We start from the raw sequence: 55,860 nt of genomic DNA, 5'->3' as shown, positions 1-55,860 counted from the left end.
GATATGCCTCCCTCTTTCCATTTAATAAACATTTCTTTCTTTCTTTTTAGCATGTGTTTAAGTTCTGTGTTCATCCATCCTGGTTTCCTTAAATGCTTCCCATTCTTCCTACTTTTCGGGATTGTTAACGATTGTGCTTTGAGAATCTCATTTTTAAAAATTTCCCATCCTTCCTGGACATTTTTGTCCTTAAGGACATCCAGCCATTGGATCCCTCCTATTCTCTTTCTGAGTCTCTTAAAATCTGCCTTTCTAAAATCTAACCTTGAAGTTTGAGTCTTCACATGTCTTCCTCCTCTAGTTATCCAAAATTCTATAATAGCATGATCGCTGCCTCCTAGGGTCCCAGCCACCTTTACCTCCTCAACCATTTCCTCCCTGTTTATAAGGATTAGATCCAAAGTAGCAGATCCCCTTGTTTTCTCCCCTACCTTTTGGAAGATAAAGTTGTCAGCAAGAGAGGATAAGAATTTGCTTGACCTGTTAGTTTTACTTGAGAGAGATTCCCAACAAATGTCTGGATAGTTGAAATCTCCCATGACCACTACGTCATATTTTTTTGAGAACTTGGTCATTTGATACATAAAGAGTTCATCCATATCTTCAGCTTGCCCAGGTGGCCTGTAGTAAATGCCTACAATGGTGTCCTTTCCGTTGTTCTCTCCTTGTATTCTTACCCAAACAGTTTCCACAGAACTCCCAGTCTCTGAAGCTTCAATCTCTGTGCAGATATACGCTTTTCTAACATACAATGCAACACCTCCTCCTCGTTTATCAAGTCTGTTTCTTGCAAATAAGTTGTATCCTTTTAGCCTTTTATTCCAATCATGTGTATCGTCCCACCAAGTTTCAGTGATTCCAATGACATCATATTCCTTTTCCTGCATTAGTAGTTCCAATTCTCCTTGTTTGTTGCCCATGCTTTGTGCATTTGTATAAAAACATTTTAGTTTGTGATTGGTTTCTCTTCCTCCCATATTTTTATTATTTAAATTGTTTTGTCTTTGTTCTTCCTTTCCACTTCCAGTAGCAGAGATCTCAATAGTATTTGTCAGCTGTATGGCTTTTTCTGGCCTTTTGCTTCCCTTCCCACATTGTTCTAGTTTAAAGCTCTTCTGATGAGTGTAGCAAGGCGACTTCCAAATACATGTTTTCCAGTCTTCGTAAGGTGCACCCCATCTCTAGCAAGTAGTCCATCGTATAGGTAATTCATTCCGTGATCCAGAAATCCAAATCCTTGTTGACGGCACCATCGACGTAGCCAGTTGTTCACCTGTAGAATCTTATTCCACCTCATTGTTCCATGGCCATCCACTGGGAGGATGGATGAGAAGACCACCTGCGCTCCCAATTCTTTCACTTTCTTGCCTAAGTCTTCAAAGTCACTGCAGATGGTTTCCAGGTCCTTTCTTGCGGTGTCATTTGTCCCCACCTGTATTAGCAGGAATGGGTAGTGATCTGTAGGTCTGAAGAGTCTTGATATCCTGTCAGACACATCTTTAATTTTTGCTCCTGGAAGACAGCACATTTCTCTTGAGGTTATGTCTGGTCTGCAGATAGCGGCCTCTGTTCCTCTTAACAGGGAATCCCCCATGACCACCACTCTCCGTTTTTTCTTCACAACATTCTTCTTTCTCCATCCAGGAGGATTCTGAGGGCTTACAAGGTTATTCATTGCTGGCAAAGTCTTATTTTGCTGTATTTCTTCATGGTTCTCCTGCGTGAGAGCCTGGTACTGGTTCCTGAGCAGTATGGGTGCTGACTGCCTCTCGATCCTCCGGCTTCTCTGGGTCACATGCTTCCATTCCTCTGTTTCCTCAGGTGCAGCTCGAATTTCTTCTCTTTCTGAATCATGAAGAGATAATTCTGCTCTGTCTAAGAACTCTTCACCTTCCTTAATGATTTTCAAGGTAGTTAACCTCTCTTCTAGATTTCGCAACTTTTCCTCCAACAGGGACACAAGCTTGCATTTCTGGCATGTGAAGTTTGGCTTTTCCACTGGCAAGTCTGTGAACATGTAGCAGGATATGCAGCTCACCAAATGGCTCCTGGACTCTTCCATGTTCTTACTGTTAATGTTCTGAAAACAGTGAAAAAAGCTTCAAAATGCGCGCGGTTTACCGATGTCCTCTTTTCAGCTCCAACAGCCAAAATCCAGTGTTCTTTGAGCTCGCGGAGACTCTTCACTTACCCCAAAATGCAGTGGGAATATGCAAATTATCTCCTCGGGACTCCTCCCCTGGTTTACCGATGTCCTCTTTTCAGCTCCTGCCCGTGCCCACAGCCCGGGGGGAGTGTGAGGCTTCCTCCTGCAGGTTGCCCGGGGGCACCGGGCCGTCATTGTCCTCACACAGGGGGTCCCCGCCGCCATTGTCCCTCCACATAACACCGTATAATAAAACATGCGCTCACCTGCGCCAGCTGCTGCAGCCGGGAAAGTTCCGAGCGCCTCACCTGGGCGGAGGGGAAGTGACTCACACACGGGGAGGGGCAGTAACCTGAGCGCGTCTCCATGGAGGATGCGCTCACTGCAGCCTGACAGCACCGGCAGCAGCGCTACACAAATGGCGTCCTCCCCTCCTGTGTGCAGCACAGCCCTGTGTGTGTGCAGTGCAGCATGTCACCCACAGCACTAGTAGGCTGCTCTCAGCTCCCACAGAGCACTGGGAATGGTTGCTATGGGTAACCGCGCCACAGCTGCTCCTCATAGACCAGTCATATACAACTGATATCGTCTGTACAGCGATCGTAATTTAACTAATTAGATTGTTTTAGTATTTTGTTTGAACTTTACTAAGTACCTATTTTGTAATTAGTACTTATAAAAATGCCGCGAAAGCGTAAGTCTAACATTTCCCAAAGCTCTAATAAAGCCCGAGCTATGAAAATAATTAGACGTGATGAGACGTCTCAACAAGCCAAGCAATGAAGGCTTGAGCAGGCGGTGCGTTGTGCGGCACATAGAGCTGCAGAGACTCCAGAACAATCCCAAGCCCGACGTGAACGGAATGCAGAGTTTTTGGCATCTCAACGGGCTGCTGAAACTCCAGAACAGTCCCAAGCTCGACGTGAACAGCATGCGGAGTATCTGGCATCTCAACGGGCTGCTGAAACTCCAGAACAGTCCCAAGCCCGACGTGAACAGCATGCTGAGTATCTGGCATCTCAACGGGCTGCTGAAACTCCAGAACAGTCCCAAGCTCGAAGTCAGCAGCAAGCGACTTACATGGCGTCCCAAAGAGCCACTGAAACTTATGAAATGGCCGAATCTCGCAGACGCACTGTTGCTGAAAGGGCAGCACAGCAACGTCAAACGTTTACAAGAAATACATGGATATTGTTTAATAAAGCTGCATTTGAGTATGACGAGATCTTGATTATGAAACTCACAAGCTTATAAAAATAGAAGCAATGACCATAGATTGCAAATATTGTGGAGCTCTTAAGTGGAAAGAGGAAGCAGCAGGTATGTGTTGTTTGGGCGGGAAAGTAGCTCTTCCTTATATAGACGAGCCAGTTCAACCTTTAAAAGAGCTTTTCTCTAATGAAACTGATGAATCTCGCCTTTTTCTAAATAATATAAGAAAATACAACATGTGCTTTCATATGACGTCTTCTGGAGCAGATCAAATTGTCTCAATGCCAGGGTTTTGCCCGACCTTTACAATACAAGGACAAGTATACCACCGTATCAGTTCTTTAATTCCTACGTCCATTTCGCAACCACAATTTTTACAAGTTTATTTCATAGGTGACGAAGAAGAACAAATCAACAGGCGTACTGAGTGCGTGCAAAGCGTAGTACAAACATAGTTAAAAAATTACAACGAGTACTTCACGACCACAACATTTTGGTGCATGAATTTAAAACGGCTAGAGACAGAATGATCAATGACGATCATTTCAAAGTGGTGATTCACCCAGACCGTGTACCACGTGGTCAACATGAGAGACGATTCAATGCCCCTGCTACAAATGAAATAGCTGCTGTAATAGTTAGTAGCGAACAAACTATGTCTCGGGACATCGTTGTGCAGCCGCGCGATGGCATGCTCACTTGGGTTCCCGATACACATAGATTCTATGACGCTCTTGAGTACCCAATAATTTTTTGGAAAGGACAAGAGGGGTACAGCATTGATATTCCTCAGATAAATCCAATTACCAAACAAGCAATTCCAAGCAAAAAGGTGTCCTGCAAAGATTTTTATGCCTTTCACTTGATGGTCCGTAGCAGCGATATTAATTTGATGCTTAAGTGTAGGCTCCTACTTCATCAGTTTCTGGTCGACATGTATGTAAAGATGGAAAGTGAGCGCTTAAGGTTCATTTCTTTAAATAAAAAAAAACTGCGCGCAGAAAATTATATTCACTTGCAAGATGCAATAAGAAATGATGCGGATTTGGATCCAAATAACTTAGGTCAGATGGTGATTCTCCCGTCATCATTTGTAAATAGCCCGAGATACCTACACGAATACACACAAGATGCGTTCACATACGTACGTAATTATGGGAGGCCTGATTTATTTATTACAATGACTTGCAACCCCGCTTGGCCAAAAATCACCAAAGAGCTTATGGCTGGTCAAAATTCAACGGACAGACATGACTTAACAACCCGAGTATTTAGAATAAAAGTACAGAAGTTGGTAGCTCTACTTACAAAAGGTAACATATTTGGTGATATGCAATGCTTCATGTACTCGATCGAGTGGCAAAAGCAAGGTTCGCCTCATGTGCACTTACTGCTGTGGTTAAAGGAAAAATTGCATCCGAACCAAATTGACGAAATCATATGTGCTGAGATACCAAACCCAGAAACTGATCAAAAGCTCTATGATACAGTGACAAAGAATATGATTCACGGGCCATGTGGTACATTCAATTCTTCATCGCCATGCATGAAGGAAGGAAAATGTACCAAAAAATATCTGAGGAAGCTTTTAAAAGATACTCAAACCAATGACAAAGGTTATCCTTTGTACAGGCGCAGACCACCAGAGAATGGTGGACGCACGACGATTATAAAAACCCGTAGAGGAACACAGGAAATATTGGTGGACAATAGCTGGGTGGTCCCATATTCTCCACTCTTATCAAAAATTTTAATTCTCATTTAAATGTAGAGTTCTGTAATACGGTACAGGCGATAAAATATATTTGTAAATATATTAATAAGGGTAGCGACCAGGCTATTTTTAACATCCGCCAGCAAGGGAATGTTAACATTGACCCAAGAGATGAGGTGCAGACCTTTAGAACCGGCCGATATGTTAGTAGTAACGAAGCAGCGTGGCGGATCTTAGGTCTGCCTCTGCACGAGAGACACCCAACCGTCACTCATCTCGCGATTCATTTACCCAATGGCGAGAGGGTTTACTTTACGGAAAATAATTTTAGAGAGAGATTAGAAGCACCACCTAAAACTACACTAACTGCATTTTTCCTGTTGTGCCAAAGTGATGCGTTTGCAAAAACATTACTTTACATTGACGTGCCTCGCTACTATACTTGGAATGTGACACGGAAGCAATGGAAACGTCGTTTACAAGGAACACCTGTCGATGGCTGGCCAGGTGTGAAGGCAGGAGATGCTCTAGGTCGCATTTACACGGTGCACGTTAGCAATTTTGAATGTTATTGCTTGCGCATGCTGCTGAATGTAATAAGGGGTCCAACCAACTTCTCGGATTTAAAAACATTTGAAGGTCAAGAACTTGCAGCTTTTCGGCAGGTGTGTGAGAAGATGGGGTTGTTGGAAGATGATAACCACTGAGATACCACCTTAGAAGAGGCCGTGCTATGTTGCTCCCCGGCGCAAATAAGAGAGCTGTTTGCCATATTGATATGCACTTGCGGTTTATCCAATCCTCTACAACTCTGGCACAAGTATAAAACTGCGTTATCAGAGGATATCATGCACAGATTTGAAAGAATGGATCACGTTAACGATAATCTCTGTTTCAATGAGGCGTTGGGGCTTATAGAGGACAAAATATTAATAATTTCTGGAAAGAAATTATCCGATTTTGGTCTACCCTCACCGCGGCGTAGAGGAGAGCTGTCGAACGAGTTGATAAAAGAGCTAAGCTATGATACCAACCAGTTAGACGCTCACGTTTGCGAAACTGAGCCACGTTTGCTGCCTGATCAAAGAGAGATTTATCACAAAATAGTAGGACGAGTTGAGAATGGTGAAGGCGGACTTTTTTTCCTTGATGCCCCGGGTGGTACAGGAAAAACTAATTTACTTTTAGCAAAAATTCGTAGCGGTCATAACGTTACATTAGCTGTGGCTTCCTCTGGAATTGCTGCAACATTGCTAAGCGGTGGACGGACGGCACATTCAGTCTTTAAATTACCTCTTAATCTGGTGAACGAAGAAACCCCATTGTGTAATATCAGCAAGAGCAGCGCCCGTGGCCTCCTGTTGCAACAGTGCAAACTAATCGTGTGGGACGAGTGCACAATGTCACACAAACGCGCCATCGAAGCTCTTGATCGATGTCTACAAGACTTACACAGTAAACAAACAATAATGGGTGGTGTGGTTGTTTTATTGGCTGGGGACTTTAGGCAAACTCTGCCTGTCATCGAGCGAGGCACTGCAGCAGACAAAATTAACGCATGTCTGAAATCCTCATATTTATGGACCAAAGTTGAAAAGCTGCACCTCACCACCAACATGCGTGTCCAGTTATTCAGTGATCTAGAGTCGGGCGCGTACGCTGAGAAACTGCTCGAGATTGGTGAAGGTCGAATCGAAACTGACGAAGAAGGTATGGTTCTATTCACTAACCAATTTTGTCATGTTGTGGATTTGGAAGACGCACTTATTGCTCAAGTTTTTCCAAATTTGCAACAAAACATCCACGATGAAAATTGGCTATGTGAAAGAACTATACTAGCACCAAGAAATGAAACAGTTGCGAAAATCAATAAAATTATCTTGGACCAAGTAACCAGCGATGCAACAACCTACAACTCCATCGACACAGTCATGTCATCTGAAGACTGTACGAGCTACCCCGTGGAGCTTCTTAACTCTTTGGAGCTATCCGGGGTCCCATCTCATAAGCTCGAATTAAAGGTCGGTATACCCGTTTTGTTAATGCGCAACTTGGACGCCCCGAGATTATGTAATGGCACTAGATTGCGAGTCACTGAACTAGGCAGGCACATTGTAAAGGCCACAATTTTAACTGGAGAAGCTAAGGGTGAAAATATTCTTATACCACGCATCCCAATAATACCCAATAACTTACCCTTTAATTTCAAACGTTTGCAGTTCCCACTTAAAGTTGCATTTTCAATGACCATCAATAAATCGCAAGGGCAAACTTTGAAGGTAGCGGGGATACATTTAGGCACGCCCTGTTTTTCCCACGGTCAGCTATACGTAGCTTGCTCACGTGTTTCTAAATCGCAAAATCTACATATTTTCGCTGAACTAAAGAAATCAAATAACATAGTTTACAGGAGTATATTGCAGTAAAAACACATAGATAAATTACCTGCAGATGTCCATTATTCCAATTACATACTAATTCTTTACTAACACGAACAATATTAAACGCAAGTAACTTCAGTCCGTCCTCGTTATTAATCAATGTTTAGTAATCCGTTTATGATGAAATTTGATATGGATAATTTCAAGCCTGGGGAAGGACATAGGGCTACTTTTTATAAACACACCATACAGGCGAAGATTATATAAAACTGTAAACCTGATTGACTGACACACCTAGCGGTCAACGCACAGCCGAAACCACTGAACTTAGCATCTTGAAATTTGCAGATAAGTTCTATTATAGCTTAAATGAGCACTAAGAAAGGAATTTTGATAATTCCACCCTCAAGAGTTTCCCTCTTAATATTATAGGGGTTCAAAGATTGTATGGAATCCGTCAGTTTTGAAGTTAGACATCTGAAATTTTGGATGTACGAGTAACTAAATAAGATGATTTTTTTTTTACTATTAAGATTAATTTTTTTACTATTAAAATAATCTGTCACGAAACTTAATGTGGCAGACCAAATTCCACGCGAGCGAAGCCGCGGGTAAAAGCTAGTCATCCTATAATGGATTCCCTCCCCTTGGTTTGATGTAGTGAGTGCCGATTGGTTGGCTAGTGTATTTATACCTCTATGGTCCCCCCCCCCCTTTGTGACACGCCCTCGGAAGAAGCGATTAAGCGAAACGGCGCCCATCGGGTGTGGGGAGGACACAGCGCTTTGAGGCAGACTCCCGATTCACCCCCTCATTAGGTAATATAACATTAATATATAAGCAATAATTGCTGGGTGACTATCTCATTGGTCTGTGCAAAATATAGCTACTATATGGGCATATATGTATATGGAACTTCTTTTTGGCAGGTAATCATATACCATAGGGGTGACAAATTGGTGCCAACATTAAATAAAATTCCACCTTCTTTCTCTTGATTTAGTCAGATAAGGGGATTCCACCTTCTGACTATTTATATGTAGCTAAGTTTATTCTGTGCTGTGTCACCTCCCCTTTTTGGGGGGTCCTTTTTTTCTGCCTTGTCTGTGTTTATTATAATTTTCTCTGGTATGTTTTTATAATTTAAACCAATAAAGTATAATTTTTTTAATAATTTCTCCTGCTGGAATCTCTTCGTATCTGGCGGCAAGTACCGGCACAGATTATGGTGTAGTACAACTCTGATGAGAGTAGTAGTGAAGTGGTATTACTCGTATAGACTGCTGATCCACCAATTAAAGCCGACAGAACGGCTCATTAAAAGAACTGCCAGGCAATAAAAGAAAAAAAAAATTGTGGCTGGCGCTGTCACAAATGAACACAGGGATGAGAAGATGTAGAAAAATAACAAACATTTATTAAAAGACAGCAACGCATTTCAACATTGAGTTGATTTCTTCCTCAGGCCATAATGTGAAAAATGTTCTTTTGTTCTTCTACACCTTCTCATCTTGGCTTTCATCATGACAGTGCCCTCCACAATGTTTTTTTCTTTATCATTTGTTGCCTCGCGACAGATTCTATAAGAGGAACTTTGAGAAGAAGCTGACTAAGAAGCTTTCCCTCTTTTGGAGAACAGACAAAAAAGGTCCCAAGGTTCCACTGGTGGAAAGTCAGGAGGGCACAATGAGCCACCCCCTGAAGGAAGGTCTTAACCTGATTGTGAAAAGCCAGTGTATACTGAAAGAGGATGGAAAGGGCAGAAACATGAAAGTAAAGATTCCACAAGAACCACAGGACGGATTTCATCATACAAGGTATCATGCTAATCAGTTCAATGTTGTCTACCTGACAGTGTATGTGGTTTACCGAGCACAATCCTGCTGACAGGTGCGCTTTAAGCCCACTGGTCCCTCGTCCAGCATAGATGCTACCTGGCCCATGCAAGTCGATGACGCTTGTGCCTGGTGGTGTGGTCAAGTACCCTAGCAGACCATGCCGATGTAAACTGTTTTGACTGGTCTGAAGTGACACTTGGTTGCCTCCCACCTCCCATAAATGTGCCTGGAGTTGGGTTGCATTCATCATCCAGTTCCGAAGGTCATTGTTCACAATGAAGCGGTCATCAGTGTGGGATGTGGCCAAAGGACGTCCACTTCTCTGCCTTTCCGTGACTTTTCCAGTATCTCTGTTGCAACCTGTTGATGACACTCACTCTGTGACACTCAAAGCTCAGTGGCCACTTTCATCTGAAAACACCCTGATATGCCCTATTAACTCTCAGCACTGTACTGTATGTACCGGAGTCTGTTTTCCCGGGCTTACATCACCGAAGCTACCAACCTTGATGATATATATCTCCCCTCAAGGATATGTCCGGCAGCCGTCTTACAGTACTGAAACATTGAACAGTTGGACGTGTATCAAAAAGTTAAAACACGGTCACATGTTTCACCACATGTCACAGCCCAGCATCATGTGTACTCTCTCTTGCACTGCTTTCATTAACAGAGCATTGCAAGCCTGCAAGATGCTGGGCTGTGAAGTGCGGTGAAACTCCACCCAAAGCCTAGTCAATCAGGGAGACTGGGTCCCACCTCGGTGATGTCGGGTCAACTTCCAATTCTGGGACTTGACATGACATCACCGGACTTCAGAGGCAGCTGCAGTTTGGGGTCACGTGATGGGTTGAGCAGACAGCGATAGCACTGCTAACAGGCACATTTAGAAACACAAGGTATTTGAAGAAAGCCTTATTTCCAAGGTTTAAATAGATCTGCCAACTACACATTGTAGTGGACAACCTATTTAAGTTCACCTGAAAAGGTTACAGTGCATTTTAGCTTCATCTTGAAATTTCACCTGAAAGCCAAATATCCCTAACTTTTTGTGAGTAGTGTGTAGGTGTATATACACTGCTCAAAAAAATAAAGGGAACACTTAAACAACAGAATATAACTCCAAGTAAATCAAACTTCTGTGAAATCAAACTGTCCACTTAGGAAGCAACACTGATTGACAATCAATTTCACATGCTGTCGTGCGAATGGAATAGACAATAGATGGAAATTATTGGCAATTATCAAGACACCCTCAATAAAGGAGTGGTTCTGCAGGTGGGGACCACAGACCACATCTCAGTACCAATGCTTTCTGGCTGATGTTTTGGTCACTTTTGAATGTTGGTTGTGCTTTCACACTTGTGGTAGCATGAGACGGACTCTACAACCCACAGAAGTTGCTCAGGTAGTGCAGCTCATCCAGGATGGCACATCAATGTGAGTTGTGGCAAGAAGGTTTGCTGTGTCTGTCAGCGTAGTGTCCAGAGGCTGGAGGCGCTACCAGGAGACAGGCCAGTACACCTGGAGACATGGAGGGGGCAGTAGGAGGGCAACAACCCAGCAGCAGGACCGCTACCTCCGCCTTTGTGCAAGGAGGAACAGGAGGAGCACAGCCAGCGCTCTGCAAAATTACCTCCAGCAGGCCAAAAATGTGCATGTGTCTGCACAAACAGTTAGAAACCAACTCCATGAGGGTGGTATGACGGCCCGATGTCCACAGATGGGGTTGTGCTCACAGCCCAATACCATGTAGGACGCTTGGCATTGGCCACAGAACACCAGGATTGGCAAAGTCGTCACTGGCGCCCTGTGCTCTTCACAGATGAAAGCAGGTTCACACTGAGCACATGTGACAGACGTGACAGAATCTGGAGACGCCATGGAGAGCGATCTGCTGCCTGCAACATCCTTCAGCATGACCGGTTTGGCAGTGGGTCAGTAATGGTGTGGGGTGGCATTTCTTTGGAGGGCCGCACAGCCCTCCATGTGCTCGCCAGAGGTAGCCTGACTGCCATTAGGTACCGAGATGAGATCCTCAGACCCCTTGTGAGACCATATGCTGGTGCGGTTGGCCCTGGGTTCCTCCTAATGCAGGACAATGCCAGACCTCATGTGGCTGGAGTGTATCAGCAGTTCCTGCAAGATGAAGGCATTGAAGCTATAGACTGGCCCGCCTGTTCCCCAGACCTGAATCCGATTGAGCACATCATGTCTCACTCCATCCACCGTCACGTTGTACCACAGACTGTCCAGGAGTTGGCGGATGCTTTAGTCCAGGTCTGGGAGGAGATCCCACAGGAGACCATCTGCAACCTCATGATGAGCATGCTCATGCATTGTAGGGAGGTCATACAGGCACGTGGAGGCCACACACAATACTGAGCCTCATTCTGACTTGTTTTAAGGACATTACATCAAAGTTGGATCAGCCTGTAGTGTGTTTTTCCACTTTAATTTTGGGGGTGACTCCAAATCCAGGCCTCCATTGGTTAATAAATTTGATTTCCATTGATGATTTTTGTGTGATTTTGTTGTCAGCACATTCAACTTTGTTCTTTTCCATTGATGATTTTTGTGTGATTTTGTTGTCAGCACATTCAACTTTGTACAGAACAAAGTATTCAATGAGAATATTTCATTCATTCAGATCTAGGATGAGTTATTTGAGTGTTTCCTTTATTTTTTTGAGCAGTGTATATATACATATATATATATATATATATATATATATATATATATATATATACACACACACACATACACACTGCGTGCAGAATTATTAGGCAAATGCGTATTTTGATCACTTTGATACTTTTTATACATGTTGTCTTACTCCAAGCTGCATAGGCTTGAGGGCCAACTACCAATTAAGTAAATCTGGTGATGTGCATCTCTGTAATGAGGAGGGGTGTTGACTAATGACATCAAAACCCTATATAAGGTGTGCTTAAATTATTAGGCAACTTCCTTTCCTTTGGCAAAATGGGTCAGAAGAGAGATTTGACGGGCTCTGAAAAGTCCAAAATTGTGAGATGTCTTGCAGAAGGATGCAGCAGTCTTGAAATTTCCAAACTTTTGAAGCGTGATCACCGAACAATCAAGTGTTTCATGGCAAATAGCCAACAGGGTCGCAAGAAGCGTGTTGGCCAAAAAAGGCAACAAATAACTGCCCATGAATTGAGGAAAATCAAGTGTGAAGCTGCCAAGATGCCATTCGCCACCAGTTTTGCCATATTTCAGAGCTGCAACGTTACTGGAGTATCAAAAAGCACAAGGTGTGCGATACTCAGGGACATGGCCAAGGTAAGGAAGTCTGAAAAATGACCACCTTTGAACAAGAAACATAAAATAAAACGTCAAGAATGGGCCAAGAAATATCTTAAGACTGATTTTTCAAAGGTTTTATGGACTGATGAAATGAGAGTGACTCTTGATGGGCCTGATGGATGGGCCAGAGGCTGGATCAGTAAAGGGCAGAGAGCTCCACTCCGACTCAGACGCCAGCAAAGTGGAGGTGGGGTACTGGTATGGGCTGGTATCATCAAAGATGAACTTGTGGGACCTTTTCGGGTTGAGGATGGAGTCCCAGACCTACTGCCAGTTTCTGGAAGACAACTTCTTCAAGCAGTGGTACAGGAAGAAGTCGGTATCGTTCAAGAAAAACATGATTTTCATGCAGGACAATGCTACATCACATTCATCCAAGTACTCCACAGCATGGCTGGCCAGTAAAAGTCTAAAAGAAGAAAAAATAATGACATGGCCCCCTTGTTCACCTGATCTGAATCCCATAGAGAACCTGTGGTCCATCATAAAATGTGAGATCTACAGGGAGGGAAAACAGTACACCTCTCGGAACAGTGTCTGGGAGGCTGTGGTGGCTGCTGCACGCAATGTTGATCGAAAACAGATCAAGCAACTGACAGAATCTATGGCTGTTGAGTGTCATCATAAAGAAAGGTGGCTATATTCATCACTAATTTTTTTGGTTTTTGCATGTCAGAAATGTTTATTTCTAAATTTTGCACACTGATATTGGTTTACCTGGTGAAAATATACAAGTGAGATGGGATTATATTTGGTTTTTATTAAGTTGCCTAATAATTCTGCACAGTAATATTTACCTGCACAAACAGATATCCTCCTAAGATAGCCAAATCTAAAAAAAAACCCACTCCAACTTCCAAAAACATTAAGCTTGGATATTTGTCTTTTGGGTTGATTGAGAACATAGTTGTTGATCAATAATAAAAAGAATCCTCTAAAATACAACTTGTCTAATAATTCTGCACACAGTGTATATATACAGTTATATGAAAAAGTTTGGGCACCCCTATTAATCTTAAGCTTAATGTTTTATAAAAATTGGTGTTTTTGCAACAGCTATTTCAGTTTGATATATGTAATAACTGTTGGACACAGTAATGTTTCTGCCTTGAAATGAGGTTTATTGTACTAACAGAAAATGTGCAATCTGCATTCAAACAAAATTTGACAGGTACATAAGTATGGGCACCTCACCAGAAAAGTGACATTAATATTTAGTAGATCCTCCTTTTGCAAAAATAACAGCCTCTAGTCACTTCCTGTAGCTTTTAATGATTTCTTGGATCCTGGATGAAGGTATTTTTGACCAGTCCTCTTTACAAAACAATTCCAGTTCAGTTAAATTTGATGGTCGCCGAGCATGGACAGCCCTCTTCAAATGATCCCACAGATGTTCAATGATATTCAGGTCTGGGGACTGGGATGGCCATTCCAGAACATTGTAATTGTTCCTCTGCATGAATATCTGAGTAGATTTGGAGCAGTGTTTTGGATCATTGTCTTGCTGAAAGATCCATCCCCAGCGTAACTTCAACTTTGTCACTGATTCTTGAACATTATTGTCAAGAATCTGCTGATACTGAGTGGAATCCATGTGTCCCTCAACTTTAACAAGATTCCCGATGCCGGCATTGGCCACACAGCCCCAAAGCATGATGGAACCTCCACCAAATTTTACTGTGGGTAGCAAGTGTTTTTCTTGGAATGCTGTGTTTGTTTGCCGCCATGCATAACGCCTTTTTGTATGACCAAACAACTCAATGTTGGTTTCATCAGTCCACAGGACCTTCTTCCAAAAAGAAATTGGCTTCTCCAAATGTGCTTTTGCATAACTCAGCCGACTCTGTTTGTGGCGTGCTTGCAGAAACGGCTTCTTTCGCATCACTCTCCCATACAGCTTCTCCTTGTGCAAAGTGCGTTGTATAGTTGACCGATGCACAGTGACACTATCTGCAGCAAGTTGATGCTGCAGCTCTCTGGAGGTGGTTTGAGGATTGTCCTTGACTGATATCACCATTCTTCTCTGCCTTTCTGATGTTTTTCTTGGCCTGCCACTTCTGGCCTTAACAAGAACTGTCCCTGTGTTCTTCCATTTCCTTACTATGTTCCTCACAGTGGAAACGGACAGGTTAAATCTCTGAGACAGCTTTTTGTATCCTTCCCCTGAACAACTATGTTGAATAATCTTTGTTTTCAGATCATTTGACAGTTGTTTTGAGGAGCCCATGTTGCCACTCTTCAGAGGAGATTCAAACAGGAGAACAACTTGCAAGTGGCCACTTTAAGTAGCTTTTCTCATGATTGCATACACCTGGCTATGAAGTTCAAAGCTCAATGAGGTTACAAAACCAAAAAAAGTGCTTTAGTAAGTCAGTAAAAAGTAGGTAGGAGTATTTAAAGCAAGAAAATGATAAGGGTGCCCATACTTATGCACCTGTCAAATTTTGTTTGAATGCAGATTGCACATTTTCTGTTAGTACAATAAACCTCATTTCAAGGCAGAAACATTACTGTGTCCAACAGTTATTACATATATCAAACTGAAATAGCTGTTGCAAAAACACCAATTTTTATAAAACATTAAGCTTAAGATTAATAGGGGTGCCCAAACTTTTTCATATAACTGTATATACACACACATACTTTTTTTTCTGTTTTAGGTTGGGGTCCCAATTACAGCTATTGCTATGGGACCTGTGATTTCCATCTACTCCACTGTGTATAGTATGTGTAAAGGATAATAGTGTATAATAAAGTTGTTATGGATGTGCGGTGCGTCAGTTTCTCTATAGTGATGGATATTTATTGTTGCTAAAACTGTGATAAGCTTTTCACTTTAAACCTTTTTTAAAGTTGAATGTTCAGGAGATAGGGGAGGCCATCAAGAGATGGCCTCCCCCATCCCCCGGGATTGGGCAGAAATGGGTCTTCCAAATGGACAATGACCCGAAGCACACTGCCAAAATGGTAATAAAGTGGCTTAAGGATAACAAAGTCAATGTTTTGGAGTGGCCATCAAAAAGTCCTGATCTCAAATCCTATTGAAAATTTAAGGGCAAAGCAGAAAAGGCAGGTGCGAGCAAGGCGACCTACACACCTGGATCCGTTACACTAGTTGTCAGGAGGAATGGGTCCAAATTCTGACCAACTATTGTGAGAAGCTTGTGGAAGGATATCCCAAACGTTTGACCCAAGTCATTCAGTTTAAGGGCAATGGTACCAAATACTAATGAAATGTATGGAAACTTTTGACTTTGCAGTAAGTAATAAAAATACCTTAAAACATTCTCTCTCATTATTCTGGCATTTGCCAAATATTAAACATTATGGTAATCCTAATTGACCTAAAACGAGAAAGGTTTATTCTGATTTCATGTCAGATACTGAGAAAAACATCCATATGTGTCTTTTTATATATAGTGTAAACTTCTGGTTTAAACTGTATGTCTGTATATTCTACACCATATATAACATAAAATTTATACTGGTTGACATATATATACCACCGCCATACTCTGTGCTTTTATTGACATGTTTGCAGAAACCTCAACCATTATATTAGGTGATTTTAATAATTACTTACACCTCTATTGGGATAAATATCATTCGTGCACAATTCGCGAGAATGCGCAGCCAACATCTCTTGCTAGATTGGTGGAAGAAATGTGTTATGTGGATGTATGGTACAAAAAAAATCCTAAAACTAGGCAGTACGCGTGTCATTCAAGCTCCGATCACTCTCTATCTAGAATAGATTTGGCGATTGGGAACTCATTAGTGTTACCATATATACACTCATCTTCTTATTTGTCTAGGAGTGTATGATCACTCACCTCTCCGAATCAGCCTCTCACTAGGTAACGTAGACAGGATTTCTAGAGCCCCATGGCGCCTTAACCCCTTCTGGATCCAATTAATAGGAGGATCTCTCCAAATGAATATATTGGAATATTTTAATATAAATGAGGATACAGCCCCCATTCATATAATATGGGACGCCATGAAGGCGTGTGTGCGCGGATTATACATCACAGAAATCTGCACTATGAAAGCAAAAACCAGAGAGTGTACCAATAATTTGACACAGAATCTTGCTGATGAGGAAGGTAGACCGATGGTAAGCCCAACGGAAGAGGCAAGGATTGCTCTTGGAAGGACACAGACAGCATTAAAGAAGCATTTGATGTCCCTTGCATCTAATAAGCGTTTTTTTTTATTAAGCAAAGATTCTTTGCAGAAGGAGAAAGTGCGGGACATCTCTTAGCTACAATTATTAGGACTTGGGGCATCTGTCAGATAGCCAGTTTAACTTTAGATAGTGGGGAGGTGGTAAAAGAAAATAAGTATATCCTAGAAGCTTTGTGTGATTGCTATGCTAGGCATTATACTCCAAAATTTAACCCAATGATAGAGGATATAAAGAAATGTCTTGCTGATATTTCCCTCCCTGGTATGACTGATGAAAATAGAGAGACATTAAATAGTGGTATATCATTAGAGGAACTGGAGTAGGCGTTAACTCAAAGGCAATCTGGACTGCCGGGAGATGGACAGCCCGGAGAGTTTTTTTTAAGATGTATGCATCGACGCTGATGCCTCATTTGTTGAAAGTGATTGAGGAAGCAGAGAGGCAGGGTTCGCTCCCTATGTCTATGAGAAAGGCTATAATTGTGCTAATTTTAAAATCTGGAAAGGTTTTAACTCTTCTGGAGTCCTATCGCCCTATTTCTCTCGAGGTTGATATCAAATTATTTGCAAAAGTATTGGCCAATAGGTTATCCCGGGTGATACTGACAGTTGTGCATGAAGACCAAACAGGATTTATCCCACATAAAGCTTCCTCTATAAATATTAGGCGTTTGTTCCTGGGTCTTCAGCCTAACTCCGGAAATCCGCAAGGAAGAGCAATTCTGTCATTGGACGCTGCCAAGGCCTTTGACAGCGTGGAATGGAACTATTTAGTGGGCTGTCTTAGCAAAAATGGGATTTGGGTCTAGATTTATTGAGTGGATCAAGTTATTTTATGCCTCTCCTAGAGAAAGAATCCCTGTCAATGGATGTATTTCTGAACCCTTTAACCTGGGAAGAGGTACTCAACAGGAGTGTCCTCTCTCCCCACATTGGCCATTGAGCCGCTGGTGGTCTTGCTTCGCTCCTCAGAAGAAATTGGTGGTGTTAAATGTGGAAACATTGAACAGAAGGTATCCCTTTATGCAGATGATCAGCTTTTATATCTAGGAGAGGGCCAGACTTTGATAATGCCGACCATGAATATAATTGAGGAATTTGGGAGGTGGTCTGGGCTTCAGATAAATTGGTCAAAATCAGCACTGCTGCCAGTGGATCCTTTACCGTCAGGGTTCCCTAATGTTCAGATTCCAGTTGTGAATAAGTTCAAATATCTGGGAATAATCATTAGTGTACGACCATTAGAATACAAGTCTCTTAACCTGGACACCTTACTGAGGCAATTTAGACTTACCTGACCTGGTGTCATCTTCCATTGTCAGTAAATGGCAGAGCTAATCTGATTAAAATATTAAAATGGTGTCAATGCCACAGATTTTACACATTTTACATAATGCTCCGGTATGGATACACAGACAATTTTTCAATAAAGTCAATACTTTATTTAAGGAACTCATTTGGAAGAAACAAAATGCGGGGCTTAGGGTAGAAATACTTCAGCGAGAAAAGGGAGATGGGGGCTTGGCAATACTGAACCCATGGGTATACTATATTGCATTACAAATACAACATTTTAAAGGGTGGGGGACAGAGGAGGATTATGAAGTAGGGGGTCGGCTGATGAAAGAGGTCACAAGATGGAAGAACCCTGTAGGATCCGTGGAGATGGGAAATTTCCAAATTAACAAACTGAGACACCCAACACTTCACTTGCCATGATTTTTAAAGTATGGGATAGAGGTAAACCACTACTGGGCATAACAGTATACGCAGAATATTATCCAGTTTGGCAAAATCCGGGCCTGGTTGAGTTACAGAAGCTCATAGGTTTTAAAGAATGGGATGATAGAGGAATAATGCTGTTGTCTCAAATATTGCAAAAAATGTACTTAAAAGTTTTGAACAAATCCAAAGTGAATTTAGAATCCCACATGGAACTTTTTATCAATATCTGCAGTTGAGGCATGCGGTTACAAAACAAGAAAAACTAGCCAGTATCAAATTGGACCAAAATCGTTGTCTCAATAATCTACTCAAATCTGAATCCTGATTTTTAGGTACAACTTTTTATTATCAAGATATGCTAGTGTTTGTAATAGGCAAATGCACATTTTGTTAATTTTATTTTCAGTGTTCATCTACGTTGTTACATCTATCAATGTTCTTTTGTTAATGTAAAATGAAAATATTTAATAAAAATTAACCTGATTTGGGAAAAGTATGTTTATAAATGCAAAGTCTGTGCCAGGGCTAAAGCCTCTCATCAAGCTCAGTGAGTTCTCTCTTTTCTAACGATGTACAGTCGCAGCCCTGGACCCACTTGTCCATGGACTTTGTCAATGATTTGCTTAAGTCTGGTGGTAATGCTGTCGTGTGGGTGGTGGTGGACCGTTTTAGCAAAATGGTTCTTTTCGTCCCACTTCAAAAATTGCAACTGCTGGGAGCTTAGCAACTTTGTTCATTTCTAATATCGTTAAAGTTTATGGTGCTCCCAAAAACATAATTTCTGTTTGAGGGGTTAAATTTCTAGCTAGTTTTTGGCATAGGTTTTACTCCAGATTGGGTATCAAGCTGTCTTTTCTCTCAGTCTATCATCCTGAGACTAATGGTCAAACTGAAAGATGAACCAGGAAGTAGAGCAGTATTAGGTATGTTCTGTCTCCTCTAAACAGAAAGACTGGGCGGAGTTACTGTCCGTTACCGAGTTTCCTCTAAATAATTAATAATAGGCTACCGAGACCTTGACTTTTTTAGCTGCATTAGTTTTCATCCAATGTTTGGGAATTTTTCAGGATTACAATCCTCCATGCCAGAGGAGAGTTTTTTCCCCAAGGTCTGGTGGGAGGTCGAAAGGGATCTTTTGGTACCTAGTGACTGGGACAAAAGAGATGCTAATCGCAGACATAGGAAGTCTTTGAGGTGGGGGGATTTTGTGTGATTGTCCTCAAAAAATCTGCGCTTTATGTCACGTCTAGAAAGGTTGCACCTAAATATGGAGGTCCTAATAAAATTATTACAATTTTAAACCCTGTGACCGTTAAGTTGCAACTTCCTATTGCCTGGAAAATAAATAATTATTTATATTCTTCTTGTATAAAAAACTTTTGCAGGGACACCTGGTCCTCAAGACATTGTTGAGGTTGGTCTGTGAAGCACTGTGGAATTAATGGCATTATATACATCAGTAAAATAAATAAAAAATAAATTTGGAAGGTTATTGGGAGTATGAGGTAGGGCGAGTTCTTGGTTCCAGGTGGGTCAGGTGCCGTCTGCAATATCTCGTTAAGTTGAAACATTATGGTCCTTAAGATAACTCTTAAGTTAATTCGGGGGATCTTCATGTGATCAGATAGACAGATTATTGGGTGGGGCTAGGGAAAACCCAGCGGTCATAGTACACGTTGGTACCAATGACAAAGTTAGAGGAAGGTGGAAGGTCTTTAAAAATAATTACAGGGAATTAGGAGAGAAGCTGAAGTACAGGACCTCTAAGGTCGTGTTTTCAGAAATACTGCCGATTTCACTAGAGTCACTAGAAAGTCAGAAGGAGCTTAAGGAGATAAATAAGTGGCATGAAGAAAGGGTTTTTTTTTTCATGGAGAACTGGGACAACTTCTCCGTCAGCTATAGACTCTACAATAGGAACAGGCTGCACCTCAATGGGGAGGGCGCAGCTTTGCTATAGAAAAAATGGTCAGGGGGATGGAGGAGCTTTTAAACTAGGATCTGGGGAGAGGGAGGGTAATTTTGCAAATAAGGGGATAGAGTAGACAGAGAGAGTTAGACAGTAAAGGTCAATGAGGATTTAGGTTTAGGGGGGCTGGGACATTCAAGGAAAGTAAGGAGGCAGGTAGGAGTAATAAATGTGCTAACAGTATTAACTGTCTGCTGGAAAATGCAAGAAGTCTTGCATACAAAATGAATGAATTAGAGACTGTTATGTCAGCCACAGATTACGATGTGGTGGGCATTATGGAAACCTTGTTGGATGAAAGGCATGACTGGGTGAAACTATAGAGGGTTACACTACATTCAGAAAGCATAGGAAAGAAAAAAAGGTAGAGGTGTGTGTATTTTCAGTAAATCTAACTTAAGGCCTGTGCTCAATGACTACATTCGGGGGGGGGGGGGGGTGCTTCGACAATGTAGAGTCAGTACTGGTAAGGGTATGTGCCCACGATCAGGAAATGCTGCGGGTTTGAATCTGCGTGTTTAAGCAGCATCAAACCCACAGCGGCCATATGTTACAACATAGTGAATAGGATTTCTAGAAATACCATGTCCACTATGCGTGCATCTGAGACTGCGGATCACCCGTGGACACTGACATGCAGCGTGTCTTTCGGGACCGCAGCATGTAAATTTCTCTTGCGGAGTCGCTAGTCTCGGCAAGAGAAATTTGACCACTAGATTGTACTGAATGCGGTAAATCCACAGTTTTGGACACACCAACAATAAACTGCATCCAAAACGCTGCTACGTCCGGATCGTGGGCACATGGCCTAAATGCACATGGAAATGGCAATAATGGAAAGCTGGTAATCGGAGTTTGCTACAAGCCTCCTGATATAGCTGACCATGTAAAGGATGAAATGCTGCAACAAATCTCCTGTAGATATATGTGATTATCAAATTCAAAGTAATTGTGGGTAAGGGTGAATTTTGTATGTTTCACCACAAAGGTGAAACTATCCTCCCAGTTTATTTGCTTTCCCTCCCAGCACCTTTTCCTTCTACCACTGTTAGGTTTCTGGGAGGTTATACTTGTTCCTTTTATTTTTGGTTCTCCTTAGCTTTCCTTCTTTGCCCTATATGAATGTGTTTTCATTTCTCACCCAGGGTTTTTGTATCTAACTTCACACTTCCTTTTTCCTTGTTGACAGTGTGTTGCGGCCTCACCTCTGGTTCCTCAGGAGGACGAGAAACCCATCAACGGCCTATTACGAAGTCAGACCCGTGGTGGGGTTTTAAGTTGTGCAGCTAGGGCCTTTCTAGTCTGTTCAGAGACCGGTTGGGTGTATTTGCGGCAATTTCCCGTGTGGGTTTTCTGGTTGCTATCAAGATGCGCTTTCTGGTTAGAACATTTTGAACATGAAAAAGGCTACTCCCCTGTGTGAGTTCTGTGATGTACGATAAGATTTGATTTCTTTGCAAAACATTTCCCACATTCTGAACATGAAAATGGCTTCTCCCCTGTGTGAGTTCTCTGATGTGAATTAAGATGTGATTTCTGTACAAAACATTTCCCACATTCTGAACATGAAAAAGGCTTCTCCCCTGTGTGGGTTTTTTGGTGTATAGCAACATCGGATTCATGGTTAAAACATTTCCCACATTCTGAACAAGAAAATGGCTTCTCCCCTGTGTGAGTTCTCTGATGTCTGATAAGATTTGATTTCTTTGCAAAACATTTCCCACATTCTGAACATGAAAATGGCTTCTCCCCTGTGTGAATTCTCTGATGTGTATTAAGATGTGATTTCTGTACAAAACATTTCCCACATTCTGAACATGAAAAAGGCTTCTCCCCTGTGTGGGTTTTTTGGTGTATAACAACTTCTGATTTCTGGCTAAAACATTTTCCACATTCTGAACATGAAAAAGGCTTCTCCCCTGTATGAGTTCTCTGATGTCTGATAAAATTTGTTTTTTCTGTAAAACATTTCTTACATTCTGAACATGAAAAAGGCTTCTCACCTGTGTGTGTTCTTTGGTGTATAACAACTCCTGATTCATGGTTAAAACATTTTCCACATTCTGAACATGAAAAAGGCTTCTCCCCTGTGTGAGTTCTCTGATGTTTGATAAGATTTGATTTCTTTGCAATACATTTCCCACATTCTGAACATGAAAATGGCTTCTCCCCTGTGTGAGTTCTCTGATGTCTGATAAGATTTGATTTCTTTGCAAAATATTTCCCACATTCTGAACATGAAAATGGCTTCTCCCCTGTGTGAGTTCTCTGATGTCTGATAAGATTTGATTTCCTTGCAAAACATTTCCCACATTCTGAACATGAAAATGGCTTCTCCCCTGTGTGAGTTCTCTGATGTGTATTAAGATGTGATTTCTGTACAAAACATTTCCCACATTCTGAACATGAAAAAGGCTTCTCCCTTCTGTGGGTTCTCTGGTGGCTATCAAGAATCACTTTCCATTTAAAACATTTCCCACATTCTGAACATGAAAAAGGCTTCTCTCTTCTGTGGGTTCTCCGGTGGCTATCAAGATTCGTTTTCCATTTAAAACATTTCCCACATTCTAAACATGAAAATGGCTTCTCCCCTGTGTGAGTTCTTTGGTGTATAACAACATTTGATTTGTGGTTAAAACGTTTTCCACATTCTGGACATGAAAAAGGCTTTTCCCCTTTGTGAGTTCTCTGATGTCGGATAAGACTTGATTTCAATGTAAAACATTTTCCACATTCTGAACAATAAAAAGGCTTCTCTCCTGTGTGAGTTCTCTGATGTCTGATAAGACTTGATTTCAATGTAACACATTTCCCACATTCTGAACATGAAAATAGCTTCTCCCCTGTGTGAGTTCTCTGGTGACTAACAAGATCTGATTTCTGGTTAAAACATTTCCCACACTTGGAACAGGAAATTCGATTCTCTGCTGTGTACATTTTTTGATGTTTAAGAAAAGACTTTTTGAGGGGAAGACTATATCCATATTCAGAATGTGAAAATGGCTTCTTTCCTTTAGGAGCAGTTCGTTTTTTAATGCCTGTTTTGTGACTATGATTTTCCTTAGTAGTCAGTAATGAATCAGAAGACAGGACCTGTTTTAAAGAATCAGATGACAAATCTTTGCTGTGAAGGGATGATGGTGTATCTGCAGTAATGGCATTCACTTCAATTGTATCCTGTGGAATCTCAAGATCATCTGATTTAAAAATTGAAGATGTTCGCTGTCCCTCTGATCTCCTGGTACAATCATCTGCTAAGAATAAAACCAATTATTATTTTTGAATAAAATATCCATAGCATGAACCAGTAGAGCATGGTGTTCAACTGTTTGTTCACTCTGCTTCCCAAATATGGAATAAAAAGCCACCAAATAAGTTATGTAGGTAAAAATAATACGAATAAAAACTTCTACTCATCTCACAAAAAACAAGTCCCTTCTCAGGTCCATCATCTGTCAGTGGAAAAACAGAAGTTTCAAAGGCTCTTGAGAATCAACATGGCTTCCATAAACCAATCCAGCAATATCCGCTCTTCCAAAGTCAAATCTCCCCCTTGCTTCTGAGCCTTGCAGTGTGCCCAAACCACATTTAGCATCCATGTATTTGGCATTGCTATAGTGAGAAGAACCCAATTAATTTACAGTGTGGTTGTGTCTCCTGAAGCACAAGCACAATCTGGGTACTAAGTGTTGGGCAATAAAATAATATATTTGCAATTTTCACTCTCCAACATCCAATGTGATAATTTCTGGAAAGTGGCTGTGTAGTCAAAATACTTCAATAGAAGTCACTACTTCTATAGATTAATTCACTGAGCGTTAACACTTCCAAAACAGAGTAACTTTCTGGGAATTTCTACTGCTCTGGTTTTCTGCCATTTTGCCATATTAGACTGGACATTCAGTGTCTCCCACTCACACACCACCCCCTCACCTCGCCCCCTATCTGTTGGTGCCCCGCAAGGTTCAGTCCTAGGGCCCCTGCTGTTCTCCATTTTCACCTTCAGTCTGGGACAGCTCATAGCTCTACCCTCACCTACTGTATCCTCACCCATCCCTTGTAGATTGTGAGCCCTCGCGGGCAGGGTCCTCGCTCCTCCTGTACCAGTCGCTGTCACATTGTGTTCAAGATTATTGTAATTGTTCTTGTATTATACCCCTTTTTCGCATGTAAAGCGCCATGGAATAAATGGCGCTATAATAATAAATAATAATAATAATAATAATAATAACAATAGAGTCTCACAGCTTTCAGTATCACCTCTATGCTGATGACACACAGATCTACCTCTCTGTACCCGATATCACCTCCCTGCTAACTATAATCACACAATGTCGGTCCACTATTTCATCCTTTCTCTCTGCTAGATTTCTAAAACTTTAAATGGACAAAAAAGAATGCATCATCTTTCCACCAGCTCATTCAAGCACCCCAACAGACCTATCAATTAAAGTAAATAGCTGCTCACTCTCCCCAGTCCCGCAAGCTCGCTGCCTCAGGATAACCCTAGACTCCGATCTTTCCTTCAAACCACATATCCAAACCCTTTCCACTTCCTGCTGACTCCAACTCAAAAATATTTCCCGCATCCGTACATTCCTTACTTAAGAATCTGAAAAAACCCTAGTCCATGCCCTTATCATCTCCCGCCTCGACTACTGCAACCTCCTTCTATGTAGCCTCCATTCTAACACTCTCGCACCCCTCCAATCTATCCTAAACTCTGCGGCCTGACTAATTCATCGATCCCCCGCTATTCCCTGGCCTCTCCCCTCTGTCAATCCCTTCACTGGCTCCCCATTCCCCAGAGACTCCAGTTCAAAACTCTAACCATGGCATACAAATCCATCCACAACCTGTCTCCTCCATACATCTGTGACCTAGTCTCCCGATCCTCACAAGATCTCCTCTACTCCCCTCTTATCCACTCTTCCCATAATCACATACAAGATTTCTCCCGTGCATCACCCCTACTCTGGATCTCTCTACCCCAACATATCAGACTCTTGTCTACCATGCAAACCTTCAAAAGGAATCTGAAGACCTACCTCTTCCAACAAGCCTACAGCCTGCACTAACCCTCGCTCCAGCATACCGCTGCACGACCAGCTCTACCCTCACCTACTGTATCCCCACCCATCCCTTGTATATTGTGAGCAGTCGTGGACAGGGTCCTCTCTCCTCCTGTACCAGTCGGTGACTTGTTTTGTTCAAGATTATTGTACTTGTTTTTCATTATGTATATCCCTTTTCACATGTAAAGCACCATGGAATAAATGGCGCTACAATAATAAATAATAATAATTAGGGCTTCTGCAAATGGTGTGTCCCATCTCCTCTGGGAACTGCTCCTGCGACGTCTGCCTCTGTCACCATACGTGGCTTCATTCACTCTGTAGGGAATTTAAATTTGTCATATTGGCAACCAAATGCCCATGTTGTCTACTATACGTAGGTGAAACTACTCAACACATCAGGGACCACATTGCCAGACACAAATCTACTATTGGTTGCGGCAAAACCTGGTTACCACTACCTCATCATTTCTCCAGCACCATGCATGCAGTATCACAACTCAGGTTCCAGGTGATCGAACAAGTACCAAGAAGAGGTAGTAACCATATCAAACTCCTTAAACAACGGGAGTGGTTCTGGATACACACCCTCCAGACACTGTCCCCCATGGGTCTCAACCGTGAAACAGATTGACTAACCTGATTATCTTTTTTTCAAACTAGATCAGCTCGACAGCCTACTCCTACTCCCCCTCTCCAGGGGAGTTACTCGAACCCCTTCCCCTCCGACCTTCTCCTCACCCTCTTACACACAGCTCGCATGTATCACTCTTGCAAACCTAATTACATACAAGATACATGGCCTCACACTGTATAGTTTCATACAGGACTCCATGCATTCCTTACACCCCCCTCCATTATTCCTTTAATCTAGGGCACCATTTGATCCAACCAACACAAGCAGTTTTATTCCCCCACCCAGATCAACCTCACTTTTGTCCCTCATCGATACACCATTACGACAACATAACAGAACTATTGCATATGACATACATCACATGCGCGGGCTGTGATATGTCCATAAGGGAGGACGGGCCTGCCCCAACAGACCCACTCCCCCAGCCACATCACCAGCCCATGACGCAACTTCCGGGGGGCGGGTTTGAGCACACACTTCCGATCCAGTGGTAATTGCGAAAACATACATAAACCCTCCAGCATAAAACAGAGACAGACACACGAGATGCAGGCGCGGGAGCGCCCGTTCACAGCTCCATTAAAGGTACACTCCCAGCACACTTTGTGCAGCCAGGCAAGCCACCTGGCAAGACCATATATCATGCTTCTATACTGATCTGTTTGGGGACCTGTACTCCCTATATGTCTCTGCCCTGTTACTTAATAAGCTTTATTACTTATCTGAGCGGGTACCTATATTCCTCATATGTCTCTGCCCTATACCCAACATAACTTTATACTCATCTATTTGGTGACCCATTTTCCTTATGTCTCTGCCCTATACCTAACTTCTTTACCACCTTTGCTCTATCATTCTTCTCCTTGGCCCTCCTCTGGCTCCTTTGCTCCTCCACTTAATCATTAATCTTTTTGCTTCCATTGTCCCATCTTTTTACCAATGACTTACCATGAGGCCAGAATATCAGCAATACTTACCTGCAGGACGGATGTCCTAGAAGCCGCTGAAGATTGTACTTTTAACTATCGCACATTCATGATGAGCATGTGAAAGGCTTATGTATAGAATTTCTGTAAATATGTATACGTTTTATTGTTTCTCTTTTTTCACAGAAACATTATGAATAAGACTCTGGCAGGGTTGAAATGTTAAAAATTATTTATGTCACATATCCCTGCACCTTTTTATGTCAGAGCTTATGTCTGAATCACTATATGTGAAATAAACTGTTTGCATACCAAAAGGATTGTGCGGTGAATCACTACGTACAGATATTCATTCTGCAGGCGGCGCTGGTGATGGAGGAGACGTCAGAACCGGAAGCTCTGGGCGGCGCAGGCTCTGTCCAGCCACTAAGATTAGGGTTGCTGTGACCTGTAGTACCATCCAGTCTGGCAGTGTGGGTGTGTGTGCTGTCCAGCTGGAGTAATCTGCTCCCTGCTTCAGCCATTTGGAAAGCACCACACCCTACTAAAGCTGGAAGCATATTGCCGGAAGCTGCCAGATACAGCCTTGTTCTCCTCTGGTTCAGTCCTCTGTGCTCAGCTCCCGGCTTGTGTACTTGTTTCCTGTTGTGGCCCCGGCCCGTTTACTGACTACTCTTGTGTCTTCTGATTTTGTATTTTCTCTGCCCTCCTGTTCTGACCCGGCTACCTGACTATTCTTCCTGCAATCTCACACCACAGAACAGCAGGTAACACCGTGGCCCAAGCCTAGGGGTCTCTGTGCAAGTCCAGATCCATTTAGAGGGATTAAATGGTGATGAGCAAGGCAATATCTGGGATCGGGAAAATGGAGTAGATAGCGCCAAGCCTGTTCGTGGTGGCCATCTTTTGAGCTGCCAGGTGACCAAGAACAGCGCCCCCAATACATTGTGTCTGCAAATTATTTCATATTCCAGCAAGATCTGCATTCAAATAGCTAAATGTCGCTCCTTCCCTTCTTAACCTGACATGTACCCAGATAGTAGTGCACAACCGTATCCAGGGTATTGTAAGATTCAAGAGAAGTTGGAATATAATTTGTAAGCTCCATTTGTTTCCTATTATCTTTTGTGAAGAATTCCAGAGTTATCACCACATAAAGTGACACATGTCAGATTTGAAAAATGGAGCCTGATAGGAACATAAAACTGTCTGCGGGAAGTGGATACATCAGAGAATTTTGGGCACTAACTACTGTAGTCAAAAACTGTGACTATAAACAATAACATCTACTGAAATGACCAAACTCAACAGTCTTCATCAGTAATAAATGAGTAACTAGTGGTGAAACCTCTCTGGGGTAATTGGAGTATGGGGCTCGGTGGCTCTTGACAATCTAAACTGTTGTAAGGGCCAATAATTTCTGTCAGATGAGTTTCAAGAAGAAATTCAAAGAAATCTTTTTATAATAGTGCAGAGCTGAGGTGTCTCACATTTAGATCTTGGGCATTTGGAAGAGAAAATGGAGACCTTTTTTTTAAAGGCTACCAGGGAGTTAGACTCACATAAGTGAGGCAGGCCAATCCCACCACAATCAAACTATCATACAAAATGAAGCTGTAAAAAAAGAGATTTTTTTATTCTATGTTACATCCCTAACAACAACGTATGTAGGAGGGGAATGCTCCCCAGAATAAAAAAAAAAATACGCTACATCTCCAATAAGAACTTATGTATGAGGGGAGAGCCTCAACACTAAACGGGAGTTGCACTCATTTATGGTGGACCATTGAAGCTACTATGAGTCCTGACCAGAGTAGAGAAAGTATTAGTGCCCCCATTTCAGGAGAGATTATGCAGTAATCTGAATTCCTATGTACGCTGCCTTTTGGTTTTGTAGTTTACAGACATGGGCAGGTAAGGATTGGTATCTACTAACACTAGGGGTTAGGTGGATCCTCCAGGTTGTAAGTTCTATAGAAAATGACTTTCACAATTTCACAAAGTAATTTGGACATTTTTGGGTGGAGGATAATGTTATGCTCTAGCAGCAAAATGGTGATCACACATTTGTGATACGGCTGGACTACACGACCGATAAAGCAGCCACAGCTGCTGACTGAGAAGAATCTATGACTTCTCAGCATTTAGTGGTTACTACTGACCTGGGTAGTCATATGTAGGAATCTCCTCTTTACACCGCTCATCAGCCCTCACATATGTCTCCGTAGTATTAATATAGGTCAGATCTTCACCCTGAAACAAATATTGTAAAAGTCACAGATAGATGGAGAAGTCACATCTATGATCAGCTCTAATTCTGCCATCTCCACCGTTCTCACTACACAAGTATAAAACATATAATACTGGTGGTTAAAACAAGACTGAGCACAAGACCTTCACAGCAATCTACACATCATAGGGGAGATCTCATGCCACCTGCTCTCCATCTACCTGATGATCCTGAGGAACATTGGGATCTTCGTGTTTACAATCCTGTGGAAGAAGAGGACGGGGACATCTCTCTGATGTTGTCCTCTTACTGGATAGAACTGGAGGAAACACATACAGGGACTGAATTCATTCTTTAAATACAGATAATTATAGGTCGTGTGTATTTAGTCCTGTCTATTACCTGGTGATGTGAGGGGCTGGGGAACCTCAATCATGACGTCCTTGTACAGATCTTTGTGTCCTTCTAAATACTCCCACTCCTCCATGGAGAAATAGACAGCGACATCCTGACACCTTATAGGAACCTGACACATACAATGATACCGTCATCCCCCGATCCCTTCATAGCGTTACTGTATAATGTCCCAGAATTCCCAGCAGTGTCACCTCTCCAGTCAGCAGCTCAATCATCTTGTAGGCGATTTCTAGGATCTTCTGGTCATTAATGTCCTCATGTATCATGGGGTGTGGTGATAGCCCCGTGATTGGGCTCAGGAGTCTTCCCCATCCTTCAGACACAGGGTCCTGACAGTGCTCACTAGAGGTCTTCTTCACTACTGTATAAACCTGGTTATGGAGAGACACATTAATAAATCTCATTACAGACATTTCCAGAGTCCTCACCTCTCCAGTTCTGTCCATCTGTTATTCCCATAGATAAGAATGATGTAATGTGACGTCATCAGAATCTCTCACCTCTCCAGTAAGCCAGAAGAGGAACTCTAGGGTGAGGTGTAATATCCTCTCCGCCATCTTGTCTGTGTCCATATCCATCTTTGATGGATAAATCAGGAAAATTATCTTATATAGAAGATATTCACTGAGAGGAACCGATATTGTAGGGACCTGAATGAGCAGAAGATGAGAGTCGATGCAACATTATAAAAATCCTGTGTAATAATACAATTACTGGAGATAATAAAGGAGATTTATTATTTTACAGTATTTACCGTATTTTTTGGACTATAAGACGCACTTTTTTTTCTCCAAAATTTTGGAGGAGAGTGGGGGGTGCGTCTTATAGTCCGATATATATATATATATATACATACATACATACATATATATATGCTGTGGGTGGTGGGAGGTGTGGGGGAGCAGCAACGGTGAGGGAGCAGGGCACAGGAGGCAGTAGCCCGCTGCAAAAGAAAATGAATATTCACTGCTCCCCACACCCATGGTGTATGTATGGCCCCTCTCATCCCTCTTCCTGGTATGCTTGGTACCCCTCCATCCTGGTATGCTTGGCACCCCCTGATCCACAACATGCTGCACAAAAAAAACCAAAAAAACAATTATACTCACCTCCTCTCTGCACCACCGCTGCGTCCTACTCTGCTGCCGACAGGGCTCTCACTGTGTGAGCCGCACATGGAGTAACTTCCATGCGCCCTCACACTGAGATGATGTGCCGGAATAGTCACTGCTCCCCACGCCGGGACTGTGTGCGTAGGGAGAAGTGACCATTCACTCTCCTTAATAGCGCGCAGACTGTAGCCGCAGTGCTATATGTATGAAGGGTACCTACCATACCAGGAAGAGGGATGAGTTGGGCCATACATACCAGGATGAGGGATGAAAGGGGCCATACATACCAGGATGAAGGGTGTAATACATACGAGGAAGAGGGATGAGGGGGGCCATGCATACCAGGATGGGGATGAGGGGTGCCATGCAGATCAGGATGGGGATGAGGGCCACGTATAACAGGAAGGAGGGGGCCATATATATCAGGTAGTGTCAGCAGCAGACCTCCTCCCCCTTAACAGGGCATCATGACCACATTTTTTGCTTACATTCTTTTTTCTATTTTCTTCCTCTAAAACCTAGGTGCGTCTTATGGTCGATGCGTCTGAAAAATACGGTAGTCTTCTTATATACATCTACTAATAAAACCTTTATATTTTAGGCCACAGACAACAAGCAGTTTCTTCCTCTGAGTCTGCAGTTGACTACGTTTCTCATTGACTCATCGTCCATAACGCTAAGTCTCATCTCATTTACCGACACTGGAATCGGCATTAGCAATACTGCAGGAGATATTCATTGCACGTGACATGAGAAATAACTACTTCATGATGAGGATGACCTCTTAATTTTCTACTACAGGTCTAGAAACATATTTGGCCAGAGTCCGTCACTGACTACATCACCATCGGCCGTCTATATGTTTCCCGTCTTCCTTGGACTGTCACCGCTCTTACATAGTTACATAGTTTATAAGGCCGAAAAAAGACAAGCGTCCATCCAGTTCAGCCTATTTCTTGTGCACTGCAGCTATTCCGCTATTCCTATACCATGCGGTATAGGCCAATTTACATCATTGAGGAAAAATTCACTTCCCGACTCCAATCTGGCAGTCAGATTAAATCCCTGGATTAATTAACTAAGCATAAGATGTAATTTTATTGTTCTCAAGAAAGGTGTCCAGGCCTCTCTTGAACTCTTTAAGTGAGTTGGACATCACCACTTCCTCTCCCAGAGAGTTCCAGAGTCTCACGGCTCTGACCGTAAAGAATCCCCTTCTATGCTGGTGCAGGAACCTCCTTTCCTCCAGACGCATAGTGTGCCCCCTCGTCTTTGTCACCATCCTTCGTATAAACAGGTCATGGGAGAGATCTCTGTACTGCCCCCTGATGTATTTATACATGTTTATGAGGTCTCCCCTAAGCCTTCTCTTTTCCAATGTAAATAGGCCTAATTTTGACAACCTCTCTGGGTATTCTAGTCCCTCCATTCCCTTTATTACCTTAGTCGCCCTCCTTTGTACCCTCTCTAGCTCCAATATGTCTTTCCTGAGCACCGGAGCCCAGAACTGTGCACAATATTCTAAATGCGGCCTTACCAGCGCTTTATACAGAGGAAGAACAATGTTCTCATCATATGCCCCTATTCCTCTTCTGATGCCATCTTCACCTCAGAGTTGACGTGAAAAGTGATTGTATACCCCCTCTGTGTTACTTGAGAGAGAGAATATCATTGGTGGCCAGTGCGATCCTCCTGCGATCTGCGTCCTCCTGTGATCTGTGCCTGCTGCGATCTCCTGGTGTGTGTGCTGGCTGCTGTGTGACTGATCTGTGATCACGGCAGCAGTTCACTAATCCCTAGTTCCAGCCACTCCTCCCCCATTACCTCTTCCCCGTGCACCACTCCGAATTGAATTTTGGCACACTTTTTTTTGTGTGCGTGTTGTCATGCGGTGAGTATCTGCTCTTCCGGTGGCCGCAGCGCTCTGATCAGTATCGCTGCTGATCAGAGTCTTCCCAGAATTTTTTCTTTTTTTATCTAGTTAGAGTACCGGATGTCGCAGTGTTAGTAAAGTCTGATTTTCTTTTAGAAAAAAAAATAGTTAATCTAGAGTAGCTTTATAGGTAGGGAGATGGCGTCTTTCTTTTGCATAAAAAAAAAAAAATTGTTATCGCTGATTAAATTCTTAGCTAGTGCATTAGAGGAGCATACATCACATTGTTAGTGACGTCCATTTTTCTTTGGCAAAAAAAAAAGAATTGCTTGCGTTGAGTAAATTTTCAGCTAGTGCATTAGGGGTACGTACGTTGCAGTGTTAGTGATGTTCGTTCTTCTTTTGCAAATAAAAAGAATAGTTAGCGCCGGTTCAATTTATACAATTTATAGGTAGGGCATTAGTGTAGTGAACATCACTGTAATTTCTCTTTATACAAACTTTTTTTTTTACATCTGATTTTTCTTTTCATTTTTTCCTTCTAGAATTTTTCCTTTTTCTACTTTTATAATAAATAGTACCCTTTGCACAAGCCCCACACAATACATATGTAAAAGCACCACTTACACACACATCCCCAGTGTTTTGAAAAACAAAATAAAAATGGCCCATTTGTCAAGAAGACGCTATTTACCAGAGGAGGCTTACACTTTCCTTGCCTCCAACACGCACTCAGCCAGTGAGGAAGATCCCACATTCCTCTATTCCTCCTCATCTAGTGAGGAAGGACCCCTAGCAAGGCGCCTTAGGATTCAGGCAACCCCTACAGCAATCGATCCCATATGGACTGCATCCCCCGAAAATGATCAGCTTGTAATTCCGGATTTCATCGGCAGCTCAAGAATCCAATTTAATGGTACAGGCCTCACTGATATGTACTTTTTCAAATTCTTTTTCAGCGAGGAGATAATAAATGCTATGGTGGCTCAGACAAATTTGTATGCCCATCAATTTTTCTCCACAAATCCCACGTCATCAAACGCCAGATGAACCCCTGTAAATGCAGCAGAGATGATGAAATTTTGAGGCATTGTGCTGCTTATGGGCATAGTTAGAAAACCAGAGATTCAGCAATTCTGGAGTACTGATACAGTGGTGGCCAAAAGTATTGGCACCCCTGCAATTCTGTCAGATAATACTAAGCTTCTTCCTGAAAATGATTGCAATCACAAATTCTTTGGTATTATTATCTTCATTTAATTTGTCTTCAATGAAAAAACACAAAAAGAGTTGTCCTAAAGCCAAATTGGATATAATTCCACACCAAACCTAAAAAAGGGGGTGGACAAAAGTATTGGCACCCTTTGAAAAAATCATGTGATGCTTCTCTAATTCGTGTAATTAACAGCACCTGTAACTTGCCTGTGGCACCTAACAGGTGTTGGCAATAACGAAATCACACTTGCAGCCAGTTAACATGGATTAAAGTTGACTCAACCTCTGTCCTGTGTCCTTGTGTGTACCACATTGAGCATGGAGAAAAGAAAGAAGACCAAAGAACTGTCTGAGGACTTGAGAAACCAATTGTGAGGAAGCATGAGCAATCTCAAGGCTACAAGTCCATCTCCAAAGACCTGAATGTTCCTGTGTCTTCCGTGCGCAGTGTCATCAAGAAGTTTAAAGCCCATGGCACTGTGGCTAACCTCCCTAGATGTGGACGGAAAAGAAAAATTGACGAGAGATTTCAACGCAAGATTGTGCGGATGGTGGATAATGAACCTCGACTAACATCCAAACAAGTTCAAGCTGCCCTGCAGTCCGAGGGTACAACAGTGTCAACCCGTACTATCCGTCGGCGTCTGAATGAAAGGGGACTGTATGGTAGGATACCCAGGAAGACCCCACTTCTTACCCCGAGACATAAAAAAGCCAGGCTGGAGTTTGCCAAAACTTACCTGAGAAAGCTTAAAACTTTTTTGGAAGAATGTTCTCTGGTCAGATGAGACAAAAGTAGAGCTTTTTGGGAAAAAGCATCAACATAGAGTGTACAGGAAAAAAAAAGAGGCAATCAAAGAAAAGAACACGGTCCCTACAGTCAAACATGGCGGAGGTTCCCTGATGTTTTGGGGTTGCTTTGCTGCCTCTGGCACTGGACTGCTTGACCGTGTGCATGGCATTAAGAAGTCTGAAGACTACCAACAAATTTTGCAGCATAATGTAGGGCCCAGTGTGAGAAAGCTAGGTCTCCCTCAGAGGTCATGGGTCTTCCAGCAGGACAATGACCCAAAACACACTTCTAAAAGCACTATAAAATGGTTTGAGAGAAAGCACTGGAGACTTCTAAGGTGGCCAGCAATGAGTCCAGACCTGAATCCCATAAAACACCTGTGGAGAGATCTCAAAATGGCAGTTTGGAGAAGGCACCCTTCAAATATCAGGGACCTGGAGCAGTTTATCAAAGAAGAATGGTCTACAATTCCAGCAGAGCATTGTAAGAAACTCATTGATGGTTACCGGAAGCGGTTGTTCGCAGTTATTTTGGCTAAAGGTTGTGCAACCAAGTATTAGGCTGAGGGTGGCAATACTTTTGTCTGGCCCATTTTTGGAGTTTTGTGTGAAATGATCAATGATTTGATTTTTGCTTCATTCTCTTTTGTGTTTTTTTCTTGCAAGCAAATTAAATGAAGAGAATAATACCAAAGAGTTTGTGATTGCAATCATTTTCAGGAAGAAACTGAGTATTATCTGACAGGATTGCAGGGGTGCCAATACTTTTGTCCACCACTGTATACTCTACAGAACACTGGTATTCTGTTTGGCCACGACAAAAATTTTTGCATTACAGTGATAATGCACAGTGTCCTCCCTGAGACGATCCTAACTTTGATCGTCTATAGAAAATTCGGCCAGTAGTTGAACGCTTCAGCAGAAAATATGCAGAGGCGTACAACCCCCAAAGGGACATCGCTATAGATGAATCTCTGGTTAATTTCAAAGGGAGGTTAAAATTCCGGTAATACCTGCTCAGCAAGAGGGCAAGGTGCAGAATTAAACTGTACAAGCTGTGCGAGAGTACCTCAAGGAATACCCACAGATTTAGGATCTAAGAAGGGAAGGACACCCGGATTAACCCCCCTGAATGCCCCACTATTCTGGGGATGAGTAAGATAATTGTGTGAGAATCGCTAAACCCGCTGCTGGATAAGGGTTATCACCTATACAGTGATAACTTTTACACCAGCATCACACTCTTCAAGAGCCTCTCTGTCAGAGGTACAGTTGCATACGGCACCATGCGAAAAAATCAGAGCGGCCTCCCTAAGCTGCCAATTGGGCAACTGCTGACAAAGGACGAAAGCAAAGCCCAATGCAGCAACATCTAAGTATAAGCACTAGAGGGATGTCCTTATCTTGACCACCATACACCGACACAACAGCTCCAAAGTCACTGTCCTAGATACCACAACACAAGTCCCAAAGTCAGATTGTATCTTGGATAATAATAAGTACATGGGGGTGTAAAACTCTCAGATCATGTCCTCAAATCATACAGTGCCATGCAAAAAGCTAAAGTATGGTAGAAAAAATTGGCAGTGCACATTGTACAGATGGCAATGTACAATGCTTTTGTGGTGTTTTATCTGCACGCAAGATGGAGACCTTCCTTCAGTTTCAGGAGCTAGCCATCAGGGCCCTAATGTTTGGCCCTCAGGAAGGTGAGGGTCCCAATCCTTCTGAAACTGAGTGCCCGTATCGTCCCAGGTCAACATTTTCTAGGACAGGTTCCCCAAACAGCGAAGAAGGGAAGATCAAAAAAACTGTGCATAGTATTCTCCAAGAGGGAAATCAGAAAAGACACAATATACCATTGTGAAACCTGCCCTGAGAAACCTGGCTTTTGCATTAAGGAATGCTTCAAAGCATACCATACGTCTACAAATTAATAAAATTTGTTTTTACCAAGTTGACAACACACTTTTATAATCTGATGTACTCCGCACAACTTGCACATAACACCACATTATAAATTCATGCACCATTAAAACCAAAATCATTACTATAAAACTATACCTCTAGATAAATTCCTTGAGGGGTGCAGTTTCCAAAACAGGATTACTTGTTGGGCTTTCCACTTTTTAGGCACATCAGGGGCTCTGCAAATGCGACATTGCGCTTGTAGGCCATCCCTTAAAAGTCTACGCTCCAAACAGTCACTCCTTCCCGACCAACCAGCTTCACCAGCATTACTTCGCATTATTTTTGGCATATTTGTGCCTCTTTGTCTGCATCTCGTGTGGTATGATTGCTATCTTATATGATATATGCTACTTGTGCAATTACCTGAACTGTTTACTTCCGGGGTGTCGTCTGGAGCGCAAGACCTAACTTCCGGGGCATGCTGGCATACATGCGATGTCTTATTGTAAACCAAATATTTTGATTGGACCAACCTTCACTTCCGGCGGGCAGATTTGTAGGCACCGTTTAAATCTAACTAACCATATGTGTGGACAATCCCTCATTTCTGGGAGGTGTCTGCGTTCCACAGTGAAACGAGGTACATCACTTCCAGTGTGCGCATCTATGTCAGCTCCGTCTGTATCTGATTACCCACTCCCAACCAACCATATGGATGGATTATTTCTCATTTTTGGGCGGTGACTGCGTTCCACAGTGGAAAGCAGTAAATCATTTTCGGCGTGCGCCAGCCAGCATGTGTTTTGTGTAACTAAACCAAATCCAGAACCACTTGCCTCCCTGTGGCTGGATCTTAATTAGGTACATGATTAACTCTTCATTCATGGGTGTAATACAGTATATATATATATATATATATATATATATATATATATATATACTGTATGTTATTGGACCTCACATGGCTACAATCCTATCCCTGATGAAGCCACATTTTTGAGTGTCGATACGCGTGGGGTATCTTTCTCCATCACGGTCTGCCCTGTTTATTCTGACAGGTTGTATATATGAATTCTTCTTTGATAGGTTATATGTTGCAGTTTTAGCCTTGATAATCTATCTTGAGATATACAGCAATACTCAATTGTATCATTAGTGGTTATTCACCTTTGTGCCAGCAGTATAATCCCAATAGGTATACCACTCTTTATGTGCATATTCAATTAGATTCTAACACCTTTTGTAATTAATTTAAGATATCTAACACCGTCATTCTATATATATTTTAGTGCACAATAACACTTTATTTCCTGCTAATCTAAGAGAATTATAATCTTTATTAAACAATGTGTATATATAACACTAAGCTGTATTAGCAATAGGCTTTCTTATGCAATTCTCAGATGGATGGTTTAAGACTCCAGCATTATTGCACTGTTGTATGCTTTACTGTTATGGCCTTTGGGTCTTTTTAAGTGTTTTTAACTTGTCAGTGTTGGTCTGTTAACATTTAATACAATTATTTATTTTATATATCTGCGGTGATCCCTGTGGTATGCATACCTCTTTTCTTCTTTACTTTATTATTAATCTCTTTTGGTATGTGACAGGTTGATCCTGAATCTATATATCTATATAATTGTCTTATCCCGTCTGTCTGTCTGTCTTTCTGTCCTGGAAATCCCGGGTCGCTGATTGGTCTGGCTGCGGCCAATTAGCGACGCGGCATTTCAGAAAAACATGGCGGCCATTAGCGGCTCATGTGTGGCACGGAGGTCAGCGGCGATGCAGCCGGGAGATGCAGCCGGCAGCTCGCAGCATAAGTCCCCCGACCGCAGGCGCCGCTGACCTACATGCGGCTATCGTCGGAAGATCAGCGGCTACAGCCGCTTATCTCCCGAGGACAAGTGTGATGCCGAGCCCCTCCCCTCCTTTCCCCTCCTCTCCTCCCGTCCCTCCCCCCGCTCGATCCGGCGTCATACTTACCCCTCCCCTCCCCTCTCCTCTCCTTCCGTCCCTCACCCCCCCCTCGATCAGGACCCCGCACAGCGTGAAGATGCCGGCTACACTGGAGTCCAGAGCAGCAGCTGAGAAGGGAGGTGAGTATTGGATTTTTTTTTTTTGTATGGGGCCATAGGGGACCTGCATGGGGCACTATGGGGAGATGCGACATCCTGCATGGGGTATTATATAGATGGGATGTGACAGCCTGCATGGGGCATTATATGGGGGGAGAGGTGACATCCTACATGGGGCATTATATGGAGGAGAGGTGACATCCTGCATGGGCCATTATATGGGGGGAGAGGTGACATCCTACATGGGGCATTATATGGGGGAGAGGTGACATTCTCATGGGGTATTATATAGGGGGGATGTGGCATCCTGCATGGGGCACTATAGTGGGATGTGACTTCCTGCATGGGGCATTATATAGGGGGGATGTGACATCCTGCATGGGGTATTATATGCATGGGGTATTATATACGGGGGATGTGACTTCCTGCATGGGGCAATATAAAGGAGGGTCGGGAGACATATGCTAGAATACCCGATGCTTTAGAATCGGGCCACCATCTAGTACTTATATAATTGTGGATGGTGCCCTCTATCTTGTTAGTCCAAACTGTCACTCCGTCCCGTACGTGCTCTGCCATGTGCCCAAACAGTAGTTTTCCTCCACATATGGGGTATCAGCGTACCCAGGAGAAATTGCACATTGTGAAAATAAAAAAATTGGGGCTAAAAGATCATTTTATGGAAAAAAATTGATTTTTTTTATTTTCACAACTCAACGTTATAACTTTCTGTGAAGCACCTGGGGGTTCAAGGTGCTCATCATACATCTAGATAAATTTCTTGGGGGGTCTAGATTCCAATATGGGGTCACTTGTGGGGTTTCCACTGTTTGAGCACATACGGGGCTCTCCAAACGTGACATGATGCCCACAGACCATTCCGTCAAAGTCTGAATTCCAAATCGTCACTTCTTCCCTTCCGAGCCATGCCGTGAACCCAAACAGTAGTTTCCCTCCACATATGGGGTATCAGCATACTAAGAAGAAATGGCACAACAACTTTTGGGGTTCATTTTCTCCTGTTACCTTTGTGAAAATAAAAAAATTGGGGCTAAAAGATAATTTTTGCGGAAAAAAATGTGATTTTTTTTTTACTTTCACAACTCAATGTTATAATTTTCTGTCAAGCATGTGGGGGTTCAAGGTGCTCATCACACATATAAATTCCTTGTGGGGGGGGCTAATTTCCAAAATGGGGTCACTTGTCGGTGGTTTCCACTGTTCAGGAACATCAGGGGCTCTCCAAACGTGACATGCCGTCCACTCTCAATTCCATCCAATTTTGTGTTCAAAAGGTCAAACAGTGCTCTTTCGATTTCAAGCCCTGGCGTGAGCCCAAACAGTGGTTTTCCCCCACATATGGGGTATCAGCATACGCAGGAGAAATTGCAGAACAACTTTTGAGGTTTATTTTCTCCTGTTACTCTTGTAAAAAATAAAAAAATTGGGGCTAAAATAATTTTGTGAAAAAAAGTAAAATGTTCATTTTTTTCCTTCCATATTCCTTCAGTTCCTGTGAAGCACCTGAAGGGTTAATAAAGTTATTTAATGTGGTTTTGAGCACCTTGAGGGGTGCAGTTTTTAGGATGGTGTCACTTTTGGGTATTTTCTGGCATATAGAGCCCTCAAAGTGACTCCAAATGTGATGTGGTCTCTAAAAAAAATGTTTTGTAAATTTTGTTGCAACAATGAGAAATTGTTGGTCAATTTTTGACCTTTTTGACCTTTCTAACTTCCAAAGAAAATATGTTTCCAAAATTGTGCTGATATAAAGTAGACGTGTAGGAAGTTATTTATTAACTATTCTGTGTAACATAACTCTCTGATTTAAGGGCATAAAAGTTTAAAAAGTTTGAAAATTGCAAAATTTGCCAAATTTCCATTTTTCACAAATCATATAGAATACATTTTTCCACTAACATGAAGTACAATATCTCACGAGAAAACATTCTCAGAATCACTAGGATCTATTGAAGCGTTCCAGAGTTATTACCTCATAAAGTGACAACAGTCAGAATAACACCCCCATATACATTAGACTAAATTTGCATGAAAGCACTGATTTCGAGGGGCGGGGGGGGGGTTTGTCAACTATTTGGAGGCCTCCCAACAGACGATGTCAGGGCAGAGAAGAATCTGGCAATTTGAATTTTAGAGGCTAATCTGTTTGTTCTTCCTATGGACAATCCTCCGCTAGAGGAGTCAGGAGGTGACTCTCTCATACAGACCACAAGAAAGCTGGAATATTTGTGTGTATGAGGGAGTCGGGAGAGATAGCAGTCTGCCAAATGACCGTTCAACCAACACTTATCTCATGTGTATGCGGCCGTTAGGATTACCCTGACAGGCAGTGATAGTACATGGCACTACAGTAGTACAGTGCATCACCTGAACAATCAGAGGCTTGTATGTTGTATGATTGGACTAATGAGAGTTGGATAAAAAAAGTTTAAACTTTTTTAAACTTAAGTTCACGTCCACAACTTTATTATACTCTATTATCCTATACACATCCTAAACACAGAGGTGCCATACTTACCCCTCCCCGTGCCTGCGCAGCAGCTCCTGTGTCTTCCGCTGCTGCTGTGTGACGTGTCAGGTCAGAGAGCGCAGTGACGTCTTTACACCGCGCTCTCTCCTGACCAGTCACAGCGCACAGCGGGAACATGTGGGCTACGCTGGAGTCCAGAGGAGCAGCTGACAAGTGAGGTGAGTATTGGATTTTTTTTATTGTATGGTGCCATAGGGCATTAAATGGTGGGGTGGGGAAGTGTGACATCGTGGAGGGGCCATTATAAGGGAAGGGGGATGTGACATCCTGCATGGGGTATTATATAGGGGGATGTGACATCCTGCATGGGGCATTATAAGGGAGGGGGGATGTCACATCCTGCATGGGGCACTATGGGGGGGATGTGACATCCTGCATGGGGTATTATAAGGGAGGGGGGGGGATGTGACATCCTGCATGGGGCATTATAAGGGAGGGGGGATGTCACATCCTGCATAGGGCACTATGGGGGGGATGTGACATCCTGCATGGGGTATTATAAGGGAGGGGGGGGATGTCACATCCAGCATGTGGCATTATAACGGACGGGGGATGTGACATCCTGCATGGCGCATTATATGGGGGGGGGGGGGGGGGGAGTCACATCCTGCATGGGGCTTATTCTAGAATACTCGATGCGTTAGAATCGGGCAACCATCTAGTATATATATATATATATATATATATATATATATATATATACACATACACTGTACAGACCAAAAGTTTGGACACGCCTCATTTAAAGATTTTTCTGTATTTTCATGACTATGAAAATTGTACATTCACACTGAAGGCATCAAAACTATGAATTAACACGTGTGGAATTATATACTTAACAAACAAGTGTGAAACAACTGAAAATATGTCTTATGTTCTAGGTTCTTCAAAGTAGCCACCTTTTGCTTTGATGACTGCTTTGCACATTCTTGGCATTCTCTTGATGAGCTTCAAGAGGTAGTCACCGGAAATGGTCTTCCAACAATCTTGAAGGAGTTCCCAGAGATGCTTAGCACTTGTTGGCCCTTTTGCCTTCACTCTGCGGTCCAGCTCACCCCAAACCATCTTGATTGGGTTCAGGCCTGGTGCTTGTGGAGGCCAGGTCATTTGGCGTAGCACCCCATCACTCTCCTTCCTGGTCAAATAGCCCTTACACAGCCTGGAGGTGTGTTTGGAGTCATTGTCCTGTTGAAAAATAAATGATGGTCCAACTAAACGCAAACCGAATGGAATAGCATGCCGCTGCAAGATACTGTGGTAGCCATGCTGGTTCAGTATGCCTTCAATTTTGAATAAATCCCCAACAGTGTCACCAGCAAAGCAGCCCCACACCATCACACCTCCTCCTCCATGCTTCACGGTGGGAACCAGGCATGTAGAGTCCATCCGTTCACCATTTCTGCGTCGCACAAAGACATGGTGGTTGGAACCAAAGATCTCAAATTTGGACTCAATAGACCAAAGCACAGATTTCCACTGGTCTAATGTCCATTCCTTGTGTTCTTTAGCCCAAACAAGTCTCTTCTGCTTGTTGCCTGTCCTTAGTAGTGGTTTCCTAGCAGCTATTTTACCATGAAGGCCTGCTGCACAAAGTCTCCTCTTAACAGTTGTTGAAGAGATGTGTCTGCTGCTAGAACTCTGTGTGGCATTGACCTGGTCTCCAATCTGAGCTGCTGTTAACCTGCAATTTCTGAGGCTGGTGACTCGGATAAACTTATTCTCAGAAGCAGAGGTGACTCTTGGTCTTCCTTTCCTGGGGCGGTCCTCATGTGAGCCAGTTTCTTTGTAGCGCTTGATGGTTTTTGCAACTGCACTTGGGGACACTTTCAAAGTTTTCCCAATTTTTCGGACTGACTGACCTTCATTTCTTAAAGTAATGATGGCCACTCATTTTTCTTTACTTAGCTGCTTTTTTCTTGCCATAATACAAATTCTAACAGTCTATTCAGTAGGACTATCAGCTGTGTATCCACCAGACTTCTGCACAACACAACTGATGGTCCCAACCCCATTTATAAGGCAAGAAATCCCACTTATTAAACCTGACAGGGCACACCTGTGAAGTGAAAACCATTTCCGGTGACTAGATGGTTTGGGGTGAGCTGGACCGCAGAGTGAAGGCAAAAGGGCCAACAAGTGCTAAGCATCGCTGGGAACTCCTTTCAGATTGTTGGAAGACCATTTCCTGTGACTACCTCTTGAAGCTCATCAAGAGAATGCCAAGAGTGTGCAAAGCAGTCATCAAAGCAAAAGGTGGCTACTTTGAAGAACCTAGAATACAAGACATATTTTCAGTTGTTTCACACTTTTTTGTTAAGTATATAATTCCACATGTGTTAATTCATAGTTTTGATGCCTTCAGTGTGAATGTACAATTTTCATAGTCATGAAAAATCTTTAAATGAGAAGGTGTGTCCAAACTTTTGGTCTGTACTGTATATAGTGACGGAAATAAGAATTTGATCCCTTGCTGTTTTTGTAAGTTTGCCCACTGACAAAGACATGAACAGTCTATAATTTTAAGGGTAGGTTAATTTTAACATTGAGAGAAAGAATATTCAAAAAACAATCAAAAAACACATTGTATAAATTAGATACATTTTTTTGCATTTTGCAGTGAGAAATAAGTATTTGATCCCCTACAAACCATTATGAGTTCTGGTTCCTACAGACCAGGTAGATGCTCCTAATCAACTCGTTACCTGCATTAAAGACAGCTGTCTTACATAGTCACCTGTATAAAGGACTCCTGTCCACAGACTCAATTAATCAGTTAGACTCTAACCTCTACAACATAGGCAAGACCAAAGAGCTTTCTAAGGATGTCAGGGACAAGATCATAGACATGCACAACGCTGGAATGGGCTACAAAACCATAAGTAAGACGCTGGGTGAGAAGGAGACAGCTGTTGGTGCAATAGTAAGAAAATGGAAGAAATACAAAATGATTGTCAGTCGACATCGATCTGGGGCACCATGCAAAATCTCACCTCGTGGGGTAGGGTGAGAGATCAGCCTAAAACTACACGGGGGGAACTTGTTAATGATCTCAAGACAGCTGGGACCACAGTCACCAAGAAAACCATTGGTAACACATTACGCCTTAAAAGCTTAACCCTCCGTCACATACAATAGGCCTGACAGGCACATCTCTTTTACTTTCATTTCTCCTTCCTCACCAGATTGTGAGGAAGTCCCCTCCCTCCAGGTAGTCTCCTGTCTCTAGCAGCTCTGTGAAACCTCATACCACAGTTGGATTGCAGAGCTTCAGGAGGACAGATATAACTGCGCTAATCTCTCAGGCTCATTGTATGTGAACACGTCACACTCAATAAGGTTGGTATTTTATGTTTTTATTCATCACAATTGTTTATTTAGCTTGTTTTATGAATGTATAGCACAAAGTGTGAGGATATTTCATAGAAATAAGGCAGATTAAAAAAGAAAGTGTGCTGCTCAGGCATATACAGTAGTTCCCTAACACATATTCCTTCTCTTGCTTCAGATTATCTGCTGAAATGGAGAGGAAAATGTACAATTTATCAAAAAACCTTGATGTTGAGGAAGTAACAAACATGCTGTTAGATGATGCAGACCCCACACTGAATGAGGATTTAGGAGAGGTAAGTGAGATTGATTCTCATGATGAGGTGGAAGTATGTGAAGTGGATTCTGAAACAGAGCAAGATGGTGACAGTGATGAGGATGAAGATGTAGAATCTTATTATATGGGAAAAGATAAAAAAAAAAAATGGAACAAGAAGCCACTCCAGAAAAAATGTAGGGAACCTCAAAACATTATTACTCACCTTCCTGCAGTTAGAGGAACTGCAAGTAATGCAAAAACTGCAGTTGAATGCTGGAATAGTTTATTCACAGATGACATTCTGGACTCTATTGTCACATATACCAACAAATATATAGACATTGTAAAGGACAAGGTCATCTGCAACAGAACCATCAAGGCCACAGATGAAATAGAACTGCGTGCTTTTTTTTGGATTATTATACCTTGCAGGAGCTTATAGGGCAAATAGACAAAGTTTGGAGGAACTTTGGAGTAAAGACGGGGATGGAGTTGAAAAATTTGGCCTTATTATGTCCATAAACAGATTCAAGCTTCTAATTCGTTGCCTTCGGTTTGACGATAGAACTACCCGAACCGAACGTAAAACACATGACCGACTTGCTCCAATTCGTGATATATTCCAAAAATTTGTTGAAAACTGTAAAAAAAGCTATTGCCCTAGGGAGAATCTCACTATTGACGAAATGCTCCCTGGTTTTCGTGGTAGATGTGCCTTTCATCAATATATTTCATCAAAGCCTAACAAATATGGAATAAAAATGTATGCCCTTGTTGATGCCAGTAAGACCTACACTTACAACCTGGAAGTTTATGCAGGAAAACAACCAGAAGGTCCTTACTGTGTCAGCAACAAACCCAGTGATGTTGTAAAAAGACTGGCTGAGCCCTTATTTGGATTGGGTCGCAATATAACAGCTGACAATTGGTTTTCAAATTGTGATCTGATTGATTATCTGAAAATGCAGAAGCTTTCATATGTCGGAACTGTAAGAAAAAATAAAAAAAAATTGCCTACACAGTTTGTAAGTGTGAAAGGGAGACAACAGTACAGCAGTATGTTTGCATTCCATAATGGAAAGGTTTTGGTTTCCTATGTGCCACAAGCAAAAAAATTGTACTTCTTCTATCAACACTTCATGATGATGATGCCATCGATCCTGGGACTGAGGCACATTTTATAATGCAACCAAAGGGGGTGTTGATACAGCTGATCAGATGTGCTCAACTTTCAACGTCAGCAGAAACACCAAACGCTGGCCAATGGTCATATTTTTTGCTATGTTGAATTTGGGTGGTATAAATTCACAAGTCATTTACTTTGAAAACAAGCTTGAACCACTCCGTAGATGATTCTATCTGAAAAAAATTGGCCCATGAACTAGTGCTTGGAGAGCTACGCAGGAGAAGTATGAAAACAATCGGTATCCCCACTCGCCTTCAAGTTCAGCTCAAAAGATTCCGCCCAGAAGATGATAGTGAAAATTCACCACCTGCACCACCTCCCAAAAGAAGGAGATGCACCACCTGCACCACGGAAAGCGGAATCAGAAGGCTTTCTAATTATGAATGTCACAAATGTCATAATGCAATCTGCCTGACACATGCAAAAATGATGTGTAATTCTTGCTCTCTGCTCTGCAAGTGTAATTTTTCTGGGGAAACTTCAGGATCTAATTCTGATTGAATATGTGTTTAATAGTACTTAAGGTACCTTAAAATTAAGTTTGTTTCCATAAATTTTCTTTGTAGAGTTTTTGGACAGAGTCGAACTGGGGACTATTTGGCGGGAGTTTTGAAATGTTTGTATTTCAGAGTTATTAGTTTTATGTTAAGTATGTGTAGTCTCTTTTATTACATGTGTAGTCTCTTTTATTACATCCCTATGAAGGTCACTGATCACTTTTAGAGCACTGAAACTGCAAACATTAGATATTATAGGTATTTTTCTAGCCTGCGCCTGACAGTCACATTGTATGTGAACTCGTTAGAACCGATATTGTATGTGACGGAGGGTTAAAATCCTGCAGTGCCCGCAAGGTCCCCCTGCTCAAGAAGGCACATGTGCAGGCCCGTCTGAAGTTTGTCAATGAACACCTGGATGATTCTGTGAGTTATTGGGAGAAGGTGCTGTGGTCAGATGAGACAAAAATTGAGCTCTTTGCCATTAACTGAACTCGCCGTGTTTGGAGGAAGAAGAAGGATGAGTACAACCAGGGCTGTGGAGTCGGAGCTCATTTTGGTGGAGTCGGTATAAAATGGACCGACTCCGACTCCTAAAATATATAATAAATTGGGTACAGTAGTTCAATGCAGAATGTGCTGAATATTTTTTCATAGGAATTTGGGAAAGTTATGAAATGTCCTATAAATGGCTGTTCTATTCCTGATCTAAGGCTACATTCACACACAGCGTTTTTGCTGCGTTTTTTGAGGATACGTTTTTCAGCTGCAAAAGCCGATCAGCTTTTTAAAAAACCGCATCACCTGAAAGGTTTTTGAGCTCATAGATAATGTTTTCAATAGCAAAAGCAGATTCGAAAAACGCCGAACAAACTGACATGCTCATTCTTTGTGAGGATCCTCACAAAACGATGTGTCTGAATGTCATATCTTGAAACCCATTGACTTTGCTGGGTGGGATGCCCAGTCACTGCATTTTACTGCAAAAAACGTATTTGCAAAAACGCTGTGTGTGAATAATGGCCGTAGCCAGTGAGGGGCAGGGGGGCAGCTGTCCCCCCCACACCCCTAGAAGCAGGGGCACGCACCTATCAAAACTCACTTGTATGCTGCAGTGCTCCCATCCTGCACCGGCTCCAGACTGCAGGGGGCAATCTCCCCTCCTCTGTCCTGCCTTCTGCCGTCTTCACCAGAGAGAGGAGGGGGAGGGGTGCCTGCCCTGCACAGGATCCGATTCCTGGGCCCCGAGCTGGAGAAAGTGAGAAAGTGAAAGTACTACTGCTCATCTCTGTCACAGGAAGGTAACTAATGCTAATATTATAGATGATTATTATGTGCTCTCTGTACAATGTGTGAACTATATGTGCGATATGTGCAATGTACTATTTGCTGTCTGTAGCTGTCATCTGCCTATCACACTCTATCCCTCCAAGTATTCATCTATCTATCCATCCCTCTATCCATCTATCTATCCCTCCATCTATCCGTTCATCTATCCTTTCATTTATCCTTTCATTTATCCCTCTATCTATCTATCCATCCATCCTTTCATCTATCCATCCATATGGCTATCTATCATCTATCTATCCATATATTTATCCGTCCATCCATCCCTGTATCTATCTATCTCTCATCTATCCATCCCTCTATTTATCTATCCATCCCTCTATTAATCTATCTATTCCTCCATCTATCCCACTATCTATCTATCCATCCCTCCATCTATCTATGACTTTATCTATCTTATCTTATCTATCTATCCATCCATCTATCGCTTCATCTATCCCTTCATTTATCCATCCATATTGCTATCTATCATCTATCTATCCATATATTTATCCATCCATCCATCCCTGTATCTATCTATCTCTCCATCTATCCATCCCTCTATTTACCTATCCATCCCTCTATTAATCTATCTATTCCTCCATCTTTCCCACTATCTATCCATCTCTCTATCCCTCTATGACTTCATCTATCTATCTATACATATCTGTCTATCCATATCTTATCTGTATCAAAAAGAATGAAAGTAGGGTAGCACACAGACTAACACTCCTTTTTTTTTAGCACCAGTCAGGTACACCTCATAGCTGCCCAAAAGGACGCCCAGGACAGACATTGCTCGTCTTCAGTAACACATCAACATCAATTGATAGTTGAAATAAATAGACTGCATTCACCACATCTTCTTAAAGTGCAGCCTTTATTTTCAAGTGTAGGGGTGTGCAGTATGAGGTTCTGCAGCAGCTGACGTGTGCAGTATGAGGTTCTGCGGAACAGTATGAGGTTCTGCGCCCCCCCCAGTTTTGATCCTGGCTACGCCCATGGTGTGAATGTAGCCTGAGGATCTAGGCTTTGTCTTAGCTAAGATAAGTCAGTGCTGCACTCCAGCACCAGTGAAGCTCCTCCTCTACAGACAAGGGTAAAAAGTAAACACACTCAGAAAGAAGGAAGGTCTGCACTCATCTCAGAAGAATTGCTAGAGTGAACAGGATAACAAGATTAAGGTAATTACTTCTTAAAGCATATTTAAATTTTCAATAAACTGTGCATAAATCAATAGTCCAGTATACTGTATGTTCTCTCTGTATGCTTGATGCTTGTTTGTTTTTTCTTTGAGCTCACATACTTTTGGGAAGCTAGGCTACTATACAATATACATACAATATACAGGGAAAATACAGCAACAGGATTGATGAGGACTTAAATGAGGACTTGTATAGGTATAGAAGCCAAAACATGAAGTTATTAGCTCTGTTATCAGTTTCTTTGTTCCTGGAGTATGATACACAACAAACTTGCTCCCTCCCTCCTGCCCTCTTTATAGACTGTGAAGCATTTAGTGAGCTGTACCCTAAGAAAAGCCTGAGATTGGAAATTCAAAGTATAGCTATCTAATAACATGTTTTACAAACTTTATATTTGTCATCTGTACTATTGATTTATGCAAAGTTTGTTTTATTTCTATCTAAAATTATACAGTGGGGAAAGTATGTATTTGATACACTGTCGATTCCCACCTACAAAGAATGGAGAGGTCTGAAATTTTTAATCATAGGTACACTTCACCTGTGAGAAACAGAATCTACAGCAAACGTCTGACCTCTGTAACTGCAAACAAAGGTTTCTGTGCCAAATATTAAGTTCTGTTTTTCTACTGTATCAAATACGTATTTCATGCAATAAAATGCATATTATTTAAATCATACAATGTGATTTTCTGGATTATTTTTAGTCTGTCTCTCACAAGTGAAGTGTACAATTGCAGATCTCTCCATTCATTGTAGGTGGGAAAACTTGCAAAATTGTCAGTGTATCAAATTCTTATTTTCCCCACTGTACATGGTTCCCTGTTCTTGCTGGAATTATAATATACATTATTTTATTTTATAGGACAAAATTATTTTGAGAGTGAATTTATATGATTACAAAATGTCTAAGAAGCTCCCCATGAAGTCAGCTGTATTTGAGCATTTCACAGTGACTCAAGATGAAAAATATTTTGTGTGTCAATGTATGACAAGTGACCCAGAGGAAAACAAATGCTGGGATGGCAAAATCAGTGCATACTCAGGCAGTGATAAAAATGCTCCTACAAGAGCTTCCAATCTAAAAAGACATTTATAACGCTTCCACCCAGAAGTTTTCAAAGCTGTGACTGAGAAAGATAACAGCAGCACCAAGAAACCTGCGCCCAGCACCAAGAAACCCGCGCCCAACACCAAGAAACTCACGTCCAGCACCAGGAAACCCACGCCCAGCACTTCCTGCCAGGCAAAGGAGGAGGAGGAAAGAGTATCTCAAACATCATTAACAAGATATTTTGTAAGTGACAAAGGTACTGTAACAATGACAGCAGATATGTTTAAAAGACAGCTCATACAGCTTGTTGTGAAGGACGGTGTACCACTATCATTATTTGCACGACCAGCTTTCATAGCTCTTAATGGAGAAATGGCCCGCAAACTTGGTGTTTCTCTGGAAAGAGAAAGTATTAGAAAATTAGTGATTGAAGAAGCCCTTAAACAAAAGGAAGATCTTAAAAAGACTCTCAAAAGACGCTTCATGTTTCTTAAAATGGATGCCTGCACACGTCACAGAGTGAACTATTTTGCCATCAATGTTCGATATGTTTGTGACAACAAAGAAATTGTTACCAAGACACTGGCAGTAAAAGATACTAAAGCTCATCACACCAGACAGCTTCTCCAGGCCTTAGTGGAAAAAGTTCTGCAAGATTACGAACTCAAAAAAGAACAGGTTCTTCCTATTGTAACGGACAATGCTTCAAACAAAAGTACAATTAAACTGATGAATGAGAGTAATGAACAACAGCTAGAAGAAAATTTAGGATTCAGTATGTTTGAGATGGAAGGTCACATTGCTGTTCATGTAACTGAGGAACAAACAGATATTACAACAGAAGAACAGCAAAATTATACTTTAGAAATAGATGATCTTGTTGAAGCTGCTTCAAAACACTTTCCTATTCCTCACATGCGCTGTGTTGTGCACACGCTGCAGCTGGCAATAAGTGATAGTCTGCAAGAAGGACATGCTGGAAATCTGATTGGAAAAGTGAGGAAATTGGTTATTGCCGCCAGAACCCCTAAAATTGATTCCATCTTGAAGAGACGTGCTGGGAAAGGGGCAATTGTCGATCAAGCCACTCGGTGGGGCAGCACTTATTTAATGATTGAGCGATTGCTTGAACTAAAACCGTTTCTTATAGATATGGTGAACCCTCAGGTAACCCTAAATGAAGGTCAATGGACAAGGTGGCTGAATTGAAGGAATTGCTTAAATCACCCATTTACTGTGACTAAAAAATTACAAGCTGAGGATTTAACTCCTGGCATTTTCATAAGGGAGTGGAAGAACTTGCTATTTTGCCTGTCCCAAAGGGGAGGTTTAATCGCAGATGGCATTTCTGCTTCAATGAAACGGAGAGAGACACAGCTATTGGAAAATAAAAATTTTCTGGCAGCTGTTTATGTGGACCCAAGTCATCGTATACTGCTTGATGATCAACAGCTTACTAAAGGAAAAGAAGCTCTGACTGAGGTAGCAGTTAGGATGAGTGGCCTACAGGAGGACTGCCAGGCGCAAGAGGACTTGGGTCCTGACAGTGCTACTGCTGCCATATCTTCATCCTCATCACATGAGCAGTTTGACTTTGACAAGTATTTGGATGACATGGAGCAGGCAAAGCATTGCCGCAAGGAAAAAGATTTCACTCCGTCTCCTATAGCAAGCAGATTGACCATATTTCAGCAAAATGTTTCACTTGCTCTTAAAGAAATGGAAAAATTCAACCGTTCATCAAAACTGACTGTGCATGAGGCAATTCCTTTATACCCGGAAATTGTTAGAGATGTTGCCCATGTGGTTACGGCTTTGCCTCCAACCCAAGTTAGTGTAGAGAGGTTGTTCTCTAGCGTTAAAATTATTAGGTCCCATCGTCCCAACCATGAAGCATGGTGGGGGAAAAATTATACTTTGGGGGTGCTTTTCTGCAAAGGGGACATGACGACTGCACCGTACTGAAGAGAAGATGGATGGGGTCATGTATCGCGTGGCCAACAACCTCCTTCCCTCAGTAAAAGCAGTGAAGATGGGTCGTGGCTGGGTCTTCCAGCAAGACAATGACCCAAAACATACAGCAAAGGCAACAAAGAAGTGGCTCAAAAAGAAGCATAGTAAGGTCATGGAGTGGCCTAGCCAGTCTCCAGACCTTAATCCCATAGAAAACTTATGGAGGGAGTTGAAGCTCCGAGTTGCCAAGCGACAGCCTCAAAATCTTAATGATTTAGAGAAGATCTGCAAAGAGGAGTGGACCAAAATTCCTCCTGACATGTGCGCAAACCTCATCATCAACTACAAAAAAAGTCTGACTGCCAACAAGGGTTTTGCCACCAAGTATTAAGTGTTGTTTGCCAGAGGGATCAAATACTTATTTCTCACTGCAAAATGCAAAAAAATGTATCTAATTTATACAATGTGATTTTCTTGATTTTTTTGGGGGATATTCTATCTCTCAATGATAAAATTAACCTACCCTTAAAATTATAGATTGTTCATGTCTTTGTCAGTGGGCAATCTTACAAAAACAGCAAGAGATCAAAAACTTATTTCCCCCGCTGTGTATATATATGCATATATACACATACATTAAATAGGACCAGGTATGTCTCAATCTATAAAGGAAAGGGTCTGGTACTCATCAGAGAATGTTTCAATAATCCACCTCAACGCGTTTCCCCAACAGGTTCATCAGGAGGCTTGATACAGGGATGATAATTCATGAAGTTCAGCATAGTGTGCCTAATAGCCAGGTATCCATGTTTAAATATCCCACTTCATCAAAAAACCCTCCCCAGACTAGGAGACCCATTCCCATTCCTAGAGCTGAATTGTTCTAGGACATATAGAATGGAGTCTTTGTATAATAATGCAGTGCACTATTTCTCATGAGCTAGAGGTCCGATAATGTCCATCCCCTAGTGTGCATGTCTGGAAGTGACGTGATTTACAATGAAACGCCAGATAAACTGATTGCCGCCGCGACACTAGTATCCGTGACTGCGCATGTCAGTAGTTATGCATTCCACGCAGGAGTGCATCAAGGATAATTTCCGTGATTGCGCAAGCCCGGATGTGTGCGTTCACAGGGAACTGAGTAGCAATGAATAGAGTATAAAATCCAAAAATGTAATCCAGAATGGGGCTGTAGTCACTCACTTTCCTTTTTGAGGATACATCTATTGTGATCACCTCCTCTCACATTGGGTTTAACCACCTCAATGACACAAAAGGAGATGTCTCCGGTTTCACCTCGATGTACACTGTTACTGTTCATGAGTTTCGCTAAAGGGGTGTCTCGACCATGGTCTATATTGCCCAAATGCTCTCCCACCCTCCTCCTAGACTCCCTCTTGGTCTTGCCTACATAATCTAAGGGGCAGGTGCATGTGGCCATATATACAAGTCCTGAGGTTTTACAGTTACAGTTGGGATAATCCTTCTGGAAAATATTTTACCAGAGGAATAACTCGAGAAAGATTCTTCTATCTAGCCAAGTCCCCTTCGGTGCATGTTTTTTATAGAAACTGTGCATTAAATGGTGCCTAATTGATCGACTCTTTCTGAAAGTTATTGTGGGAGTAGATCCCATAGCCACCTCTGGTCGGGGTCGGCCACAAGTATATCCAGGTGCTATTTGAGGATATTAAAGATACAATCACTCTGATTGCGTTAAGTTCCTATTACTTGTTTTATCCCATCTTTTCTTGGTCTCTCGGTTAGGTATGGAGGAGTGTCTGTCTCTCCTGTTTTTCTGCAAATGATCGTGCGGAATCTAAAATGCACTGTGGGTACCCTTCTTCCCTGAATCTGATGTTCATGTCTATTGCTGGTATGTTAAAATCTATGACATTAGAAAAGTTCCTTCTCAATCGTAAAAATTGGTCCTTGGGTATTCCTTTTTTAAGAGGGATGGGGTGGTGGCTATCCCATTTCAATAGTTTATTAGTGCTTGCAGGTTTATAGTAGATGAGTGTCCCTAGGGTCCCAATCTGTTCTTTCTTGATTAGTACATCCAGCAAAGGCAACTGGTAATAATTAAACTCTGATGTAAATCTAAGGCCCACTCTATTGATGTTGAGTTCCCTGACCAATTCAAGAAATTGTTCACTCATCTCTGACCAGATGATAACAATGTCGTCAATATAGCTATACCATACCCCAATATATGGCTGCCACCACTTATGATCATCCCTGAATATTGTGTTTTCCTCCCACCTGCCCAACAATAGGTTAGCATAAGAGGGAGAACAGGGGCTCCCCATCGCAGTACCCCTGAGCTGGTGGAAGTACTTCCTGTCAAAAAGAAAGAAGTTATGAGTAAGAGTGAATTTTAGAAGATTCTCCATGAAGTCATTATGTCTGCTACACTCTATTGATCTTTATTTCAAGAAATGTCTTACTCCTCTGATACCATCCTCATGCGGTATATTACTGTACAAAGCCTTGATGTCTAGTAAGGCCTGCTCCCCTACATGAGTGTATACATTATCGAGGGTCTACATGTAGGGGAGCAGGCAGAGGGAAAACCAATTTCCAGAGGGATTATTCCAACTGCAGGACCTCAGGCGGTACTGGGGGAACATTATACAGTGAGTGGGGTGATGGAGGTACTGTGCAAACATTACACTGTGTGCATAAGGGGCATAATGGGGGCATTACACTGTATTGGGGCAACATACATACTACATAAGGGGCATAATGGGGGCATTACACTGTGTGGGGCATCATACATCCAGCATTAGGGGCATAATGGGGCATTACACTGTGTGGGGGCATCATACATCCTGCATAAGGGGCATAATGGGGGCATTACACTGTGTGGGGGCATCATACATCCTGCATAAGGGGCATAATGGGGGCATTACACTGTGTGGGGGCATCATACATCATGCATAAGGGGCATAATGGGGGCATTACACTGTGTGGGGGGGCATCATACATCCTGCATAAGGGGCATAATGGGGGCATTACACTGTGTGGGGGGCATCATACATCCTGCATAAGGGGCATAATGGGGGCATTACACTGTGTGGGGGCATCATACATATTACATAAGGGGCATAATGGGGGCATTACACTGTGGGGCCAGTAAAGGGGCCCTGTACTATGAGAACAATACGTTTCCTCCCCTCCTGTCTCCATAGTTGGGTCGTATGTATCACAGGAAACAGAACAAAAACCTTATGATTCTTATAAAGGGGCAACACAAGACCCCAAAAGAGTCTCGGTGCTGAAGGGGTTAATGCCCCCTGCGCCCAGTAATGGGGTCTCCACATACCTCCACCTGCAGAGCCGCCACCACATATATGGCTGTTCTGTGCACAGGAGCTGTGATGAGGTCACAGGAGGGGAGGAGTCAGGGGTCACATGATCAGGGGCCTCAGTGGATGCAGGACTCTGCTGTGCTGGTTGTCATGGTGCTGGATGAGCTGAAGTTTATGTGTGGGGTCAGGAGGGGTTTACAGTGTGGATGTAGCAGAGCCACGTGTGTACGATGTGTACGGAGCAGAGCCGCGTGTGTACGAGGTGTACGGAGCAGAGCCGCGTGTGTACGAGGCGTACGGAGCAGAGCCGCGTGTGTACGAGGCGTACGGAGCAGAGCCGCGTGTGTACGAGGTGTACGGAGCAGAGCCGCGTGTGTACGAGGCGTACGGAGCAGAGCCGCGTGTGTACGAGGTGTACG

General features: G+C 42.4%; 1 protein-coding gene across 1 annotated transcript; it reads right to left on the bottom strand.

The window, feature by feature from the left end:
• Positions 1-18,288: 18,288 nt before the first annotated feature.
• LOC141270502 (uncharacterized) lies at positions 18,289-55,529 on the bottom strand. Its single transcript, XM_073680509.1, has 7 exons — positions 55,456-55,529; positions 30,289-30,438; positions 29,980-30,159; positions 29,774-29,897; positions 29,593-29,690; positions 29,304-29,394; positions 18,289-23,757 (listed from the first exon to the last, which is right to left on the bottom strand). The coding sequence occupies exons 2-7, from the start codon at positions 30,364-30,366 to the stop codon at positions 21,911-21,913; spliced, it is 2,418 nt and encodes an 805-aa protein (XP_073536610.1). The 5' UTR covers positions 30,367-30,438; positions 55,456-55,529; the 3' UTR covers positions 18,289-21,910.
• Between the last annotated feature and the right edge of the window lie 331 nt (positions 55,530-55,860).

This window comes from Phyllobates terribilis, unplaced genomic scaffold (genome assembly GCF_046119375.1).
Source record: "Phyllobates terribilis strain yellow unplaced genomic scaffold, ASM4611937v1 Scaffold_5__5_contigs__length_657084704, whole genome shotgun sequence".
In the NCBI taxonomy this organism is placed as follows: Eukaryota; Metazoa; Chordata; class Amphibia; order Anura; family Dendrobatidae; genus Phyllobates; species Phyllobates terribilis.
The sequence above is the reverse complement of the archived record's forward strand: the minus strand, read 5'-3'. Positions and strand labels throughout refer to the sequence as shown.

Excerpts from the sequence above, each read along its gene's own strand:
- LOC141270502 (XM_073680509.1), bottom strand. The coding sequence starts at position 30,366 with ATGGATATGGACACAGACAAGATGGCGGAGAGGATATTACACCTCACC. Across the intron at positions 29,898-29,979 it reads TTGAGCTGCTGACTGGAGAG|GTTCCTATAAGGTGTCAGGA; the intron begins GTGACACTGCTG and ends TGTATGTGTCAG. Across the intron at positions 23,758-29,303 it reads TCCTACATATGACTACCCAG|CAGATGATTGTACCAGGAGA; the intron begins GTCAGTAGTAAC and ends TTTTATTCTTAG.